This window comes from Mesoplodon mirus (assembly GCF_964341445.2).
Source record: "Mesoplodon mirus genome assembly, chromosome: 2".
NCBI lineage: Eukaryota > Metazoa > Chordata > Mammalia > Artiodactyla > Ziphiidae > Mesoplodon > Mesoplodon mirus.
The window spans coordinates 82,109,864-82,181,952 of record NC_138977.1 but is presented as its reverse complement, the minus strand read 5'-3'; the positions used below and the strand labels follow the sequence as shown (position 1 = coordinate 82,181,952).

Here is a 72,089-nt window from a genome sequence, read left to right as displayed (position 1 = left end):
GCAGCTAAAAGCTGCAGGGCCTGGGGGAAGCCACTTATCCCTAAGCATCTAACTGTTAAAACCGACATAACCATGGCAACACATTCCCAGGGTGTTTATTAAAGAATCTGACTGTGAAAATCCGCTTAACTCAATGTAAGGAGGAGAGGTTCTCTCTAAGTGTGCTGGTCCCATTCTCTGCAGCACCCTGAGGGGCTAAAAGCATTCCCCCCCCACCCCCCGCAGGGCAGCCCTCGGCCCAATGGGGACTCTCCGTCTTTTTGTAAGACAGAAGCTCCAGTGAGCGCTTCTGTGCACCCGGGGTCCATCCCCCTCCTGAGAGACAATCCTCTCACAGTAGGTATGTCCACCTTTCTAAAATAGCCCCAATGCAGGTAGCGTTTACTACTCATTTTCAAGGAGCAGAGAAAAAGAAGGAGAATTGGGCAGAGAGTGAGGGTTCAGTCAAACCTTCTCTATTGTCACTCTCACTCTTGTTTTTCTCTCCCTTTTGCCATTTCTCCAACTTGACCTCAGAGCCTTCCCCTTGAGCTGCCTCTCAGGATCCCCCTCTGGTTGGCGCTTTGGCCTAAAGTATTTGGACTACAGGTTCTCCCTGCTTCGTCTACCTGCTGCCTCCAGGATGAGGAAAGACATCAGCAGCTCTGTGCCTCATTTGTTCAAGGCCTTTGTCCAATTTACTAAGACCTTACTGGACTGGGAAACATTCCAACTTCCAATGGTACTGGGGGCACTGGAAGTACATTCCGCACACTGTGGACAACCTATTTCAGACCAAGTGGTACATCTTCTCACTTGCTTTATTTCTCCGTCACCAGCAAGACTGAGGATGCCCCAGAAATGACAGAGGTGAACTCTTTACTGAGTCTCCTTATGGCCCACCCATTTGCTGAGTGCATTACCTCATTTAAATTTAATTACATTATGAGGTGGGTACTATCATTTTCTCATCCAATAAAAAATTATTATTTTATAGAACCAGAAACTGATATTCAGAAAGTTTAATAACTTCCCTAAAGTCATTTGGGGTTTTAATTAACTCAGGTCACCTGATTCCATGGCTTTTACTTGCCCAGATATTGTCTCCTGGTCAAAGAATGAATCTAGAATGTTACAGTGCTGATTAAACCAAAGTCTACTTTGGGCCCAGAATTGATTTGTCAACATGAGGTGACACGGGTGGTGTTGTGTCATGGGGATTCTTACACGTATACTGTAAAGGGTCAGAGATACCTTTGTGAATGGAAAGTATTAACTGCCCCTGAGCTTGCTGCAGGAGCCTCATGGAAACGAGGGCTCTGACTCATAGGCACTGCAGATACCCTAATGGTGGCATCAGCCTCCTTTCTGATGTGGCTTCCTTCTCAAGCTTATCTTGACAAACTGCTAGAGAGAAATAAAATTCCTTCCATGGGACTAATTCCTCCTCATCTTGGCTGCAGCACATCGGAAGGAGGAAAAGCAAAGAGAATCAAAGAGAGTGAGCGGGTGAGCTTCTGACTGAGGCTCATAAGGATGATGGGCTTCCCCAGCCTGGACAACCTGACAGTTTGCACTCACGTTTGACAGATGGAAACTACGTGAAGTGTTGGATGGTACCCTCAAACTGTCTTCACAACACAACAGACAATGAGTGTTACCAGGGAAAAAGCGAACAATATGAAAGAAGAAACTTGTCAGAAGAAATGAGAGGGCCATTCGTTCTCAGCCTGTCACTAAGTACTCCAGGACCTAAAGCCTTCCTTGGCCCTGGGCCATAGCATGCTTTGAGGGCTCACTTCTATCTCTCGGCTTCAGGTTTTCCTTGGAGATGGCAGTTCCCCGAGGGCAGAGATGTGGCTCCATGTTCTGTTGTTCCCCCAGCACCCAGCAGCCATCACAGAGTCCACCACGTACTGGGTGCTCAGAACCCCCTTGGTGAATAAACTCATGAAATTCTGAGACCCATAAGGCAACCTATAGAGTCCTTTGAAATCAAACCCATTTTCTCCTGGGAAGCATAGACCCTTGGTAACAACATGGGAACAAATGCTGGCGTGGGATCAAAGCCGATGCTACCTAGAGAGACTCCTAAAAGGAAAAGTGTATGTCAAACTATAATGGGTAATTTTGTTTGTTTGTTTTGTTTTTGCAGTGCACGGGCCTCTCACTGTTGTGGCCTCTCCTGTTGTGGAGCACAGGCTCCAGACGCGCAGGCTCAGCGGCCATGGCTCACGGGCCCAGCCACTCCGCGGCATGTGGGATCTTCCCAGACCGGGACACGAACCCGCGTCCCCTGCATCGGCAGGCGGACTCCCAACCAGTGTGCCACCAGGGAGGCCCTAATGGGTAATTTTGTACTGTGATAGGAAGTGTTGCTCCACATTTTTTAAAATTTATTATTTATAAATTTATTTAGTTTATTTATTTTGTGTTGGGTCTTCGTTGCTGTGCGTGGGCTTTCTCTAGTTGTGGCAAGCAGGGGCTACTCTTTGTTGCGGTGCGCGGGTTTCTCATTGCGGTGGCTTCTCTTGTTGCGGAGCACGGGCTCTAGAGCGCAGGCTCAGTAGTTGTGGCACACGGGCTTAGTTGCTCTGCGGCATGTGGGATCCTCCCGGACCAGGGCTCGAACCCGTGTGCCCTGCACTGGCAGGCGGACTCTCAACCACTGTGCCACCAGGGAAGCCCTGCTCCACGTTTTTGATGCCAGCTTTTATTTGGGTTAAGAACGTTCCTGTTTCCTTTGTTTGAATATGAGACTTACATCTCCACTTCGGTACACTCAAACTAAAGGTTGAGCTCTGAGAGGCAGCATGGTGAAGGGGTTGAGCAGTTGGGGCCCTCGCAGTACCATGTATGTACCTGTGTACATATGTATAGAAACCTATAGTGTGTGTGTGTGTGTGTGAATACACATGTATATTATGTAAACATTATTGTAATATTATGTAAATGTTATATAATATTATGTAAACACTATATATAATATATTATATAAATATACATATATATATACTCTAATCATAATCACAGTACCGTTGAGGTCTCTGAGGCTGTTCCTCAATAAATAACATGTCTTTTCCCTATCCCGGTTCTGAACAAGTTAAAAAATAAAATAGAAGAGAAAGCCAGAAGCCAAGATGTCACCTTTGTGGCTGATAAAGCTGGGTAGGAAGAAAAAGCCTAGTGTGAGAGTTATATGAGCCTGCTTCCTGAGCCCCAGAATCAGGTGGATTTTCCACCCATTCTCAGCAGTGCTCACCAGGGGCAGGGGGTGGAGAGAGGCCAGCACGGAGGGACCTGTTCCGAGAGGACTTTCAGCAGGAAGGATCAGAGGACACGCACTCTCCTTGGCTAGGCCCTGGTCTGAGAGTACACAGGAGACTGAGCTGAACATACCCAGGTGTTTTCCCCAAATTTACCAATGAGATCAATCACTCCACCTTCAGGGTGTGGCATGTATGAAAGGGGAGAGAGAGAGAGAGAGAGAGAGAGACCCAGAGTTATATTAATCAATCTGTAGCATTTAACCAAATGAATTAAATGTATGTTTACAGGTTGTCTCCCACTTTTGACCAGAAGCCCCTTCAGGGAAGGGATTGTGCTTTATTTATCTTTGTTTGTCAGTGCCTTGTACTTGGAGGCATGCAAATGTTTGCTGAATGAATATGGACCTGGAGTCCAGACAGCCCCAGTTCAAACCTCCTTCTCGGCATTACTGTGGAAACATAAGCAAACTATGTGCCCAGAGGTTGCAAATGGCTGACAAACCACATCCAACTCAGACATATGTTTGGCCCACAGAGCATTGGGCCACCACTGTCTTAAAAGTTGTAAATTAGCAGGCAATACTTAAAACTCAGGAAATTTCATATAAAGATCTAGATTTCTAACTTCTGCTGAAAACTTGGAAGACTGGATGTGGTCGGTTGATTGCAAAAATGGCCTCAATTCTTCACCCCTCCCTTTGTCCACACACTTTGCAATGTCACTTTACAGTTCTTCCCATAAAGGGTTGGAGTCTATGTCCCCACCTTTTTCCTCTGGGTCAGCCTTGTGACTTGCCTTGGCCAATAGAATATGACAAAAGTGACAGTGTGCCAGTCCTGAGCCTGGACCTAAGAGGCCTTGGACAGGTCACCTCTCTCTTTCTTGGAAACCTGCCAAGATCCCATGTGAACAAGCTTGGTCTAGCCTACGGGAAAGTGAGACATCATATAGAACAAAGACAAGTTATTTCAGTTGCGAGATTGACAAAGTCATGTCTTAAACCTTCCCTGCAGCCACACTTTCTTTATCTATGAACTTTAACAAGAATGGTCATTTTAAATTGTTTGTGTTGTCCTAATTGAGAGGCCTCGACTCTCACTAGTAACATTTCATTGTCATTCTTGGGCTGTTGTTTTTCTCATCACTGAGTTAACAGTAAACCAAAATAAAAGTTCTTATAACCATGACTATCAACAGAGATTGAGAGAGGTATATACTCTAAGCAAAAGGAGAGAGTGGAGGGGGAAATGTCATCTTACATCCACTCCCTATATGTACCTCATTTTAAGCTCTTGATTTAAACCCTCTCAGCTTCCGTTTTTTCTGTAAAATGGGGTTAAATACACTTGCCTTGGAGGATTCTTTAAGAATTGAGTTAGCTTTAGCAAAACAGACAGTGGTTTGGTGCATAAATTCTGGAACTAGATTGACAGGGTTTAAATTCCAGATTTCCCACTTATTAACTAAATCCATGCATAGTGCCTAGACAGATGCAAACTGTTCTTAATAGATGTTCAATAAAGTTACTTTAGTCCATACCCCCGTAAGAATTATTTCTAATCTTTACATTGTTCTAGTAAATGATTTACAATCAAAGCTAATTTTAAAGCAGATTATTATTTTAGAAATATCCTAAGAACTGATAGGGGCCAAAACAATGTCAATATGTTGAGTATTAAATAACTTTGATAAGATTATAAAATATTTATACCTTCTGATCAAGGTATAAACACCTGAAGATAGCCCAGAAAAATAACATAAATACAAAAACACTTAGATATTTATGGCATCTATTCATGCAATGGAATATTTAGCCATAAAATAAATATTACTGTGGAAAAACATGAAAATTTGTTCAGAAAATAATGTTAAATGAAAAAAATATATATACAAAAGAGTATATACATATTAATTGCAATTCTACAAAAATACAACTACACATTGAAAATGATCGGAAGAGAATATTGAATAATATGAATAGTTGTCATTCCAAGTTTGTAAGATTTTAATAAAATTATCAACAAGTATACTATAATTTTAAAGTTCGGAAAATGCAGATCATTATGCTATACTATCATAAAAAGTGTAAGTATTCGTAGGCCATTACTCAGAGAGAATAACAATATATTTTTATTGGTATTTATCAATAAATTTAATTAAACATTGGTATGTTTTATTGGTAAACATAAGAACAAGCTATTACATAAGCAAAATTTTTTATTCTCTTAAAACCTGCAATCTGAATGTTTACACTAGGACTCTTTCCCTCACTCCCACTCCCAAACCTACATCCATTCCTCCTTGTTTTTAAAAACGAAACAGAACAAGACAAAATTCCAATACTTCTAGGTGTCGATCAGACTATATCAGGGGAAATAAAGGTTTCATCCTCACCAGTGACAGCATCTTGTGTTCAGCCCACCAGGTAAACAGCGTAATCCCAGTTCTCCGGGTTCCATGTTGTCTGACGGAACATTCGCACACAGGGCGTCACAGTCACACTCAGCTTTCGGCATGTCCCCCTCTGGTTGCATGTGGAAAAGTAGATCTCCCTCCTCCTGGATACTACTGCTGAGTAGAAGCCACTCCAACATTCTTCCAAAGGAGGATTTGGGTAATTTGTGGTTTATTTTAACAGTGGAGGAAGGGAGGTACTGACTAAAGACAGCTTCATTGATGAGCTGGCGGAACTCAGTTCTCTTCCTGAATCTTGCCAGTTGAGTATGGACTCTGGTTTTCTTGTCTGTAAAATGGCTGATTCTTTTTGCCCTTTCCTACTTCACAGGTGATGATGGTGGTGGTGATGGTGGTGAGAGCAGCTAATGAGAACCTACTATGTACTAGACCCTATGTTAAGCTCTTAACCCTCATTATCGCATTTCATCCCCACAAAAACCCATGAGAAAGATATTTGTATTATCCCCAGTTTTATATTTGAGAAAACAGAAATTTGGAGAAGCTACACAATTTGCCTTTGGTCGCACAGCTAACAAAGGGCCATAAAAGAACTAAAACTCAGATCCATCTGATGCTAAAACTTGGCTTTTAACCTTGATGTAAATTTATAAAACATCATAGGAAAGCATGTTAAATAATCCAAAGAGTCTGGAATAGACATATTAGAAGATTAATGAAAGGATATTTCATGTTATTATCCTTGGTATGTAGTATAGGTTCCAAAACAAACTTCATTTCTGAAACATTCTTCTCTACTTGGGAAGAAAAACAAACAAAAAAAGTTGTGTGTGTTTTTTTTTTAAATTGCTCTCAACCCATGGAACTTGCAGTCATGTGATACCAGCTCAGAGCACCAGAAGGGACTTTCAAAGTTACAGAGACCAGTCACCTCCTTTCATAATTGAAGACACTGCAGCTGGGAGAGCCAAGGGTCATGGCCACGCAGAGCTCCAGTCCAAGCTTGATTTTGCCAGGCCTCGTTTAATTCCCTCCTGGCCCCTTCCTCAGGGCTTTAATCTCTGTTCAGATGATTCTCAGAAGCATTGAAAAATTCACTTGTCCTCTCCCCGTCTCTGTCTCCGTCCCTCCCCCCCACCCCACCAACCACATCCTTGGGCCCTCAGTCATCGTCAAGCTGTCCGTACTTGTTGGGTTGCCTGTTTTCATAGTGCTCCACACGCAGGTGCAGGAAGGGCTGCAGGTGTGAGCTTTGATTAGGTGGTGAGACGCTCTCCCAGACCTCAGCTATTCTCAGGTAACCACGTTCCAGGCAGCCTCATCACTCTGCCGCAGACAGTGGGTCCCTGACTCCACCACAAATTTGAAGGTACCCGCAGCCAAGATGTCTGCAGAACTGCATCTCCAACCTTTGCACAGATTCATGCAGTAGCAAAGGAATGAAATATAACTCTACAAAATACAGAGATCTGTAGAAATACAGCTGATGAAGGCCCATTCTTTAACGTTTCAGTTAGACCCAATCAAAAAATTCTCTATAGAACATACACCAATCAATCTTTTGCCAACAACTTTTGGATGAAACTCCTCTTGACAAGGTCACTACTGTGTTAATAAATCCAATGGCTAATTCTCACTTCTCTTCCACTTGAAACTCAGTAGCATTTGACACAGTTGAAGACAGTGTAAGTGCCCAGATAATAATGTCACTTGGCTGAGAGGTTCATCAATGCCTCAGTGACAAAGTTTTGGTAGTTAACACCAAAGTGGACCAGCATTCTTTGTAGTTGTTGAACATATGTTTGTGCTGAAGTGAACTGTGGACATGTCCCTCTATTTTATTGTCTTTAGGAAGTACCACATTTGTCAAGTCATATAAATTTCTTAATAGAAATCTGTTAAGCCTAAGGGGATGTAATATTACAACTACTACCCACACCCCTGCCACTTGGTGTCAGTCCGCTGTGCATCAGGAGTTGCATAGTCTAGTGGTTAAGGTCACAGACTTACTGGAACCTTCTGGAGCCTCACCACCTGGGTTCAAATTCTGGCTCTAAGACCAAGCAGCTTAGAGAACAAGAGAAATGTAAAACACGTAAGGCTACCACGAGCAGTTGCCTAAGTTGTTCACTGCACAAAAGTACTCCACCAACAAGTGAGTGGTGGCTACAGTTATACCCACAGTCCTCTCACCAAGCCCTGTGTCCAGTGCAAGATTATGTCCGCCTGAAGGAGGGGGCACTGCTTGCAGAAGTATGTGCCTGTGTGACTTCAGACGAAGTGACTTTTTCTAATTTACACAAAGGTACCAAATGGACTAGCAGCAACTCTGAAACTGGGGCCTCTCTCATCAATATAATTTTGTTGTGGGATCAGTTACATTTAGAACTTCAATACCCAGAACACCACCTGGCACACAGCACTCAACGATACTTGTTGAATGAATTAAACAATCTGAAAATTATCTTTATGAAAAAGTTGTAAAAATAATGAACAATAAATCACTGTAGGAACCTCAAAAAATAGTCAAAACTATGTTCATAATAATACTAAGGTCTTACTTGTCTGTTTTGCTCATTCTCTACAAGTGTTCAGAGTTCATTGATATGGTTCCAGATTCCACATTGCAACTAACTTTTAAGAAAATATAACATCAATTTTTGGAGTACTTTCAAAGAAAAATATCCACAATGATCTGAAAAGTCTATGAAAATACTTCTTTTTGTTCATGTGAAGCTGAATTTTCTTCATATATTGCATCCAAAACCACACATTGCAAATTGCACCAGACTGAATGCAAAGACAGATATACAATCCAACTATCATCTATTAAGTTAGACATTAAAGCAATTTGCAAAAATATAAAACAATGGTACTCTTCTCATTAAAATTGTTGTTTAGGAAAACATTTTTTATTTAAGAATGTGTCATTCACAGATGTAGAGAACAAATGTATGGACACCAAGGGGGGAAAGTGGTGGGGTGGTGGTGGTGGGATGAATTGGGAGGTTGGGATTGACATGTATACACTAATATGTATAAAATAGGCAACTAATAAGAACCTGCTGTATAAAAAATAAATAAAATAAAATTCAATAAACACACAAACAAAAAAGATTGTGTCATTTATGTTAACATTTAATGGATCTATTATTGTTACTTTGAATGAATTAATATATAAATATTTTGTCATTTATCCATTGTAATTTTAGTTTGGTTAACATTAATAACTACAACTCACATCAACAAAAACTCTTTAGATTTTTCAGTGATTTTTAAGAGTGTAAAGTGGCCCCAAGACAAAAAAGTTTGAGAACTGCAGATATAAAGCAAACTAGGTTATCAAAAACATCTAGGGAACTTGGTAAAAATAAATATTCTGGTGCCCATCCCTCTAGATTCTGATGCAGTAGAGCTGGGATAGAGCTGAGAATTTGTATTTTATAAAACTCTTCCAGTAATTCTGATTATCGGTCCCTGGTAGAAACAATAAATGTAATAGAAGTTCGGGGAAATACAGGTCCGGGGGGGGGCATGCACTATAATTGTCAGAGAAAACTTCAGTTATCCAATAAATATTTAAGTATCCAAGCACATACTAACTTCCAGGCAATATTGGGAACGTTGGCCAGACACAACCCCTATCTGGAAGAAACTCACTGACCAGTGGCAGAGATGAAGAGGGCAGGCAAGAGTTACTGAACACAGTCATGGGGTCTGTGATGGTGCTGTGGGAACACAGAAGCAGGGCATACCACTTCAGAGAGCTGGCCTTAAATGACGGAAGTTTCTGGAAAACTGAGGGGAAAGGGGTGACAAAGACCTAGATTAAGGGTAATGACCCTTAATGGTTGATGGTCACAATGTCCGTGTCGTGAGCAGTACATTGACCAACCCGGCTGGCATGGAGGGCTGGCTAAAGAACAGAGCAAGATAAGGTCAGGGAGTTTGAGTGGGCCAGACGATGGAGGAGTTTAACACCAATGAATTGCTTGGAGTTTGGTGAAGATATGATGAAAGATACACTTTAGGATTATAACTCTGGTGACATGTAGAGCCTGAGGGGCTGAAGAATGGGAGGCCTGCTAGCTGGCAATTAGAATAATGTGATTCTGGGGACCATCCAAGACAGGCAGGAGAATAAGCAGCAGTGTTCAGGCCCGTGGTCTGAAAGAAATTAGATAAGCTGCTGAAAATCAGACAGTGGGATAAAATAAATTTAATAAACCCTCCCTGAACTTTCTATGTCCCTTTTGTTTAGATTCTGTGAGTCATTTTATAGCAGCGGCTCTTGAAATTTTAGGCTCGTGGACTCCTTTGACAATCTGATGAAAGCTTTAAACATTCTCTCCACGGGGGAAGAAAATAAATTAAAGCAAAAAACTATGGGTGACTAGGCAGGATTTGCTCCACTCTCATGTTCCTTTACCCTCTTAGCTTTTTCTTCTCTTTCTTTCTAAAAGAGGTGTCATTTGATAAGAGGAAAAAAATTTAAAAATAAAAAAAGATTCAGCAGAATAAGGCACCAGAGTTTTCCTGTACGTGGTAGTGAGTATTAGTAGCAGAAATGTTGGGGGTAGAAATGTCACTCTGAAGTCCAGGAAGCCCCTTCCTAGGGAGCCCAAAAGAAGCAATACCGGGGAGGGGGGGAAACAGGGACAGAGTCCAAGTCTGGTGGAAAAGGAGGGGGAGAATTAGACTACATAGGGTTTGACTGATGCTTCGTGGAGAAAGTAAAGAGCTGTACTCGATGAGTAGAGGGACTGCCCAGTAGTAAGGCTTTCTTTCTGGAAATGGACTGTAGCTTTATACCCACCAGACATGGTAGCCATAACCAAGAGCAGGTGTTACCTCTTTGCTTCTTATCTCGGTTTCTTGTGAGCCCTCATCTGCCACAGCATTTGGGAACTGTCTTCTCCCAGTCAGGGCTGCTGGTCACAGTTGTGCAGCCGGTTCACTGAACAAAACTCTAGGCAGAGGGGACAGTGGAGGCTGAAAGCCAGCCTGTGCTGGGCTTGTCAATCTCTGCTGGCTGGCGCAGAGTCAGATGCACCCAGAGCAGGCGGCATTTCTAATCCTCACAAAGGTGTCCTGCCAGCTGGCATCGCTGTACCACCCGCAAACACTCTTTCTCTTCTCCTGCGTCCTCCTCTTCCCTTTACCACTGGGGGCCGTGGCAGAGAATGGTCAGTTTGTAAGTCTCCACCATATAAAGTGGTCTGCGGACATTGGCCAGACTCCCATCTCCCTTCCTCTCCCTCCCTTGACTCCTCCTCTGTCTCCCCCTCCTGCCTCTTCCAGAACCTCTTACACAGACGTCATTCTCTCAGAAAAAGCAGATTGAGGTTGAAAGAGGAAAATTATTCACTACATGACACGTGTGCTTCTTCTATCAAGAGCAGAACGGATGGAACAGAACCAGCAGAATTCAGCAGCCTCCCTCCTCCCCTCAGTCCCAGCCTCAAGCTAAGAGAAAAGCTGTGAAAAAGGGCAGCCCATAAACAGTACCTGAGTAACAGCCACAGGACTGAAACCACAGGAGACCACTGCCTTCTCCCACAGTTGTGGGGTGAGTCTGCTTGGCTGGCTTCCAGATCACACACCTGCTGTAAGTCTTTCAGCCAGAATTGGCCCCAAGGTGACTCGAGCTTAATGCCCTCCCCTCTACCGTAGAGGGAGCTTTCAAAGTGTGGGAAATGTGAGTGTTACCCCACATGCACGCCTGGCTGACTTACCCACTTCAGACTATCCCCTCCTCCCCCTGAGAAACTGGGCTTCTGCTGCTCTAGACAGTTCCTTTCCTGAGCCCAGTGGTGGGTCTGTTCCCTCTAGTCATCGTATAGAGCAAGCTAAGGCCCAGAGCTTGATTTGGAGCAGAGGGGGAACCTGGTACCACAGGGCTTTTGACTCCAAGGAGACCAGGAATCCGCAGTCATCATCATAACAATGGTGAACACTTACGGTGCACTCATTACCTACCAAGCCCTTTCCATTCAATGCCTCACCTAATTCTCACAACCTGAGGTATTAGTCTCTCCATTTCACAGATGAAAAAAATGAGACTCAGAAATTTTATTTATTTATTTATTTATTTTTGCGGTACGCAGGCCTCTCACTGCTGTGGCCTCTCCCGTTGCAGAGCACAGGCTCCGGATGCGCAGGCTCAGCGGCCATGGCTCACGGGCCCAGCCGCTCTGCAGCTTGTGGGATCTTCCCGGACCAGGGCACGAACCCGTGTCCCCTGCATCAGCAGGCGAACTCTTAACCACTGTGCCATCAGGGAAGCCTGAGACTCAGAAATATTATAAAGCTTGCTCAAGGTCATGGGTTCCTGCCAACTCCACCAACCCATGAGAATTGTCGCTTCCTTCCTTAGATATGATCATGTGTCAAACTATTGCAGGCTTTCTCCAAGGGAAGAGGCCTCTAGGAGTCCATTTCAAAGATTCACACTTGATAAGGATGGCCAGATAATCAGGCTAGAAAAGGAAAGAAAAGACTGTCTGGTTGAAGGTCAACTAGACTGTGTCTGAAGGTCAGCTGGGGATGGGGGGAAGGAAGTGCGAGGGTGACTGGTTTCCTGGAACAAATCTCAATCCCATTACAATCTAGCAGAAAATTGCATAGGTGTTTTATCAGGAGCTTTCATTTTCTTCCCAGAAAGAGGTTTTGAATTATATCACACACAGAAAGGTTCTGTCCCAGATCAGGTCTGGGACAATTTTTCTTTCCAAAGCTATTACAGTGAACATCACATTATAGTGATATATACTATGATGATTGCAATTTAATTATGTAAAAATAACACATAATCATGGTGTCACTGTAATCCTGAGAAAGTCAGGATTAACCTATATGCCCCCCCTGTAACAGGTGCTTAACAAATGTTTATTCAGAGAATAAATGAGTGAATGAATGAACTTTTCCGGCAAAGAAATGAGTGAACTAGATCATAGCTGCTCGCAGTGTGATCCAAACACCAGGCAGACAGGTCTTCAAACTGTTATGGACCACAGCAAGATAAGCACAGAAATCAGGAGTTTAGATTAGAAAGTTTTTTAGCAATTGGGTAATGTCTATTGAATCTAATAATAAAAATGGGACTTGCATTTTAAGACTTGTTTTGGTTTTTTTGTTTGTTTGTTTGTTTGTTTTTTGGCAGTGCTGAGTCTTCATTGCTGCGTGGGCTTTCTCTAGTTGCGGCAAGCGGGGGCACTCTTCGTTGCGGTGCACGGGCTTTTCATTGCGGTGGCTTCTCTCGTTGCGGAGCGGGGGCTCTAGGTGTGCGGGCTTTAGTAGTTGCAGCACGTGGGCTCAGTAGTTGTGGCTCACGGGCTCTTGAGCACAGGCTCAGTAGTTGTGGCACACGGGCTTAGTTGCTCTGCGGCATGTGGGATCTTCCCAGACCAGGGCTTGAACCTGTGTCCCCTGCGTTGGCAGGCGGATTCTTAACCACTGTGCCGCCAGGCATGTCCCATATGTCTTTTTTTTACTTCATTTTTTTTCCTATTAAATCTTTGTGTTTCCTTCTCCGTCCTCCTCCTCCTTCTTCTTCTTGGAATTTATTGTACTTTTAAGCAGTATTTGTCTGCAATGATTGGAAATAAAGAAAAAGAAAAGGTCTTTTACCACAGTGGTTTAATCAGAAGATCACAGACCCACTGGAAAGGCCAGATGACTTTCTCATACGAAAAGTTCCATTCTGAAAACCTCCTGGAAGAGAAGAGACCCTGAGTCCATCCTACACAAACCTCCAGCCATTCAACTCTAACAATAGACTTACCCAAGGTGACTGTCATTCTTTGGAGGGGAGGGAAATAGAGGCATCCATTCAAGGTCCTCATCAAACAGCTTCTTAGAGCCATGCCATTGCTTGGAGGCTCAGCGGCCCTCATGCCCTCCTCCCTACCCCACCCCCCAACTTCAGAACGAACCAGGGAGAATCAGAGACGTTAGCATCAAAGCAGAGCAAAATCTGAGGCTCTGTGTTGTGGCAGGATGGGGGTTTTCTTCCCCTCTCACCCCTCTTTCCTTCCTCCCCAAGGCCCCCAGCCAGCCCTTCCTGGGAGGAAGTCTGGTAAAATGGAAGAAAGTGACTGTGAGAGCCTCACACCAAATAGTTCTGTCTGACAGGTGTCAATAGTAACCAAAGAAAGGTGTGTTTGTTTTATAGCTGTTTCACTCTGAAGGGCTTAAGCCTCCACTGGGGACCTTCTACATGGAGCCCAACGCTGCGGGAAGGGCTGAGAATGTAGAAGAAGATGGGTTTTGCGGGGGGGACTGCAGGGGGAAGATGGTCGGAGAAGACCAGAGAAAGAACAGCTGGATGGATGATCGTCAAACTCTGTGATGAACTTACAGGTGACTTGACAGGAAAATCAAGAACTCTCTGGACTTCACACCTGTCATACTAAGACTTTTCTTTCTAGGACTGGATGTTCCTACAGGCCCTCCAGTTTTGTAACCGAGGAGCTGGAGTGTAGAACCAAATAGGTGGAACCATTCTTGGAAGTGTGGTGTCAGGAGCACAGGCTTGGGCCAGATTGCCTGGACTGAATCTTGACTCTGACACATGCTAGGTGTCTGACCTTGGGTAAGTTTCCTCATCTGTAAAATGGGGATGATAATATTAACTTCATCTTGAGTGCTTACAAGAAAATAAATTAACATTCATAAAGCACATAGTGCAAGATATATCTATGGTTTTTACTACAGCTTTAAGCAAGACCACACACACACACACATTTCCCATACACAGTTCAATAGATGCCCATAGGGGCTTCCCTGGTGGCGCAGTGGTTGAGAGTCTGCCTGCCGATGCAAGGGACAGGGGTTCGAGCCCTGGTCTGGGGGGATCCCGCATGCCACGGAGCGGCTAGCCCCGTGAGCCACAAATACTGAGCCTGCGCGTCTGGAGCCTGTGCTCCGCAACGAGAGGCCGCGATAGTGAGAGGCCCGCTCACCGCGATGAGGAGTGGCCCCCACTTGCCGCAACTAGAGAAAGCCCTCACACAGAAACGAAGAGCCAACACAGCCATAAATAAATGAATAAATAAAAATTAAAAAAAAAAAAAAAAAAAAAAAAAAAAAGATGCCCATAGGTGCAATTAACAAACATGTGGTTACAGGTTCCTTGGAAAAATCTGGAATAGTTACCATGCTGCGTTTACATACAACAGCATAAGAGTATGTATATTCATTAACATGCTAACATAGAAAGCTGTTCACAATATAGTAAATTTTAAAAAGTAGATTGGAAATCAGATTGTACTATATGATCCTATTTTTGCAAAAATACATGCATAAGTGTATAAGAAAAATTCTGTAGGGGTAAATACAAAAAATAATGTAACAGTGATAATCAGTGATTTTAATTATTGTCTTTTGCTTTGCTGTCTTTTTCTAATTTTGTAAACAATAAGCAGGGCTTCCCTGGTGGTGCAGTGGTTGAGAGTCCACCTGCCAATACAGGGGACGCGGGTTGGTGCCTCGGTTCGGGAGGACCCCAGGTGCCGCGGAGTCTGGGCCCGTGAGCCATGGCTGCTGGGCCTGATCATCTGGAGCCTGTGCTCCGCAGTGGGAGGGGCCACAGCAGTGAGAGGTCCGCGTACCGCAAAAAAAAAAAAAAAAACAATAAGCATGCAATATTTGTATAATCTGGGGGGACAGATATAGAAATACGTATCTATGTAAAGAATCTATTTCCTTTATGATTCTTTTAACCTGTCACAACCAGGCTGGCTTGTAAATCTCCCTTCTGAGCATTTGGGTGGAAGAAGGGAGAGCCTCTCTCAGATTGCCCCTGAGCCCATGAAGGCCCAGCTCTGAGTTGTTCAGGGCTCATAGCTCTGGCTGTTGAGCTTGTTAATAACACACACGGCAGCGCTGCTGGCTGGCTGCTGTGTCCTGTGTCTTCCTGCACTTCTACTGTTGCTGGTTTCATGTGTTGGCCTTTCCCTCTGACATTTTCTTTTTTTTTTTTTTTGATCACCTGCCAGTGCCCCTGACGTTTTAAGCAAAGGGTAAACCTTTAAACTTCCATCGTTGAAACCTGAAACAAGGTAGAGGCTGGGAGGTCTGAGGCCTGAGGGAAGATAGAAGAGCTCCTGGGAGCTGAGACCTGGCCCTCAAGGTCCCAGCTTTGCCTGCAGCCAGCTGTGTGTCCTTGGGCAACTTGGAGAGTCAGTTTCCTCATCTGCAAAGTGATAAGCTTGTGTTAAATCCTCCCTGAGTTTTCTTCCAGCTCCAAAAATGTGAGTCTAATAATAGCACATAATAATATAATAATAGTAATAAAATATAATACAATATAATATATTATATAAACATTGATACTATATAGTATAATAATTATAATAATTTAACAAAAATAATAGAGAAACAGAAGAAAATGTTCCAGCCATGTTGATTTATATATTAGACCCTCAATGGAAGTATACACACTAACAGAATGAGAGAAAAAAGTTAGTGTGAGGGGCTTCCCTGGTGGCGCAGTGGTTGAGAATCTGCCTACTAATGCAGGGGACACAGGTTCGAGCCCTGGGCTGGGAGGATCCCACATGCAACTAGGCCCGTGAGCCATAACTACTGAGCCTGCGTGTCTGGAGCCTATGCTCCTCAACAAGAGAGGCCGCGATAGTGAGAGGCCCGCGCACCGCGATGAAGAGTGACCCCCACTTGCCACAACTAGAGAAAGCCCTCGCACAGAAACGAAGACCCAACACAGCAAAAATAAATAAAAATAAATTAATAAACTCCTACCCCCAACATCTTAAAAAAAAAAAGTTAGTGTGAGTTTGCAGGCAGTATCCAGAGAATTAATGCAAATATGGTTTGGACCTAGATTAACAGATAATTTCCCTCTTTCAGACTTTTCCATTTGTTGATCAGAGACAACCACATAGCAATTTCCAATTTTTTAAAAACATGTTCTGATAATAAGAATGATAATATTGACGGCCAGGGCTTAGAAACAGAGACCTCTCTTCTGGTCGGTAACTGTGTGCATGGCCTGGACATGTCACATTGCCTTCCTGGGCCTCATCTCTCTCATTTCTTCTTCACAGGGTTGTCTTGAGCCTCAGATGAAAGCTTAGTGGCATGGAAAATGGAGAGTTTGGAGCCAAGAGATCTAAGCACGATCCCGAGTCTGCCAAGTGTCAGTTAAGTGCACATAGGTGAGTGGTTTAACCTTCCAGAGCCTTAGCTTTCTTGCCTGTAAAATGGGCCAAATAATAATAACCCACAACATTGTTGTGAGGTCATGGGAGACAACATACACAAAGTACTTGATTGTTCAGGGAGTGCTAAGCAAATACTGGCAATTAGTACCAGAAGACATGGAAAAGCACTCTGGACACTTTTAAAGTGCTATATGAATGGATGTGTGTGATGGTGATAATAAGGATTGATTTACTCAAGAAATAGAGGTCAGCATCTACTATGGGCACGGCACCATTTCAGATGCTGGAACAACCAAAGACAGGTGACAGGGGTACCTAGCTGCAGAGGGAAATGATGAAAAGGAGGAGAAAAGGGGGAAAGAGAGATGTATTTGAGAAGTATATACATGCAGTGATTTATTAGGGGCTTTCTGAAAACTTAATAAAAAACATTGTCAATCAAAATCCTCAGTAAATCTTTAGTTGCCTGAGATGACAGCTTTACCACCCAACAACTGCTCCTTGGTTAATTCCAGTGACTCACTCGTAAATTGCACCCCTCCTGTTTCCATCAGGGTGAAACTTCCACAGAGGGAAGACAGATTGGGGCAATTTACTATGTTTTATTTAAACAACACAGCCATAAAGAGCAAGCACTGCAACTGCATCAGTAGATGGGCTCTAGCATGCTGTAGCCTTGCTGTTTCTCAAGTCTGTGCTACCACGTCCACGCACATATTCTTGGAATTGCTCCGCAAGTCCCGGCAGGCAAGCTCTTGGCTCCACATTGAGTCCTATCTAGACCCTGAGTTCTAGTCATTTCCTTCCTTGTTTTCAGAATCTGTTGGAAACCACTTGCCTGTGTAAACCCCAGCTTCTGTAAATCATGTCACTTTTCTGTGCCAGTCTCTTTGCTAATCCATCCTTTGGAACAGCCCTAACCCAACAGTCAGGTGGGTTGGAATCCCCCAAGTCAGTCACTTCTGGAGGGAAATGGGTATTGAACACTGATTGTTGTGAAAAGCTGTGTGTCCCTTTTTTGAGGCCAGCAGAGAAAAAGTTAAGCCTGCTTTCTTTTTCAGAGGGGTGGTTTATTTATTTATTTTTTTTTTTGCGGTACGCGGGCCTCTCCCTGTTGTGGCCTCTCCCGCTGCAGAGCACAGGCTCCGGACGCGCAGGCTCAGCGGCCATGGCTCACGGGCCCAGCCGCTCCGCGGCACATGGGATCCTCCCGGACCGGGACACGAATCCGTGTCCCCTGCATCAGCAGGAGGACTCTCAACCACTGCGCCACCAGGGAAGCCCAGAGGGGTGGTTTATTTTTAAATGATGCAGTCTGTCTACATCAGCCAGGCCTCTCCACAATTAGGAGGATAAACTACCAAGTGTCCTCTCTCCCTTTTCCTAATTTATTTCCTTATAGTACTGATCACCCATCCATATTTATCAGATTTGTTTACATAATTATCATCTGCCCATACACAGCTATCCCTACCTAACTAGATCCTAAATTCCACAAAAGCAGCAGCTTTGGCTATTTGCAGCCTTGTTGCTAAGAAGGTCATGGTCCATTGGGGGAATGGAAACATGAACACATAATTATGAAACAATATTGTAAATCCAGCGATGGAGAGATGCTCGGATCGATGTCTCTTTTAGTGACGTCCTCTACTTTCTTTGAATCACCCCCTGAGAGAACGTAAGAAGCCTAGTATCACCCCCTGAAAGAAAAAAAGGAGCCTAGTAAATGCTGAATGAATAAATAAGATAAAGGATTCTCTGTTGATCCCTTCTGTAAGGCACTGAAAGTCACCTGCTTTGTGCTAAGAAAAAACACTGCAAATTATAGAGTACAGGAAACCTGGATTGAAAAGTGAGCTTATAAAAAGTGAACAAGTAAAACAAAACCTCTCTGCTCATGAAACTTAGAGAAAGAACACCCAAAGGGTGGTAGGGAGAGTGAGGTGGGCTGAGTCTGCCACCAGCTCATAGAGCTTTGGGAAGGTCATTTAACTGTCCCCAGATCTTGATGTCTTCATCCACTAAAGATCAGGATCCTCCCAGCTCTGAGGGAGGATGGCAATTGAATGATAAAGCTGCCATTTATTGAAAACTTGCTATGTGCCAGACATAGTGCAGACTTTACCTGTATTCATTCCTTTCTTTAATCCTCACCACCCTGTGATGTTATTTTCTCCATTTTACAGATGAGGAAATTGATGTACAGAGAGGCTAGTTAACTTGAACAAGGCTGCAAAACTAGTGAGGGGCAGAGCTGGAATTCTGGAAATTTGACTGTACAACCTGAACTTTAAAAAAAATTTTTTTTTTTTTTGGCCACACCGTGTGGCATGTGGGATCTTAGCTCCCTGACCAGGGATCGAAACTGGGCCCTTGACAGTGAGAGCATGCAGTCCTAACCATGGACCACCAGCGAAGTCCTAAAAAAACTTTTAAAATTATGAATTATATCAGGCACACAAAAGAGTGTATAAAACACATAGGAATATTTTTGAAGAATAAATAACAGAAAAAATTAAATGATCATTCTTGTACCCACTTCCCAAACTTAAGAAATAGAACATTACCAATACCTGTTTCATCCCTGGGTGACCCTGCTCAGTTGTATTCCCTTATCTCCCTAGAAGAGGTAACCACTTAATTAAATGCTGTGTTAATCATTCCCATGCTTTAAAATGTTTTTGACCCTAAGTATTGTATTGTTAAGCTTTGCTTGCATTTGAACTTCACTTAAATGCGATCATAATACATATATTATTTGACTACTTGCTTTTTTCTCAATATTTCTACATTAATTTATATTGATACATACAGCTACAGTTCATTCATTTTCATTGTTGCATAGTATTCTATGTGAGAATATACCAAAATTTATTTAGCCATTCTCTCTTGATTACATTCTGTTGTTTGTAGGTTTTGCTATTATCTACAACGCTACTAAGAACGTTTACATACAGGTCTCCCAGGAAGTCTATGCAAGTATATCTCTAGGGCATGAAATGTCTAGGTCAAGGTTATAGGATATTCAATACTACTAAGTAATGCCCAAATGTTATATCGACTTATATTCCCACAAGAAGCATATAAGTTTTCCTATTGTTTCATACCCTTGCCAGTGCTTCATAGTCATACTTTTAAATTTTCTGCCAATATGGTAGTGTGAAAATGATATTTCATTGTGGATTTTGTTTGCATTTCCCTGCTACCGGTGAGATTGAGCACCTTTTCTATTGTTTATTGGTTATGCATATTTCTTTTTCTGAGAAATATGCATTTTTAAAATTGGGCTGTTTTTCTTGATGATTCATAGTAGTTCTTTATATATTATGGATAAAAGCTTCTTAATATAAATATGTCATTAGAAACCCCACATTTCTTGAACTTTGCTCTCCCAGAACTATTCTTTAGCACGTTCAGATTAGAATTAATCAGCATACTCCTTTCTCTTCCAAGCAAATAGAAGTAGAGAGTGATATTTCCTGGCTTTTGAGGCTCAGGACAGGGGAGTTAGCCAGGCTGCCAAACCCATATCCTTCAGAAGAGTTATGTGTACTCACTTACTGCCAGAACGTATAGATGACTTTTAATATTTGGTGAGTATATCAGTAAAAATTCCATAGGAAACCAAATTTATTCCACATGGTTCAGATGAAGAGATCTGAATGAAGGTACTACTTGTAGAGGTCTGGGTTAACACAGGAGGGATGTTGCTGCATCCCAAGACTAGCACCAGCAGGAAGCCATTACTTCCTACAGGACGGAGAGGCAGAGAGAGGAAATACCATCCTGGGGCCCCATGAAAGCTGGTGATGTGGAGGAGAAGCTGCTCAGCAGGTGGGAGGGATTCACAGCTATGGACAGATAAGCATCACCCAAGCAGGAAAGAAGTAGAAAAAAACACCCAAATATTCTCTCCTCCTACCCTCTGACTTCCAGCCAGAGTCTCCCACTAGCTGCATACAAGTAGAAGCAAGCCAGGAAGAGATCCTGGGTGATACAGCCCACAGGGTTAGCCTCCCAGCCACAGGGGAGGGCAGCCAAGGGTGGAAAATGGAAACAGGGAGTGGGAACAGCCAGCAGAGACCACCATGGCAGTGGGACTGAGACTTTTTCATAGGAAAAGTGACAAAAGGAAGTGCATGTGGGAAGGCTGCCAAGCCCTAATCATTAGCGTGTAACAGGGATCATTCTCACCACCTTAGCTAAGTTAGCAAGTGTAATGAACACTAAATATAATTCACCATATAATTTTTAGCTGGTCAAGTTTAATTAAACCAAAATTACATAGTAAAACTGGGACGTTTTGAAAAGTAACTGTACAAGGGAAATATCTCCATATATCAGTCTGAGCCTCAGTTGCTTATCAACAGAAAGAGAATAATATCTACCTTATGAGCATGTTCTGAGCATTCAATGACATGGTGTATGTAAAGTGCCTAGCACAAAGCTGGAACCAGTAGGAATCAAATGTAGTTTGTTTCCACTATCATTACGTGTCATTTTACTCATCTTGCTCTATCTAGCATTGCTACAAATGGCACCTGCTTCTGTGTAGGTTTCCCATTGTGTGGCCCACTATCAACAAATTCTAGAATATTCTGATCTGATCTAGAATGTTCAGCCTATGTATCTGCATAGAGGTCCACCAAAACCGTAACGACACATCCATTTGAACCATAGTTCACAGATATAAAGCTATCTTTGTACGAATACTATTGCACGAATTCTTAGGGGAATCCAGGAATTACTGTTTTAAGTTAAGGAAATTGAAGCTGAAAGACATATGACCCAGACTTTGTGACTCCAAAATATGTCCGCCTCTTACTCCCCCATTATTGCTGTCTATCTACCATTAAGGATTACGTCCCATGTCAGGATATATTTTAGAATTGACCAAAACATGAGCTTTAGGTTGAATCAAGTACTCTTTAGGAACTTTACGTTACAAGTAATTTCTGTGGCTGGTTTTATCCTTTCTGGTGAAAAACTGCTCAGGATCTTGGCTAGTGATTAATGTTTCTTTGCTTTATCAGAAGAGATACAGCCTGAGGGAAAATAGGACCCTACCCTCGAGTTGTTCTGATCTGACTCAAACCATAGAATAGTCTTCTCGGCACTGGGGATGAACACTTGCAGATGCCCTGTCCCCTCCATCGTATTGTAACCCTATAGATGTGCCCCACTGGAACCCTTTCATCCCATCTCATGATGGGTAAAGTGCCCTTCCTTGGTACCAAATCCTTAAAAGGAAAGAACCGGGCTTTCCTCTCCCCTGTCACTCCCTCATTCAAAGGCGATACCTGAAACCTGAGGGGTGGAAAAGTGAAATAAGCAAAAGAGAATTTTTTCCAAGGTTTTTAAAGCATCAAATCATGATGTATTTCATTTCTGCCAATTCACATGCAGTCAACCTATAAAATTACACTTAAAAGCCAAGGTTTAAAGCAGACACCTTTGCAAATGATGGTGCTCTGTGACTTAGGTGGGTCCCTTCCTTATTGCCAGAAACAAAAATAAAAGGGGAAGATAAAGATCAGACTGGGAATATTTTATTAAAAATAAGTTTTAAAATACAGGGTTGGGGCCTGCAAGGTTACATGAGATGAGATGTGGCAAAACAATACAGCTGGGCTGCTCTGGGCGGAAGTGGGGCACAGTGGTCTTGAGCACAGCTTTGGAGTCTGACAGACCCACTCGAGACTCCTGGTGCTGCCACTCACCTGCTGCGCAAGGCTTCAGTTTCCCCATGTAAGGTGGTGCTCACCCCACATGGTGAGATAACACACGCTCAGGTGCTTAGCGCAGGGGTCAGCACATCTGGAGCCCTCCGCAAACTGTAACCGTTGGGATGCCTTCTACTTTCTTGTCGCTCAGCCTCATTTCATCACACTAGCTTCGGCCGCCCCATTAGTCAGTACAAAGTAAAGCAGAATAGGATGAGCTACCCACTCAAACCAACTCTTTCACGTAAATAAGAGCGTATTTAATGTTGCTATTTGGCATGGTTAGAAATCAGCATACAATAGTCTACAAAAAGGCACTGAAAGTTTTGACGGGGAAGAAACACAGCCTAAGTTGAGGCAGGAAAAATGGACATACAGCCATGTAGAACATACAGTGCATGGATTCTAACAAAATGACCCATTTTTGCTTCTTCCCCACCCCTGTCCCCCACCCCCCAGGGCTGGTGGAGGTCTGCTTCATTCCCATAAGCACTTCGCAGCACATCAGCCCGATTCTTGTCCTTCTCTCCAATTCAGTTCAACACAACTTCTTTTTGCTATACTTCTTTCCCTGAGCTGGGCCCTGGGAACACCGAGATGAACAGGAGGTGGCCCAGCCTTCAAGAATGATCGTCTAGTAGGGGAGACAGATGCCAGCGGGCCACGGTTTCTGCCAGGCTGGGGAGGGTTTACACGTGGATTCCTGTTCTCAGGTGTGAGGGTTCCCAGAGACAGCCTTTAAGCTTGGCTCCAGCCAGCAAGCAGAGGGCTCATCTGTGGCCCAGATGAAGGCAAAGTCATTTGACCATGCCCTCTATGACCTTCCCTTCCTCTACCGCTTCCGCCGTGGAATCACCACCTCTTCCCTCACTTAGAATCAGTTACCTGGGCCCTTGCCATTTTCAGATCCCAGTCCCCGCCAATCTCCCTTCAACAAGAAAGAAGGAAAAGCTTTGGGACAACCACTTTTAGTCACTAGAAATTTATTCCTGCTATCATGTTAAATACCGCCTACCTTAGACTGGCCCTGAAGGAAAATCTGCAGAAGTTATTTAAGACCATTTGAGATTGTTGGGGAAGAGGAGGAGGGTCAACAGGGATATCACAAGGAGATGCGCTCCCATCGCCTCCCCTGCCTGGCCAGCTTTGAAGCCCTCCAACCCTCTGGATGCCCTACATAGACAGCTGGATATAGTAGCTCTCAAGTCAAGGGACACAGGTGACACAGAGCCGAGGATGAGCTGTGGGACTGGAGAGCTGGAGCTGTCCGGGTGAAGGCAGATATGTCAGCCCCAGAGGACTGAGGGAACCTTGGACGCAGAGACGCAGACCCTGGTCCCAGCCCTTTTCCTGAATGTGGATGGGAGAAGAGGAAAAAGAGAAGGCAGTGTGGAGATGAGCACACCTTTGATTTTGACATCGATTATAGCTATAAAGAACTGACCACCTAAGGAAACTGAAAAATTAGTTTGGTTATGTCAACAGAGGTCTGATCATAGTCATTTATGCCAACTGCCTTACCACTGGTGTGTAATGGCAGGTTACACCAAACCAATGATGTACTTTCATAAACGTGGTTCAGAGTAGTTATAGGTTTTGATTAGGTGAGTAAATGAAACACTTGGGTTCCAGCCTTCACGATTTCTTAAGTTACAGAGTCCTCTGTTCTCAGCTTTCACAGATGGTCAATACCATTGCTTTTAAGCTATTAGACAGAATGGTGGTTGGGGGTTGGAGGGATGTCCCTATTGATTCAGTATTTCCCTTGAGAAATTTTTATTATCTAAGCAATTGCTGTATAGTTTTCCTGTTCCCTGTGCTGGGAATTTGTGATTTTTTTTCCACTCAGGTGTTTCATATTCATGAAATAGTAAAAGCTATAAATTCCCTTTTTTCCCTTAAATATGTACATATACATGTAGACACCATCCCAATTATTCTGATTAGGTCCTAAAATTAATGAATTATTTTGCCATGCCAGCTCAGTTTAGAGCTCAAATAACAAATTTGCTAAATCACAATTATATAGACTTTGAGCCTGCCCTTTCACAAGACCTTCAACCAGCTAGGAACCCCGGTGTCAGAAGAAGCAGGCAAAGTGCAGCGGTCTCTGAAATGAAAGTAAGACTTCCTCTCGTCTGTTCCAAGTTCTGCTGCTGTCACTGCGAGCAGTCTGATTCTCTACCTGAGAGGTTTTCCTTCAATCTGTTTTGGTGAATGACAGAAGAATACTTAGTACACAACTGGAGTTCTTTGGGTGAAAGGCAAAACCATAAGAAAAGCGCTTTTAAAAAAAAATAATTACAGAGACATATAATGATAGCTGTTTAAAATCATTAGGCAGTATTAAAGTATCTTATGTCATTGAACTGTATTTTATATACAACTCTGAATAACAAGTGGGTGTAAAATTAATTGCAAGGATCAGTTTACAGTAATTTTAAAATTTGATTACCTAATAAAATCTAGTTGGCAAGTGGTTTCAACAAAATTACTACTTCAGATGAAAATACCAACACTACAAACATATGGCAGGGCCCTATAAGGTCGTTTCACTCATACATCAATTTGTGTTTGTCAGTAGGTAGGAAAAGACTTCCCAAGTGTGAAAACTAATTATATACCAGTGCTATTTATTTTGTTATTATTTAAATACAATGAGTCTTTAAATATGGAATTCTTTGGAAAACTCACTTCATTATCCAAAATTATGGAGACCACTTTGGTTTTGTAATCGATGATGGAATATTCATTACAGTTTCCCAAGGGATCTTCTAACTGTACTGGGCAAAGAGTTCTTTTGTAGAGTGTATTTCGTAAAAACATCCAGTAGCCAAGTCTCATCAACAACTGTATCCGAAAGCTTTCCTGCTGCTGCTCATGCTGTTTCAGGCTGTTCAGGCTGTGCCCAGAAGGAGCATCGACGCTTGCTGGCTTGCCTGCTCTCCCTGTGCCAGTTAGTCTTTGCGGTAAGTGACTGCTGGGTGGAGTCTTTGGGGTTTAGAGGATCTTGCACTCGTTAACAGAGAAGAACCTCCTTCTGTTGCGTCTCCTGGCCTGGTTGATGGCAGTCCGGACGGCACACTCAAATACCTGCTGTACCCCCCGGTTGCTGAGGGCTGAGCACTCCAGGTAGCCCTTGGCTCTCACCTCCTGGGCCAGTCTCTTTCCTTCTATGGCGTTGACGCAGGAAGCCCTGTGGGGCCCCACCTCCCGCTGGTCAGTCTGGGTGGCCACCACCAGCACGGGGGTGCAAGGCAGGTTGCTCCTGACTTCACCAATCCACTTGTTCTTCAGGTTCAGGAAGGAGTTATGGTTGGCCACGGAGTAGCACATCAGCACCACGTCTGCCTGCTGGTAGGACAGAGGGCGGATACTCCTGAAGGCATCATTGCCAGCTGTGTCCCAGAGGCCCAGGCTGATCTGGATGCCATCCATGAAGACGTCTACACCTGTATTTTCATACACTGTGGGCTTGTAGGCCTCTGGGAAGGTCTCTGAGGTGAAGCGCACTAACAGAGAGGTTTTCCCCACAGCAGAATCTCCCACCAACACACACTTGATGGAACTCAGCATCTTCCCAGCTCTGATTCCTAGTTACAAGTTCAGAATTCCGAGGAAAAGAGCCCTCAGTGGGCTGCTGAAGCAAACGCCATTCAACAACGAGGAATGGAAACCAGATGGATTTGTGTTCTTAGGACCTCTGACAGCAACTTGCAGAATGTTACTTCATGCAGTCCATCCAAGGGAGATGCACCATCTACTTTGGAAACCTCCAAAGGCTGGTCTTCAACTGGAAAAAGAAAAAGAAGGGGAGAACTTGAGTCTTTTTTCCCTTTTTTGCTGATGGGGGAACTTCCTAATTGGCAAACTGATTAATCAGGGGGTCCACCTCAGTGGAACTCCCCCCTTGTCTAAGCCACTCTTAACCTCGGCGGGGAAAGCTTGGATCTGTTATACCCCGTACCCACGACCCCACCCAGTCAAGAAGCAGAAGCTGACCTGATCTCTAAAGTCAACCCACGGATAAAAACACAAGCAGTTGCTCTGGTGGCAACATGAAAACGACCACAATAGCAACCTGATGTGTGAATGAGACATATTCAGACTGCTCTCTCTTGGCTTCTGCTCCAAGAAGTGGAGACCACAGCCGACAGTGGTCTCTGCCACTTCAGTCTCTAATGGATCCCAGCCACTTTGGGAACTGCAAGAAAGAGCAATGTGATGAGCCACACATAACAGAAGCACTTCTTTTCATTTATTGATTCATGAGCCAGTCCTTGGTTTATGTGGGAATTTGTGCTGAGGTCAGAGAGAAGAAATCACCAGAACTCTAAAAATCTGCTGTGGTTTTTCCCTTGAGGTTTTTCCAAAAATTGGCTAAAGATATAATGGAAAGGGCACTGTCCTTGGCATTTTCTGCATCTGAAATCAGACTCCATTACCTATACAACGACATGGCTTTGAGCACTTTGCTTAATCTCCAAGCCTCGCTTTACTCATCCGCAAGATTGTGATAGATTTAGGAACCACTTGTCAGAGATGTTGTGAGGATAAAATTGTTTCTTTCTTTTCTGAACAGCTACCTATGTAATCAGGAACTCTGCTAGGCCCCTGGTTAAACAAAATAACTTGCTTAAAAGCAACCGTATTCGGTGCCTGTCACTTAAACCAGGCCACATAAATATGACGGAATCTGAATTTCTTGAAAGGGTCAAATAAATTCTCATTCACTGCAGGTGAAAGAGCTCCAGACAATGAGATCAGCCTTGGAGACGGTGTCCCGTCTGCCAAGGGACGTCATCACAGGGCCATCCCAGCTTCAGACGAAGGAAAGGTCTTTTGGACCAAATTTCAAAGTAAAGGTTATTAATACAATCTGGGCTTATAACCTCCTCCATTGGCAATCTTCCTGACAGATCACATGTAACGTAGGATAGACACATAGGATAGGTCTCCTTCAAAAGGTAATTTTTAAAATCACTCCTCTAAATCCAGACATTCCCCTCTAAGACATTATTATCTTTGTCCACCTACAGTCTCTGTTTAATTAGACATAATAGCCTTTACAAATGAGTTAATCAACTAAATAATTCACATGATTTTCACAAATTCATTTTTACCACACATAAGCTGGGTGACCTTGGCCAAGTTATTTAACTTCTCTGAGACTTGGTTTCTTCATAAAAATGAAAATAAGAAAAGCACATTCTTGATGGAATTGTTATAACAATTCAGTATGTGGAGAGTCTGGCTTAGCACAGAACCTGGCACATGAGATCTGTGGGCAGGCACCATACTTTTCAACTTCTACGACTATTTATTTAAAATGCCAAATATTGAATGTTCAAGCATGGGGGCTGGGACGTCAAATATTCGCCCAGACCCTATCTGAAGACTCACATCTTCATATGGAAATTATAACACAGAAATAATTTATGCTTGTACTTTTACAAGACGTTGTACATTTGAGAATACTCCCTTGATTGTCTTGTGAGAAAGCCCCTTCAGAATGATAGAGCACAAAATGATAACAATAATAATTTATAAAATAAAAAACCAGAGAATTCCCTAGTGGTCCAGAGGTTAGGGCTTGGTGCTTTCACTGCCAAGGCCCAGGTTCAATCCCTGTTCAGGGAACTAAGATCCCATAAGCCGTGTGGCACAGCCAAAAATAAAAAATAATAAAACTAACAAAAAATAGGGCTTTCCTGGTGGCGCAGTGGTTGAGAGTCCACCTGCTGATGCAGGGAACACGGGTTCGTGCCCCGGTCCGGGAAGATCCCACATGCTGAGGAGCGGCTGGGCCCGTGAGCCATGGCCGCTGAGCCTGCGCGTCCGGAGCCTGTGCTCAGCAACGGGAGAGGCCACAACAGTGAGAGGCCCGCGTACCGCAAAAAATAAATAAATAAATAAATAAAATAAAATAAATTAAAAGTGAAAACAATGATAGAGCATCAAATAAAACTAAGATGAAATTATGACTTTCATTGACTGATTATTATTATTGCAGATTTTAGGTTACCTGGGCTTCGATTGAATCTGTGGCTTACTTCAAAATGCTGATAAAACCATGATATTTTTTTTAAAAAGATGAGCCCATGGCAGCCATCTGCCAGGGATAGCCTGTCAGTGATAAAGAATACATCTAAATGTCATCCTTCTTGTAAGAGTTTTTGGGCAAAGGACTTATACTGGCAGCAGCCAATTCATTCATTAAGGAAATTGCTTCTGCCGTGAATCTAACACACTTAGATGATTAGGAAATCATTGTGCCGCTCAGCAACTCCCGCCAGCGCCTTCTCTCAACAACACTTTTGCAGCCTGGCAGGGACACCACAGCAAGAGCAGGCCCTGCTCGGTATGCGGGGCTCCACGTACTGGGGGCCCTGGGGTGGTGGTAGGGGAGTGGGTGCTTCACTTCGTTTCTTTTTCTTCTGGAGAAAGAGAATCAATTCAAAAAATCTTAAGCAACTTAGTAGAGGAAAACTATAGCCACTTCTAAGCTTTATCAGTCCAAATTGTCATTCAGTTTTCTTTCTGTAATAGATATACACTTGTATATATCTTCTAAACATTTTTTCCAATTTAAAAATTTTCTATTTCAACATAATCAACATACTTGCCAGGTTTTAGCTAAATAGCTTTCAATGTTTCAACAATTCATAATTGCACAGCTGTTCCCCACTGCTAGCAGTTTTTGAGTTAGTTTCAATATTTAACAATAATTAACAAGTGTTATTTTATATATAAAAATATATTCGTTTATAGAAGTTACTTTTACGTGAAAAATTTTTCTTGGGGAATACATTTACGAATATGGCATTACTGGATCAATGGGTCATTTTGTGACTTTTATTTACATTATTGAGCATCTTCTAAGGGCTGTATACATTATTCATTAGTTGTTTTCTTCATTTTTAAAAAACGGTTGTTTGGGGCTTCCTGTGTGGCAGGCACCGTATCAGGTCCTGAGAGCGTAACAGTGAGCAAGCTGGCTTCTGTCCGCATGGAGATCAACATTTCACAACTGCAGAGACTTCAGGGGGTGGGGAGTCCTGTCACAGTCACAATGTGAGGCAATGGCAGAGGCAAAGTTAGACCTAAACAGAGGGTGACCCCAAAGCTGCAGCAGCTCCACGTGTCACCCACACCCCATAATTCCCATTGCCCTACCCAGGGCACCTCAAGTAAAACCATGCTTCCTAAGCAAACCCAGTTTCGAGACACTTTTTCCGGCCATCCCTTCCAAACAGGTCCCTACTCCGATTCTCCTCGTACAAATAAGGAGTTCTTGATATTTACAAGAAGTGTGTTGTGTCTTGATTCGGAAACTGGTTCCACAAGTGTGTTCAGTTTGTGAAAATTCTTCAAGCTACAGACCTATGATGTGTTCACTTTTCTGTATGAAGATTAAACTTCAGGAAAAAGTATTTTTAAAAATAAGGTTACTGCCTTTGCAGGGAACATCTTCTCAAGGAATATTTTATCGTAAGTTTTTCATCTTGCAAGAGTTCATTTCACTAATTCTCAACGCTACTTCAGTAATTCCCCTTAGCTCATTTCTAATTGCCACAAATAGTGATTAAATTTCTCCTCTGAATCACAAAAAGAAATCACTTTTAAATCAGTTTATTTTTATACACAGATCATCTGTATTCCAAGTGGATTTAATTCTGAAAGTTTGCTTGCAAGACGCTGGTTTGCAGCTTTTATTACTGTTCTCCAGAGTCAAGGTTCTAAGCAGTATTTACACTCCTAAACCTAAAGCATATTTAATACCATTATATTTGAACTTAAATGGAATATCACTAAGCCCTGAGGCCTCTTTGAGCCAGGAGCCCTGCCCCCCTGACCCCAGGCCAAGCAGGGACCCTGGCACCCTTCCCCTCCTCTGTCCCACCCACCCTACCCTGAATGGTCCCTTCCACTCCCATGAGCACAGTAACTGGATTGTCTCCACAGGTCTAGAGTTCTCAATTTGGTCCAAGTTCAGAGTCAAAAACAAGGCTAGTCAACCAGGCAACAGCCCAGAGCACCATTTAAGACTCTAGAATCTCATGTCAAAACTAATAAAGTGGGCTTCCGTGGTGGTGCAGTGGTTGAGAGTCCGCCTGCCGTTGCAGGGGACACAGGTTCGTGCCCCGGTCCGGGAGGATCCCACATGCCACAGAGCAGCTAGGCCCGTGAACCATGGCCGCTGAGCCTGCGGGTCCGGACCCTGTGCTCCACAGCGGGAGAGGCCACAACAGTGAGAGGCCCGCGTACCGCAAAAAAAAAACTAATAAAGTGATGGGAAAATGTACCTCTCTCAAAGTAGTTGGAATTTTCTGAAAAACTGCCTGGAGTTGAGGGTGGAACCCCACGAGACATACTCAAGGGAAGGTCACTTGGTCTCTGAACTGCTTTCTAAGGGAATTTCCTTTACTGAAGGACTCATATTTTCTCAGTTGGGTATGCACATTTGGGGCCCAAGCTGAATTGTTCAAGGAAAGAAAGCAAAGAGGCAAATACATGCATATCTAACCATTCTAGAATGTAATGACGTTGTAAACCAAAGTTGTCAACTATGGGTCATCTGTGGGCCAAACCCACCATCTGTTTCTGTATGGCCCATGAACTAAGAATGGTTTTTACAATTTTAATGGTTAAAAAAAATCAAAAGAACAGTATTTCATGACATGTGCATATCATATGAAATTCAAATTTGTGTCCATAAATAACATTTTTTTGGATCATAGTCATTATCTTTCACTTACAAATTTTCTATGGCTTCTTTCTTGCTACAACTCAAAGTTACAACAGAGACTTTATGGCCCACAAAGCCTAAAATATTTACTATCTGGCCTTTTATAGAAAAAGTTTGACAACCCCTGCTAAATAAAAAGAGGTAATTCAGAGTAAGAAGGAGAGCACAGACCCTGGGATCAGGCAAGCTTGGGTTTGGCCCCAACATCTGCTGCTTACTGTGCGATCTTGGGTGAATTACTTAACGTCTCTGAGTTTTGCACCTTTGACAATAGAGGCAGTATAGCTCAGTGATTAAGAGCCTGGACTCTGAAACCATGCTGCCTCCAAAGTCACTAAGCCTTAGCTTCTTCAGCTGTAAATAGGCAATACTGATAGTATCATACAAGGTTGTTGTATGGGAAGAAATGGGTAAGTGAATGTAAAGCACATAGAATGGTACCTGGCACAGAGTAAGTACTATAGAAGTATCTGTTATTTATCTATTTACCTTGAAGGGTTGTTGTAAGATTATTAGAGCTAGAGCTGACTTGCAGGCCCAAAGTGAGATGATTGTGAGGCCTGGGGGCCTCGGAGGGAGCCACTGGCAAACAGGAAACAAACACTGGAGGAGAGACAGGTCTGTGAGACAAGGGGACAGTGTGGTATTTCAGATCGGGGTGCCAGAGAGATTCCAGGAGAACCAAGGGGAATCTGGCTACATTATATGGGATGAGAATGAGTGAGAAGCGAAGAAGGATGGCAGCGAGGAGAATTCTTATTCTTCCACAAACTTTGACATGAAATATTTAGTTACACACATATTCTTGTCTACGTTGTTTATAATGGGAAAAAAATTATTCAAGAACAGGTGGTTCTTGGATAAACTCATTAGTTTATTCCTGTAATCAATATGCTTTAAAATAACAGAGTACAAGTATATTAACTTAACTGACACAGGAAAAGGGTCCCTATGCTGAATGGGATAAAAGCAGTTTTCAAAATATGTACAGTGTGATTCCACAGTTATGAAAACGTCTAGAGCAGTATATATACCAACATGTTCAGATGAATTGTCTATGGTCCTGAGATTGTAGCTGATTCTCATTTTCTTCTCCTTGCTTCTGTGCATTTTAAAATAAAATTAAAATAAAATAAAACACATTTTAAAAGCATGAGTTCTGGGCTTCCCTGGTGGCGCAGTGGTTGAGAGTCCGCCTGCTGATGCAGGGGACACGGGTTCGTGCCCCGGTCCGGGAGGATCCCACATGCCGCAGAGCGGCTGGGCCTGTGAGCCATGGCCGCTGAGCCTGGGCGTCCAGAGCCTGTGCTCTGCAATGGGAGCGGCCACAGCAGTGAGAGGCCTGCGTACCGCAAAAAAAAAAAAAAAAAAAAAAAAAAAGCATGAGTTCTGTGTACAATTTTGAAGCGCTTTGTGTGTGTTCCTTTGTTTTTTAAATTTGGCTTGAAAAGGCAGAAAAGGCTGATCTGAGGGCCCTTTAGGCTAGAGAATATCTATGAGCCCCCATCGTGTCCAAGACAAGAATTTTCTATATCTGAACAGCTGAATTTGTTTAAAATTCCTAGAAGCACTATCTCTGGCTTCTGGTTCTTTTTTAAGGGACAAGCTAAGCTGAGTAATTATGCCTCCTCTCACAAATGTCCTAAGCCCTTCTCTCTTTTTCCTCCTCATTAGAGAGTTTTTGAAGTCTTTTCTATATTTTTTTAGATATTCAAAGAAGTTTAAATACGGCCTGGGTGTTTGATGACATTAAGGAACTATTGCTAATTTTGTTAGGTGATAATCACATTGTAGTCATATACTTTTTTTTAATATATTTATTTTTTTTAATTTATTTTTGGCTGCGTTGGGTCTTTGTTGCTGCATATGGGCTTTCTCTAGTTGCGGCGAACAGAGGCTACTCTTCATTGCGGTACGCAGTCTTCTCATTGCAGTGGCTTCTCTTGTTGCAGAGCATGGGATCTAGGCGCACGGGCTTCAGTAGTTGTGGCACGCGGGCTACTAGTTGTGGCTCACGGGCCCTAGAGCACAGACTCAAGGTTGCGGCGCACGGGCTTAGTTGCTTTGCAGCATGTGGGATCTTCCCAGACCAGGGTTTGAACCCATGTCCCCTGCATTGGCAGGTGGATTTTTTTTAAATTTATTTATTTATGGCTGTGTTGGGTCTTTGTTTCTGTGCGAGGGCTTTCTCTAGTTGTGGCAAGTGGGGGCCACTCTTCATTGCGGTGTGCAGGCCTCTCACTATTGTGGCCTCTCTTGTTGCAGAGCACAGGCTCCAGACGCACAGGCTCAGTAATTGTGGCGCACAGGCCCAGTTGCTCCGCGGCATGTGGGATCTTCCCAGACCAGGGCTCAAACCTGTGTCCCCTGCATTAGCAGGCAGATTCTCAACCACTGCGCCACCAGGGAAGCCCCGGCAGGTGGATTCTTAACCACTGTGCCACCAGGGAAGCCCAGTCATATACATTTTTAAAGTCCTTATCAGACAGCTGAAATGAATATGGTGTCTGGGATTTATTTTAGATTATTCCAGAAAAGAAAAAAAAACTAAGGATGATGGATGAAATAAGACTGGGAAAATATTGAGAACTGTTGATGTTGAATGATGGTACATGGGGGTATGTTAGTCTATTCTCACTATTTTTATATATATTCAAATTTTTTCATGATAAAAGTTTTAAAGGGTGGGAACTTTTGTTTTCTATAGCATTTTGTCCAAGCTGTGGTTTCATTCTCATCTTTAGTTTTAGAGAAAATGAAGAAAAGTATCACTGAAAAATATAAAGTATACTTTGCACCTCAGTGACTTGTTCAACTATTTGAAGGAATGTTGATGCATCAAATAAGTGACATAAAGGTAGACAGTGCAAAGGCTTATAGCCTGCCTCCAGGTGGAAGGGAGATAGAGGAGAAAAAGGTGAGGATTCCCAGCCAAGTCATAAAGAGAAAGCCTTGAGTTTCAAGTACAAGCTCTACCTGCATCTCAATAAGACATCACCATCTTCCCCTGGGAAGTAAGGGCCATGGCTAGAAAGTATTCTAGTCAAAGGATACTCTTGAAGTTACTTTGAGATTATGTGAACTTCCTAACTGGTATAACTACGTTCATTAACTTCTCTTGGCCCTCCTTGCCCCAATTCTGCAGAATTCGCTCTTTGCAAAACAGCAAAAAGTAATAATGAAAATAACTTTAAAAAAATGAAAGAAACAAAAGAAACTCAAGGGTGAAAATGGACTACCCACATAAAACCAGATCACAAATCAAAGTAACTCTGAGAATGAGGAAGACCCTTGGCCCTGGGGGTCTTTCTTTTTGTCTGAAAAGGTGAAGGTGTAGAGAAGAGTTTCTACTTTCAGATTTTATGTTTTCCCCTTAGACTTAAAGTAGCTCCGTCTGATCTTTACTTACTGTGAAAATATGAAATCTACCTGATACCTGGGTAGACCTCCACCAAGCCCATGGTACCTCCCAGCTCTAAAGCACCATCTGTAACAAAGAAAACCATCATATCCCAGGGTTCCCTCATCACACCCCCCCCACCAGAACCACCACCACCACAACCACCACCATCATTCAACACACATACTCAAACCATTAGTAGTGAGCAACATTTCCTCCCTTATTTGCTGATCCAATCAGACTGAAGATGGCCTCCTCACTTTGGCTAACTCTTCCCTTCATTTTGTCTGAATCATCTCTACATACCTTTTTTTCCTGATTATAAAAGTAGTTAATACATGTTATGGAACATTTCAAAACTACTGAACTATCTAAACGACCTAAAGGAGAAATGCAGCTACCACCTAAAACCAAAAGCTGTGAGATATTAGTGTACCTTTTCCTGTTTCGTTTTTTCAGTGTGTCATTTTTTTGTCAAAACTAATATCGTACTTTATATATAGTTTGGCATCTTGCTTTTTTTATTTAACATTTACATCATAAATATTTATTATATCATTGAAATCCTTTGAACATAATTTTAATGACTGTCATATTTCATTATATGAACATAGCATTATTTACTGAACCAACTGACTATTATTTAAATTGTTTCTAATTTTTACTATAATAACACTGAGTGAACATTTAAAAAATAAATTTGAACAAATATACAATTATTTCTTTAGTATAAATAGGTGTGAGCACAATTACTGGAACAAGAAAGATGAAAAACTTGGACAAATTGGTACTCCATATGTAATATATGAGAGTTTTCATTTTATCACACTGCCATCATTGGGTATAATATTCGCCAGTTTGATCTGTTTTCATTTGCATTTCATTTTTGACTAGTGAAAATTAAAATTCATCTCTTTGTTGACCACTTACAGTTTTTCTTTCATAAGTCACCTACTTTGCCTACTTTTCTAGTAAGGTGGTCATCATTTCTTAAATATTTTAAAAAATCTTTTTAGATATTAAGGATATTAATCCTCTCTTGGTTAAATAAATATGTAGCTTTTTTTCTTCATATGTTTTGCATCCGTGAATTCTGGTAATTCCCCAAAATCCTGGTACTCCCCCATCATTGAGCAACCACTAAATAGAATGTGAAATAGCATGTCCCCTGATTGCGGAAAGAAACTTAGCATGATTAGATACCTTAAAGGTCATCTAGTTCAACCTACTCATTTTCCCATGAGGAAACCAAGGCCCAGAGAGAAGTGGTTTAGGTAGTGGGGGCTGACTTGAAGCCCAGAAACTGAATCACTGAGTCAGCACTCTTTCCATCTACACAGTATTTTTTCACATATATGTTATCTACATTTTATATCCCATACTTAATTTCCTTAATTTTAAAATGTAAACCCTTATAGATAGCTTAGATATATGTTCCAAATTGGTGGCTTTTTACTCAAAAGATAACTCGCAGTATTAATATAAAACTCTTTTTCAAACAGATGTTCTCTTTCTAATTAACTTCCTTTGAGAGATAGATCATCTCTCTTTAGGGGCAATCATTAAGGCTTCCAACATTCTCTAGAATTAGGGTAAACCCTTAATTTACAGATTGCTCAAACTGTAAAAGAAGTCAAGGTATTTTGTTCAGGATATTTAGCCCAGAGCACTGCATGGAGTGAGGTGATTTGGTTTCAGCTTCAAAGTATAAAATTGCTGATATTCCATCATTTGCAGAGCCCAGGTTGTGGAGTTGAGGTCTTGGTTAGATTCTCATCTCTATTGCTGACTAGCAGTATAACCTTCGGCAACTCACATAACAAGAACTGTAAAATGTGGATAATAGTGAATAGTTGGAAGGATTTTTAAGGCAATTAAAAAGATTCTATCTCTCATGCCTAGCGGCATGCCTGACCCTTAGTAGACAAGGATAATAATAAACACATTGGTCAGATAATGTTTAAAGTGCTTTATGAAAATTAGTTCATTAATCATTACAACAGTACTATGTGCTCGGGACTTCCCTGGTGGTGCAGTGGTTAAGAATCTGCCTGCCCATGCAGGGGACACGGGTTCGAGCCCTGGACTGGGAATATCCCACATGCCGTGGAGCAACTAAGCCCACGCACCACAACTACTGAGCCTGCGCTCTAGAGCCCGTGAGCCACAACTACTGAGCCCACGTGCCACAACTACTGAAGCCCTTGAGCCTAGAGCCCGTGCTCCACAACAAGAGAATCCACCGCAATGAGAAGCCTGCACACCATAACGAAGAGTAGCCCCCACTCGCCACAACTAGAGAAAGCCTGCGCGCAGCAACAAAGACCTAACGCAGCCAAAAATAAATAAATAAATAAAATAAAACAATACTATGTGCTCAACACATTGTTGTTATTTTACAGCTGGGGAAACTAAGGCACAGAGAAGTAAAGTAACTTGCCCAAAAGGACAAGCTAGTGAGGAAGGCTTGCCTCCAAACCCATTCACAGAGTTGTCTCTATCTCCCCTCCCACTGTCTCTCATCTTGGGGAAGCTTACCTACCTTTGCAACCTTGATGAAACTAAGCAATCTGCTGCTATCTGATGCTTGTGTGCCCCTAAAATTCATATGGTGATGGTATTAGGAGGTGGGGCCTTTGAGATGTGATTAGGTCATGAGGGTGGAGCCCTAATCAATGGAATTAGTGCACTTATAAAGGAGCCCCAGAGAGCTCCTTTGCCCCTTCCACCATATGAGGACACAGTGAGAAGGCACAATCAATGAATCAGGAAGCAAGCTCTCACTAGACACTGAATCTGCCAGGGCCATCATTTTGGACTCCCCAACCTCCAGAACTGTGAGAAATAAATTTCTATTGTTTATAAGCCACCTAGTCTGTGGCATTTTGTTATAATAGCTCGAATAGGCTAAGACACAATCCTAAAATAAAGGCAGCAGATGAGGAGGGAGAGCTGGAAAGACATTCTTCAGCTGGTGGGTGTTTTCTTTCTTACCATAGGCCTTATTTCTAACAACATTTGAAAGATTTCTCCCTTAAGCAGACTCTCTCAGACACCATTGGAAGATGTACGGAAGAATGCCATCTTTGTAGAAGGCAATATGACAGAATTCAGTGGCACACTTTGTGTTTTTGACACCCGGAGCTGATCATTTTTTAATCTCCCTCATTTTTATGGCAAAATTAGCTTCAGTAATAATGTGTAAGAGTCAGGAACAATCATTATTTCCTTGACTCATTCTGTAGCTTTAAAATAAACAAGTAACAACTTACAAGAAAGATAAATTTCAATTTTTAAAGTATTATTCAAGTGCAATAAAATATTTCCTGTACGAACTAAAACTTGCAATTACCGATCAGAAATATCACACTTTGCAATTTGCACTCTGCTTCACTGTTTTAAATTTAAACACAAAACTCCAAAAAGTCACATAGAATAACAGAATTGAAGTAAGTCAAGTTCTGTTTCATAGTCTCTAAAATCATTGTGCTATCATTCTTTAATTCTAATGTACTGTTTAGGAATCAGTAAACAGGAATCAGGAATACGTAGTGCCATAAGGTTGGGGAATCACAATATACCCCCGAAGTCAGCTCTAATGGAATCCATACACACCCCTAAGCATTACTCTAACTTTATCACTGGCAGCACATGGTGATAATAAAAAGCAAACACCCATTGATTTTATTATTGTCCTTAAATTCTCAGCAGATGATGTACTCCCTCACTGCCTATACCTGGGGTGGACCCCTTCTACCCCCATGTCCTTGGTATATTCCTGCTAGTAGCTATCAAAATTTTAAATGCATATACCTTTTAACCCAGCTATTCTAACTCTTTAAACCCATTGTCTTGCTGTACCTATACAAGTAGTCAAGTAATATGTCCAAGAATTTCATTGCAGGACTTCCCTGGTGGCACAGTGGTTAAGAATCCGCCTGCCAATGCAGGTGACATGGGTTCAAATCCTGGTCTGGGAAGATCCCACATGCCGCAGAGCAACTAAGCCCGTGCGCCGCAACTGCTAAGCCTGCACTCTGGAGCCCGAGAGCCACAACTACTGAGCCCCTGTGCCACACCTACTGAAGCCCACGTGCCTAGAGTCCGTGCTCCACAAGAGAAGCCACCACAACGAGAAGCCCCCGCACCATGACGAAGAATAGCCCCCGCTCACCGCAACTAGAGAAAGCCCACGCGCAGCAACAAAGACCCAACGCAGCCAAAGATAAGTAAATAAAAATAAATAAATCTATTTTAAAAGTATTTTGAAAAAAAGAATTTCATTGCAGCATTATTCACAACAGCAAAAAAAAAGAACTGAGGATAACTAAAAGGTATCAAAAGGCAGTGGTTAAGTTAATTCTGTTGTATCCATACAGTGGAATCTGATACAGCATTAAAAAGAATTAGGATAGCAGTGGGAGGGGGGAATAGGTGAAGGGGATTAAGAGGTACAAACCTCTAGTTAAAAAATAAATGTCACAGGAATGTAATGCAACAGCATAAGGACTATGGTCAATAATACTGTAATAACTTTGTACGGGAACAGATGGTTACCAGACTTATTGCGGTGATCATTTCACAGTGCATGCAAATGTCAAATCACTATGTAGTACACCTGAAATTAATGTGATATTGTATGTCAACTATATTTTGAATAAAAAAATAGAATTAGGTTAACCTTGTACATATTGTGAGGAAAGGTACCCATGATATATTAGTAACTGAAAAAGGAAGCAGTTGAATGATTCATTAAAGAATCTCATTTATGTAGAAAAATAAATATACAAGCCTGGTCTGATGCCCTTGAATGCCCAGAATGGCCAGAATGGCATGGGTCCAGGCAGAGGAAACGTATCTGTGCAATGGTGGACAAAACCAGACTTGCTGAGAATTCTAGCTCATCTAATACGTGTTCCTCTACAGATAAAACTGTACTAAGGGCACAGCAGTTACTCCCTAAGTTGTCTAAGGGTGAAGAGGAATAACCTAAGAATACAAGTCTGTACAGCCTTTCTTAGGTTTTTAAAATCCCCTTTTGGGATATCAATGTATATACTTTCTATATTAACTATATTGCAGATATAATACACAGCAGTGGGATAAACTGTCTCCCTAGATGCTCAACTTCTCCCAGGAAACTGGGAGAAACAAGTTCGTAATGACCCTGAAACTATCAAGATACTCCAGAGCAAAATTCTTTTTTTTTTTTTTTTGCTGTTAAATTCATTGCTTATGCCTACATAATGTTCCATGAACATTAAGTTCCAAATCCATAGAAGTCTAAAAAAATGACAGGATGTCTGCCTTTAATTGGCTTTAAACTAGGAATACTTTTAAAGAGCTTAATGGGGACAAAAGATAACAAAGAAAATGTTAATATAGTTTAGACTGGGTGTAGAGGTTTTTAAAAAATTTTTTTTCCTACTTGGTTAATAATGTCTCTAACCCTCACTTTTTTGTTGTGGTTGTTCTCTGTAGAAGAAATGACTTCTTGGGGAGAGGTAATGCGATGGCCATGCAAAGGCAGCTGGTATGGCTGTACTTCTGCATACTAAGGCCCCATATAGCTGGGACCTTAGAGAATAAAATCCTAAACTAGAGAGAAAAGAAGCAACCTTCTGCATACAAATGACCTTACGCTCAGCTTCATCCCAGAAAACATTAAAATTTAAAGGGACAAGTGCCATGATAAAGGTAAGTGCAGAATGCCAAGAGAATGCTGAGGACAGAGTGCTTAAATCTTCAAGGGCAGTGGGGGTGGGAGAGGCAGAAAGGAGAGACATCTGAGATCGGTCTCAGGGGGCAGAGAAAATGTGATTGGTGGACTGCATCCAGACCGAGGAAGCGGCCGGTGCCCAGGTGTGCAGGGGAGAAAGGTCTGTGTATTTGGAGGGTAGAGAGTTGGCTTTTGCGGCTGAAGCACAGGCGGGAGAGGAATTGGAAAGGAACACTGGGGCCAATTTGTGAATGCTAAGTATAAAATAACCTCCTTCCCACCAGCTCTCTCATTACTTTCTCCTCTTCCCCACTCCACCTAGCCATTGCTGCCCTGGGACTATGAAACATCCCCCAAACTCTCCCTGCCTTTCCTCACTCAGTAATCTTTTTTTGTTTGTTTTTTTTTTTTTGAATTTTATTTTATTTTTTATACAGCATGTTCTTATTAGTTATCTATTTTATACATATGAGTGTATACATGTCAATTCCAATCTCCCAATTCATCACACCACCACCACCTCCCCGCCACTTTCCCCCCTTGGTGTCCATACCTTTGTTCTCTACATCTGTCTCTATTTCTGCCCTGCAAACTGGTTCATCTGTACCATTTTTCTAGATTCCACATATATGCGTTAATATACGATATTTGTTCTTCTCTTTCTGACTTACTTCACTCTGTATGACAGTCTCTAGATCCATCCACATCTCTACAAATGACCCAGTTTTGTTCCTTTCTATGGCTGAGTAATATTCCATTGTATATATGTACCACATCTTCTTTATCCATTCATCTGTTGATGGGCATTTAGGTTGCTTCTATGACCTGGCTATTGTAAATAGTGCTGCAATAAACATTGGGGTGCATGTGTCTTTTTGAATTACGGTTTTCTCTGGGTATATGCCCAGGAGTGGGATTGCTGGGTCGTATGGTAATTCTATTTTTAGTTTCTTAAGGAACCTCCATACTGTTCTCCATAGTGGCTGTATCAATTTACATTCCCACCAACAGTGCAAGAGTGTTCCCTTTTCTCCACACCCTCTCCAGCATTTGTTGTTTGTAGATTTTCTGATGATGCCCATTCTAACTGGTGTGAGGTAATACCTCATTGTAGTTTTGATTTATGTTTCCCTAATGATTAGTGATGTTGAGCATCCTTTCATGTGCCTCTTGGCCATCTGTATGTCTTCTTTGGAGAAATGTCTATTTAGGTTTTCTGCCCATTTTTGGATTGGGTTGTTTGTTTTTTAATGTTGCCTCACTTAGTAATCTTAAGTGTGTCACTCTCATCTCCTAAAGTACAACCTTCTCTGCTCTGACTCTTCCTGGTAAAGTTCTACCTGTCCCAGAGCCCAGCTCAGACACCACCTCCTCCAGGAGGCCTTCTAGAAACTCCTTGTAAGCATTATTTTTCTCCCTTATTTGAGCTCACATGTAATCTTTAAATGTTTTTATGTTTACCTTTTTGAATAGTTAATATAATACACGCCTATGGTAAAATTCAAAGAGTACAAAAGTGAAAAATATGTCTTCCTCCTCTACCTGCTCTCCAGGGCCCCAGGCCATTTTCCCAGAGGCAATGATTGTATTAAGTTTTTCATGCATTTTCCCTAAGCTATTAGATTATGGCACATATTCACAAACATATATATGAATGCATATGTGTAATTATCCTAACACACACACATGCTCTTTTTTTTAGTATACAAACTGCAGCATACTATTCTATACTCCCTGATGCTTTTCTCACTTAATTTTTTCTTTATCACCAGATTTTCAGGCATACCTCAAAGGTACGGCAAGTTCGGGTTCCAGACCACGACAATAAAGCAATATCGCAATAAAGTGAGTCACATGAATATTCTGGTTTCCCAATGTGTATTAGTTATGTTTACACTAGACTAGACTGTAGTCTATTAAGTGTGCAATAGCATTTTGTCTTAAAAATAATGTACATGACTTAATTTAAAAATGCTTTATTGCGCCACAGAGCGGCTGGGCCCATGAGCCATGGCCGCTGAACCTGCGCGTCCGGCGCCTGTGCTCTGCAATGGGAGAGGCCACAGCAGTGAGAGGCCTGTGTGCCTCAAAAAAAAAAAAAAAAAAAAAAAAGCTTTATTGCTAAAAAATGCTAACCATCATCTGAGCCTTCATCAAGTCATAAACTTTTTGCTGATGGAGGGTCTTGCCTCCATGTTGATGCCGGCTGACTGATCAGGGTGATAGTTGCTGAAGGCTGGGAGGCTGTGGTAGTTTCTTAAAATAAGACAACAATGAAGTTTACCACATCGATGGGCTCTGCCTTTCATGAACGATTTCTCTGTAGCATGCAATGCTTTTCGATAACATATTACCCACAGTGGAACTTCTTTCAAAATTGTAGTCAGTGCTCTCAAACCCTGCTGCTGCTTTGAGAACAGATATTAACAGAAAAGAGCATGAAGGGTCAGACAGCTCAACCTTCCTGCCGCAGATGCCCTTTCCTTACTCCCGGGCTTTTCTTCTTGCCTTCCCTAGCTTGTCCTTCCTTCTCCACCCCCTAACTTGACCCAGAGGCATGGGTGCTAAAAAGCCCTCAGCCTGGGTGCATGAGCCAAACAAGCACAAGGGGCCCCAGCTGGTGTCGGATTTCAAGACAGTGTTCAGTTGCAACCATCTTAGCTGTACACGTAGAAACAGAATTTGTACCTCTTTTCCCGGGAACACGTCCCAGTCCAATTTAGAGTCCACTGGCCTAATTTGTGACAGAAAGAACTTGCGAACACTTTGCACTTCAGAGAGTTTTCAGAGGCTGATTGGAGAAAACACCCAGCCCCTTTACAGACCTCAGCAGCAGAACAACTAGGCAGCCAAGGTGGCAGAGAGGCCCAAAGGGGAATGTCATGTAGACCCCACAAAATCCCTCAGAGCTCTAAGGCGTGCTCCTGGCTTTCCTCGAGACAGAAAGCAGCCATTGGCCACATCACTCATTTGCCTCCCAAATGTCCACACTGAGAAGTTCTCAGGCCTTGTAAAGCATTCCCCATAACATTAAAATGGCCAGGTCCTAACAGGGAGAGGGACTGGATAACTATTGAATATCTGCTCTCGGCAGGGTAACTTGCGACTCTCTGTAGATTATCCAGAGCTCCTACCTGGAGTCTGATGTTCACCCTTTATGCCAACTCTCACACCTCCACACAGCTATTATCAACATGTATGAAACCAGGAGGCCTAATTGTAAATGTGTTTCTAGCAGCAGGGACTTCCAGAAAACACACTCCCTGTGGAATGGACTTGCCACTTCTGTTCATTTTTGCCCTCATTTGTCTTAACTTTTTAAACACAAGACAACTTGCCAGAAAGGATAACTTTTCAAAGGAGAAAAACATACACACACACCTCTTTTATCATTAAACTCCTTATTATTTTAGAAAAATATTTAATAATGTGGAAAAAAAGTATATGACAACATTGTTACATGAAAAAAAAGCAAGTTCAAAACAGTACGTGAAACACGATCCTGATTTTTTCAATAAAAATATAGAGAGGAGTAAGAAGCTAAACCCAGATGCTAGCAATGCTCTGATTGGTGCAAATATAGATTTTTTGTGTGCTTATCTATGTTTTACAAATTTCCTTCAAAAACATATACTGCTTCGGTAACAAAAGGGAGTTGTAAAAGTAACTCACAACTCTTTGTAAAAGAAAATATAAATGCATCCTGCAGTTTCTTCCTGGATAGAAATAGGATTTGCTACTATCACCAGATACTGTAGTCACTTTCAAGAAAGTATGACACAGGAGACCTGGATCCTGGGTCAGGATTAGCCCCTGACTAACGAAATGACCCTGAACCAGTCCAGGACACCCCTCCCACCACAGGCACCTTATCTGTCAAATGAGCAGGTCTCACTGCGTCTGTAAGTCCCTTTCTTAGTCTGGAACTCCTCATAGCTCTTTCAGATACCACTCATGTAAAAACAAAACAAACAAAAAACACCTTGGAATATTCCAGTGATTTGGATTGTGCCTATACCACCTTGCTCAACATGCTAGAAAAATTCCTGGGGAAACTCAGATCCTAGGAAAAGAGGTTCCTTGCGTAACAGAGATAGTTGCCACAGTTAGGATTTATGGCAACTCCTTTCCTTTTGTCACTGAGTACCAGAAAGTTCAAGGGCATGCTTTAGCCTAAGGCTCACTTCCTCTCTATGGCCTTGTGAATGGGATCAAAATACAGGAAGTCAATTAGCCAAGATTCTTTGGCCATTGACAATGCATGGATGGGCACTGCCAGAGTACGATTCTCAGACTTGCTTGTTTTCTATGTTTCCATGGATCACCAACCTTCTTTTTTCTGATCAATATCTCTTCATATAAATCCAACTTCTCAGGAGATGACGCTCAGTCATCTTCATGTACTAGGCCACTCAAGTCTTGCCTTAGTGGTACAAGTCCACCTGAAATTACTTTCAAGAGACAATAGTAAGGTTCCAAAAGAAACCCCAGGACATCAGCATTAGCCAACTTCTCATGTCCATAATTCCAAAGTGAACTGAAATGCATCAGAAGATAATCCCCTAAACTCATTCCACCTTCCTGTAACCACCTCTTCACTTGTACATTTTGCTTGTATCTTGTAACACTCACATATCTCATGCAGACATCCATCAGAACACTTCCTTTGGGTTTATCAACCCCAAAGTGCTTACCTTGTAAGATTAAATTTGAAAACCTCCCAGTGAACTCTTCAGTGTTCCTTTTCCCATGAAGCTTTACTAGCCTGGCCCATGAGTATGTGTGTGTGTGCGCACGGGCGTGCGTAAACAGGAAGTAGAAAAGTGAGACCCACACTTGCTATTTTTTTTTTTTTTCGGCTGCACCATGCATCCTGTGGGATTTTAGTTCCCCAACTAGGGATTGGACCCAGGCCGTTGGCAGTGAGAGCGTGGAGTCCTAACCACTGGACCACCAGGGAATTCCCCACACTTGCTATTTTTCTAAAATAAGGTCCCAGGAAACTTTACAATCACAGAGTCAACTATCAGTAGGCAAAATATGTCCCCTCCTTTTTGCATCATGGGGCACAGAAAGAGATAGGGGGCTTCCTTTCTCTATGACATGCAAAATCTGTTATCCCATCTCCTCATTTTAATGATATTCTCCTGGCTGAATTCCAGTGTCTTCTTGACTGTGAGTCATCACTGCTACTTGTGCATAGAATTGAATGTTCAGGGTTCCTCATTTTGAAGCAGAACAGCAGTTCAGAGCATCTGATAAGATCCCCACAGCACAGTTCTTGATCTGGGTTCATCCAGAGGCCCAGCTCAGGGTAGCCCTCCCCACAGGGAGGTGGCAAAGGAAGTAGCTTCCCAATCAATCAGCAGTAGCTGCCATCCCTGCCAATAAGGATCCCCTGCAAGAAAGTCTCACACGTGGGCTTTCCAACCAGCTGGCACAGCAGGCACAGCATGTCTCCTTCAGGGGTCAGCCTTACCAGAAGGTACCCGCCTCCACAGGGGACATCAGGGTAACGGGAAGTCCCGTCCCGACTGCGCATCCCTCCCACCACTGAAACAGCCCTTTCTCCAGAGGCTCAGTGCTTTGTTGAAACGCGAATATCCTTGGAAGATAAAGCCCTTTTTACCCTTTCCACATTTATATGAGTGTGCTTCAAGTCTCTCTCTATCCTCAAAGCCAGTTTTGACTGGAGGAGGAGAAAGTTTCACCAAAAAACAAAAACTGTATACAAAGAGAGGTAAGGCATTGGGCATTAATCCCATCTAAATCCAGGCCCCTCCTAAACTGGAATAGCACTAGTGGCCTATCAGTCTCTTGTATTGTCTGTGGATTGATAATCTGAAGGGTCATTGATCTGAATTGTCAATAATACCATTCATGTGCTCATTCCTCCAATATGTACTACACTCTGACTACATGCTAGGCACTATACTAAATGTTGCAGGGGGAATAGAGAAAGCTGAAGAATTCTAATCCATCTCAAAGTCAAGAGTCCAACGTGTGGATGAGGATCACCTGGGTTCATAACACTGATCATGACTAAGGTATTAAGGAAGTACTTGGTGTTTATTCACTGCATTTGCTACTCACCCCACAGTGCTGTGATATACCATTAGCCCTAGGAAGTATCATTATTCTCAATTTACAGATAATTTTTTTTTTTTGGCCGTGCCACGCAGCTTCCGGGATTTTAGTTCCCCAACCAGGGATGGAACCTGGGACTATGGCAGTGAAGCGCCAAGTCCTAACCACTGGACCACCAGGGAATTCCCTCAGTTTACAGATAAATTGATCAATGTCTAGGGGGTAAAGTCCGTGATCTCCAAATTTGAGCATCATCAAAATTAGAGGTTGTTTAAAATGTTTTCCTGGGCCCCTCATGGGGACATTCACATTCAGTAGTCTCGGAAGAACCAAAGAAGCTGTTTTTAAAGTACTCGGATGACTCAGAAGCACAGTCAAATTGGAGAAACAATGTTACAAATCTAAGCACAGCTTTCTCAGACAGCTTTTCATCTGAACTTCACAATCTGGGTAGTAAGAATTATTATACTATTATCCTCAAATTACATGTGAAGCAGCTTCAGCACAAACACACAAAAAGACAATCACCTGCCACCCCCCCAAAAAACAAAACAAAACAAGTATTTTCTTTCCCCATTTTCTTTCCTTCTTTTTATCTGTTGCAAGCAAAGCAATGGAACTACCATAATGGATCATCTCATAAACAATCACTTATGACATCGCTCTTTGCAAAGTCTCTTCTGGTCTTTGTACATTACTATCTACAGAAGAGTAATCAAACAACTTGCTATGACTCTAAATAAAACTACCCCCAGGCATCAACCAGTGTCTTTCCTCATACTTCATTTTGCCATTAAAAATAATCAACATTAAAGATACTTAAGAGACATAACAACTGTATAATGGATGGACTTTGTTTAAATATTGAATTAACTAAGTCAATTATGAAAAGGTATGTTGGAGACAATCAGGTAGATATGATTATAGATTGGGTATTGGAAGGTTCCAAGGCATTACTGCTAATTTTGTTAGGTGGGCTAATGGCCACATGGTAGTGTAAGAAAATATTCTCGATTTCAGAGATGCATAGCATACGTGGGTAAAGTGACATGATGTCTAGAATTTACTTTAAAGTACTTCAGCAAAGGGGGAAAAAGATGAAACAAATATGGCAGTATCTTGACAGTTGCTGGATTTGGGTGATGAGCTTATGGGAACTTTTAGATGTGTTTGAATTTTTTTTTTTTTCCTGCGATACGCGGGCCTCTCACTGCCATGGCCTCTCCCGTTGCGGAGCACAGGCTCCGGACACGCAGGCTCAGTGGCCATGGCTCACGGGCCCAGCCTCTCCGCGGCACGTGGGATCCTCCCGGACCGGGGCACGAACCCATGTCCCCTGCATCGGCAGGCGGACTCTCAACCACTGCGCCACCAGGGAAGCCCTGAAATTTTTTTTTTTTTTTTTTTTTTTTTGCGGTACGCGGGCCTCTCACTGTTGTGGCCTCTCCCCTTGTGGAGCACAGGCTCCGGACGCGCAGGCTCAGCGGCCATGGGTCACGGGCCCAGCCGCTCCGCGGCACGTGGGATCTTCCCGGACCGGGGCACGAACCCGTGTCCCCTGCATCAGCAGGCGGACTCTCAACCACTGCGCCACCAGGGAAGCTCTGAAATTTTTATAATAATACAATTTTTTAAAAAAATCAACACCTTCACTTCTCCAAAGTGCCATTTTCCCCTTGTAAAGGCAAGTTCTCAACTCTTATTAAAATAGCTTGCCAATAAGCTATTCCCTTCACATCTATTTTTTCTTATTTATTCTTTAAAAAGGGTTTTTATTTTTTAAACTAATAGCCATGGAACATACGTATACCAAATATTTCTTTGTTCATCTGAAATTCAATATCTAACTAGTATCCTAGTTTTTTATTTGCTAGATCTGGCATCCCTAGACAAGGGGGAAAAGTCCTAATCAGGAGTCAGGATATTTGAGTTCAATTTCATCTCTGTCATTGGCCTCATAACTAGGAGTAACTACTCACCTCTAGGTGCTTCTTTTATCATGCATAAGACAGGAGGGTTTCATTCTGGCTCAAAATATTATGAAATGTAGATACTACTCTTATTCCAACTCCTTGGGTAGAAAATACCTTTTAAATAAGTACTCCTAAGTGACTTCTTCTCTTCAGGGGAATATTGAGAGGGAAATTCAATAAAGCAAAGACATATTGCTCCCAAAACATCAGGCTGATAAACCAAGCCATCGACAGTACCATTTATTGAGTGCCTACACAGTGCCAGATCCTGAAGCAAGCACTTTTATGTATGACCTAATTTTATCCTCACAACTATCCCACAAGGTAAATAATACTATCCCCTTTTTGCAGATGTGATGACTGAGATCCAGAGAAATTAATAACTTGACCCTAGTTAACTCCAAAGCCCTGAGCTTTATACCACACCTCCATGCTTCCAATTCTCTCATGCAGAGAGGATCAGGAAATGGAGGGCAGAACTGAGCTAGTGGATGGTTTCTAGCTCCTAAATCAGGCCTTTAGGTTTGTCTCTTGTGAGTGAATCCCCATGGTGCTGTGCTGGGTTATTAATGTTAAAACACAAATAGTAAAAAAAAAAAAAAAAAGTTTTTAAATAAATAAATAAATAAATAAAAACCCACACAAATAGTATACAGTGGGTTTGAGAACTGCAAAGAAAGCAAAATGTCCAACTACTTACTGGCTCTCATTTTATCTATTGATATTTATCGATTTTATCTATTATTTAACCAGCTTTTATTAATTGTTTCCTAGATGCACAGCACTACACTGGTCATTGTGAGAGATTCCCTGCTCTCCTGGAATTTAGCCTATTGTGGAGACAAGATATAAATGCTTGAGTCAGGCAACTAACAACTAAAGACATTAGGTACACTTAATTACTTAATTAGGTACACCAAAGAGTGAAACAGATCAGAAACACAATAGGATTTTAAAAGGATGGGAATCATTAAAAACAAACAAACAAAAACCGAAAAAACAGAAAAGGAAGAAAAAAAAGAAAAAAGGATGGAGGTACACATGGGCTGAGGGCACTGAAAAGAACTTGCGAAGAAGTAGGACTTAAACTAGGCTGTGAGGGGAAGGATTTGAAAAGGTTGGAGACAAAGGAAAAGGTCTTCTAGGCAAGTGGAACCACCCAAGGACTCCCAGAGAGAGTGACCTAGAATAGAGTCTCGAGGTGAAAGGAGTTGGAAAGGTAACAAGAGAGGGATTGGCATGTGCAAAAGCACAGAGGACTGTGACCAAAGATGTGTTTAGGGACCAAGTAGATCAGTGTGCCTGGACCCCAGACCAGAGTTCAGGATGTGGTAGGAAATGTGAATGAGAAAGTAGACCTTGTACCTGTAAGGAATTGGAAGCTACTGATGGCTTTTGGGTGGGGAAATATGTTCAAATTAATGTCTGGGGGTAATTGGTCCAGCTGTAAAACAATGTTAGGTAAAACACTGTTTCATTCAATACACAAAATATATATACGGAGGGCCTAGTGTACTAATAAACAAAAATGAATAGAACACAGTTCCTACTCTTAAGAAATTCACAATCCAATGAGAGACCACCAATTACAAGATAATGTAAGTTGTTCCTTAATTTAATTTATGACATTATCTGTGGCATGCATTGTTAGTTTTCTACTCAATATCCAAGCCTCTTTTTGTCATTAATAATATAATCCAATTTTGTTTGTAGGACTTTGTGCAAAGCCTTAGGCAATGGATCATTCTTGGCCTACGCCACTATTTCTCAACCTTTTTTTCATTATCATCCACCTCAGAGCATTTTTAGACACTTTTTCCCTAATCACCCCACTCATGAAATTTTAATACCATAAATATACTCTACGTCTGTTATGTATTGTATGTATACCTGTGCTATATACATAAAAAGAGTAATATCATTTTTTCTTCCTCTCCTCCCCACCAATAAACAATTCTCCCCCTTAGGGATTATCATCACCACCTCCCCTGTCGGGAATGCATGGTCTAAGGCCATTATATAACAATTCTACTTCCTGTTTCCTCACCCTCCTCACAGCTGGCCTGGCCACATAACCCAGTCCTAGCAATGACATGAAAGTTGATATCTGTTTAGGAGATCTCTGGGAAAATTCTTGTTTTCCTAGAAAAAGCAACAGCCATTGCCAGATCAGCTTCCTTTCCACCTCCACCCAATTCTACACCTCTCGATGGAGGCACAAGGCTCAAAGCTGCAGCAGCCATCTTGCAGCTATGATGAAAGACACGAGAACTGCAAAGGCAGTATCGCTGAGCCACTGAACCAGTGGCAGAATGCAGATCTCCAGACTTCTTATGTGGGAATCCAGATTTTTTATAAGTTACCATTAGGTATTGTATAAGTTGCAGCTGAAACACTGCTAACTGATATGTTGTCTGTCTCATGAATCATAGCTTGTCTGACATGACCATGAATTATTGTTAAACCAAAGCCTGAGAAAAACACAAACAAAAGTAAAAAAAATGTGATCAGGAATATTACACAAGCAAATAGGAGATTTCACTCATGTTTAAAAGGAAAATGCTTTCCTTCACTAAACTAATCAACTTTTCAAATAATCATAAAGTATTCCAACTAATATCTAGCACTTGAAACTAACAAACTTTAAGATACTTGATATTACTGCGTAGAAAAACGGTCATGAAAGTCTACGAGATAATTTTCCTACTTTATACCAAATGAATGATTTGCCTAGTAGGTATGTGTTACAAAATATTTGAAAGTCAGTTATTTCTAAATTAAATATTTAAGATACATAAGGAATATGTGCTTCTTAAAGGATCCCTTTGGGAATCTTTTCACATGTTAAAATTTTTTAGATAATCCTCTATATTCATCATTCAAATATTTTATATTTTACTTAAATTCTGATACTAGCTAAAGCTAATTCTCTTTTGTTTTAAAAATATAAACCAAACCTATTTAATAACTCCAATACCTCTCATTAAAAGTGATTTTCAAGGTTCAAGATAAAAGAAACTCAAAATCCCTTTAAATCTAAAGATCCGCTAAATCTTAAGAGAAAAAATTTAATTATAGGCTTAGGGCTTTCAAGCATTAGGTTTTCTTCAAAATATCAAAATAATTCTCACATCAAAATCACTTTACTAGCTTCACTATTAACCTCACACCATAAATTGACTTTCTTTTAATAAGGATTTTTTACCTTTTTTATTATAAAAGTAATATACTCAAATCACAGAAAATACATGAAAAATAAAAATCATTTAAAAATCATATGTAATCTTATCATACACTAGATGATAACTTTTAACATATTGGTTTATCTACCTTCATATTCTGAACTCATGTATAAAAATATATAGGCCTTTTTAAACAAAAATATGTAATTTTGTACTCAAACTTTTTCTCACGTATTAAACATTCTTCAAAAAATACCTTAATGAATATTTAATAGGCTGAAATATAATTTATTTAATCATGGCTTTCATTTTAAATGATTTTTAGGTTTTTCTATTATAAAAAAATCATTGTGTTAAAAGCTTTGCTTTTATAATAAAACACTGTTGTCTTAGGACTATTTCTTAGAAGCAGTCACAGTATATGAACATTTTAAGGCTATTCCTTCATACTGCCCAGTTACTTGCAATTTTTCTGAAAAGAAGCCTTTCTATAGCCATCTAAAGTAATTTAGAATAATAATTTAGAACAAAGCTTATTATGTGGTGAGCAGAAGTGATCATTCAACTCTTTTTTCCTGACTGGTGATATTATTTATAAATTTTACTTCAGCCAATATTATATAGGAAAAGGAAAAACTTGATAATAATTTAAAAGTTCTTGATCAAACTCTAAAAGACTATGAAGGCAAGTGAATTTGTTATGTTATTTATTCTGCATTTTAGTAATTAATTTGTTAAAGATCTAGCATTTAAGAATCATTAAGCACTCTCAAAATTGGCAAAAGAAACAAGAAGTAATTATAATTGGTAGATAAAATAACGAGCTACATACCTGTTGAGAAATAAAACCAGTCATGACCAAATACATAAAGGAAGGAGCACTAACATTTAAACTCCAAATAGCGTGCATGAATGTAGGAAAGAATTTTAAATATGATCACTTCAGCCCTCTAAAGAAAGGAATGGTAAATCAGAGGGAGCTTTAAGATAATATAACTTCTTAAGGTTGGCTGGTCACAGGTCTGAAAAAAACATTGTACATGAGCTTAAGCTAAAAATGCTGGTGACTTTTTTTCATGAGTACAATTGCACAATCTAGTTTCTAAATTGAAAACCACAAGAGTCTAGCCCCTGTTGGAAGAGAAACTTTTGTTTTTCCCTCCATATCTATGTGTGTTGGGTCTTTCCTGGATGACATATCAAATGGGTAGCCCTTGGGGAAATCCAAAACTATTGGTTTGGGTTTTGAACTTTTGGTCCAAGTGTTACACAGAACTTCCCTGCCACCATGCCAAAACTGTCCATGTATTTTCATGGCTCTAGAAGTTAATAGAAACTTTGCCACAATCTACATCTTGAAATCACTTTTCCTGAGATGCAGAGGATGAAAAGGAAAAAAAGATAGCTATGGGACTCAGAAAAGATACCATAGTTGCTTGCCCTTCATTAATTCAAGTGATCCATTTAAGCATCAGCTGTATTTCTCTTATATTAAGAAGCAATGTTTACTTTAAGCTCCTTTCTATAGATTCTGCACATTTTGAAGGGAAAGCACTAGCATGATGGTGTTTTTAATAAAAACTTAAATACTCATAAATAAAATGTATACACGTATATTTAGGTTAAAAGGCATATGCCACATTCTGTTACAATGAACATGCGTTACTATTATATTTTTAAAGTCAACATTATTACAGATATTTCTCTGATATTACCAGATATTCTGTGTATAGGAAGAGTGACAGTGTCATTTTAGTAAATGTAGGAAGTTGTGGTACTGTCAACATGCAAGGTTTTTCTGCCTTTTCCCCTCCTATTTCCTGTATATACGTCCAACACCCTCTTCTACTCCCTTATCACAGCCAGAGAAAGAGAGAGCGAGAAAGAAAGACTGTCATCGTAAATAACAGCAAGTTACTGTCCAAAGTTATTGGAGCTTGAGGAAAATCAGGTTTTATCCCAAAAAAGTATGCCAAAGGGGATTTCTAGACCCTTTAAGGGTTTCTGCAGCTGATGACAGTGGTTTGACATCATTTAAATTTGAATCCAAATATATGGCTCTCCTTTTCCTTGTTAGAAGGACTAATCCCAGGCATTCGTACACTTCTCAATCATGGCTGAAATCATTTTCAGCTCAAGATTGGAACAAAGGCAGTCAGGATTTTTTGTGGCAACTGAGAAAAAGATTTATGTTAAGATATGTGTATTTAGAAGTGCTCAAGAAGGCAGAAGTTAGAATAGCACTGGTGAAAGCAAAGGAAAAGCAGGGATCCTGCCCCAAAGAAAGGAGCCTCTGAAAGAAAGGAAAAGCCTCAAGGAAGAGATACAAGATACATGCCAGTCAGTTCCCCACAACAGCAACTAGGTTGCTAGACATAATGCCAAAGCAGGGGAAGCAATCTCCAGGAGACAAGGGGGTGGAGTTTGCCACTGGTCTTTGGTGTACATGGAATATTTCTGTTTTGTGGGCTGTAACTGAGGATTCTATGATGCCGTGTTATTATTTAAATGCATTAAATGTATTAAGATACACTGAATACATTGAAAAATACATTGAATACATTGAACTGAAATTGGCAGGAGACCTAGTCATGGGTGTACAATAATTTAAATGGTTGTAGAAGGTGAGGCGCACTAATTACTTGAATATATTTGTTACAGATTTTCCTTTTCTACCTCAAAGAAAGACGTATAATTCTTACACTATGCCAGACCAAGAGAAGCCTGACTCATATTTCACAATTTTTTTATCCAGTTGCACATACTTTTTCTCTGGAGAGTTGAAGACTGGGTGCATTTCCCCTCCCCATCCTGTATCTCCCCCACTCCATTAACATGACAGATTTGGGACAAATCTTCACACCCTGCCTAAGCCCCTATCACCATCTAAGTGGATAGGAGATTAACAAAGGCATGAGCTTTCAGCCGAAAAGACCCAGGTCCCCAAACTGCAAGTCAAGTACCCATTAACAGAAGAGGGCCAACTGGGCTTCTGTAGTCTAAAGGCTACACAGGAAAAGTACTATCTCCAAAGTCATCAGGGCCCAAACAGATGTTCAGCTTCAGATAGGAAAACCAGCATTTTACACTCAGAAGCGATCACATTACACACAGGCTAATGCCTTTACCCTCTAAAAGCAGCCTGGCTGGGTATCCAATACTGAATACCACTCACTACACTCTGGGGTTAGCCAGACTGGTATTTACAAACTGCCTGCATTTCTTGTGGCAACTAGGTACCACATGACAGTAAATAGGACATTAAAATAGAATCTTAGAGATGTTTTCCCAAATAGCTACTGGCTTCACATAAGATAATTCAGAATTAAGGACGTAGAACATTAGTCATATATACTCTGAAGAGAACAAGCTCTAGCTCCGCATGTTTACTGAACTGGAGGATCCAGTGCTATAAAATTACACACGTACCTGCCATGTTGTCCTCGTTTTAGCCATCAACTGGAGAGTCAACTTTTCTCTTTAGCAGCTAAATCCAACATCAACAATAACCAGCATTTTCTCAATTTCTGCAATGCCCTCTCTGTTATACTGACAGCCTCTCAGGCAGGATTTCTTAATATGAGGCCTCTGGACTACTGATTGTCCATGGATACACTCCAGAGGATCCCTGAATCCCTAAAAGTGTATGACAAATGTGCATGTTCTTGTACGTGTTCTTTTTCTTGGGGATACGGTCTTTGGTTCTCATCAGATTCTCAAAGGAATTTATGACCAAAAAAGTGATTAGGAAATACTGCTCTAAAGTGTAAGCCAATTAGTCCATGAAACACCCTGTAAAGTAGGGAAAAGGACAGTCAGCAGGCGCTTGCAGAAGGAGGTCTGACTTCAGGTGCCAGACCCTTGCATATCCAACAGACCCTGAGTTGTGCCTCCAAGGCTAAGAAGGGTTGTTGATTTGTCCTTGTTTTATCATGTCATGTCCCAAGAGACTACTGCCCCTGACGATAGGGAATGTGAAATCTTTTTTAAAGTTAAACAGTTTTCAGTGTAAAGTTGAAAGAACCCAATATATTAAAGGCTATTTGAGAGCTTATTACTGTCACTAAAGTTCTAAAGCCAGGTGAAGTCGATAATCTCAGTACCATGGCTTCTGCTACTGCGATGTCATTTACTTTCAATATGTTTATTTTGTGATACGTACATTGTTGTTATGGCACATGTCTGATTGTTATTACTATTTTGAGTGCTACAGTTCTGTATATAAAGTACTGCATTTCATTAAAAATTAGGTTTTCTTTCCTTCTTTAATGTGATATTATCATACACTAAGGCCCAAATGTTTTCTGAACATAGCACCGCATATTCTACTCAGGTTTATTGTTGATTACCGCCTCCCAATGATTTGAAATAGAATATTCATGGGTCCTAGACTCTCCCTTTAACCATTTTTCTCTGTGCTTCCCCTTGTAGTTCCCCTGTTCACAGTTACTTTCAGCTGGTCCAAATGCCTGACAAAACTTACTTAACTACAGAAGGGAATTTTATGGCACAAACTATATTCCCCTTTAAGGAGTATCATAAGAACAGTCTCCAGTTTTTAGTTTGTTTCTATAGATTTAACAGAATAACTTGTCCCTTCTGGGCTTTCTCTGTTGTCATACCTCTTTTACATCATAAGCCCTTCGATCCTAAGCCTCAAGGTAACAGGTTCACCCCCGACACACACAGGTAAACACACTGAGATTCGAGAACGCATGATTTAGAAGAATCATTTTCTTTCTGGTTTGAGCCCTACTGTTTTGGGATCTAAATGGAACTATTTTCACATCCATCTGGCTCAGCTCTGAGATCAGCATCTCCCTGTCTCTTCCTAAGAAATGTTCTCTCCTCTCTCTCCGGCCTTCAACGGTAGCTTTTCTCTGGGCTCTTTCTCAATCTCCACCGACTGCGTTAGCAAATCCTCCGAAGGCAGCCAGTCACTTCTTTCTTCCTGAGCTGCCCTAACGAAACCTACTTAGCATTCACCACTCAAGACTGCCTAGATGCTAACTCCCTTTACAATACCCTGCCCTGCCCAGGGTTCACAGTACACATCTGCATGTCGAAAGCAAGCCCCATCTGGTCCACAAATCTTCCCCTTAGCCATCCCCTTAAATATTAAAACTACTTAAGACCACTTATTTACAGGCTTTCTCCATAGTTTTTAATGCACACACACCACTTCTACAATACATGAAGTAAAAAAAATTCTACTATTTCACCATTCTAACACACCAAATGCTTTATTTTTTTATGCTCACATTTAATCCTCATTCATAACGAAACCAGAATGTAAGTGAAAATTGTAATCCTGATTTTCTAATTTAACACCATATCCAATACATTTTCATAACTACTGTTAATTATGACCTTTAATGACTGTAAAATATTCCACACAGTTAGTGCTGCCAGATCGCTTTTGCTTAATATTTAGGTTATTTTCAGATTTTTCTGTTATAATAACAATACAGTGAATATGTTCATGCATGTTATTTTTTCCCTTCTTTGAATTATTTATTTAGAATAAATTCCCAGAGGTAGAATTAATGGATCAAAGTGTATGAGCATTTCATTAAAAAAAATTTTTTTTTGTATTGTGGCCACACTGCGCAGCATGCGGGATGGTTCCCCAACCAGGGACCGAACCCAGGCCTCTGCAGTGAGAGCTCTGAATCCTAACCACTAGGCCACCAGGGAACTCCCCAGTATGAGCATTTTAATGGCTCTTGACACATTTTGACAAGTTGCCATGATTGTATTTTGCACATTTCCTCGTTGTCATTCTGGTAAATGTTTATTCAACAGGCTTTCCTCAAAAAAAAAAAAAAAAGTGTGGAGAGCCTGGTTGACAGTGTTTGCCAATTTTTGTGGTATAAATACTCATGCCATGGCCAGTTTCACTGAATACAAAGTTGGAAAGAGATACTTAATAGCACATCATTGTATAATATTCCTATCACACAGATAAATTGGAGTAGATAACTTCAAAAGCACAGGCGACAGTAAAAATGTGGTAAATAATCAGGAATAATGAGTGTTGAGTATTACCTTTATTTTTTTTTTTTTTTTTTTTTTTTTTTTTTTTTGCTGTACGCGGGCCTCTCACTGTTGTGGCCTCTCCCGTTGCGGAGCACAGGCTCCGGACGCACAGGCCCAGCGGCCATGGCTCACGGGCCCAGCCGCTCCGCGGCATATGGGATCCTCCCAGACCGGGGCACGAACCCGTATCCCCTGCATCGGCAGGCGGACTCTCAACCACTGCGCCACCAGGGAGGCCCTACCTTTATTTTTAATATAATTTACTTAACTGTGATTTACAGAATTTAATTTTTAATAGTGACTGTGTTTAACACCTGGCTTGCAAAATTTCTGGAAATATCACAATCAGCTCTTGTAAGCAAGTGCAGTCTCCCGCACACCACAGTGTGTATCTCACTTGATATTTTGCAAAAGCACGTCTTTTTTTTTTTTTTTTTTTTCCATTGGAGCCATTGAAAATTCACCTGATTCTCTCTGTGCCACAAGCAATAACCATGCTTTTAGGTTAGCAGATTATGATAATGCATAATGAATAAAACATAAAACAAAAAAACAAAAAGATGGAGCAGGAGGTCTATCTGGGTCAATTCATTCTGCCCACCCTCCTCCAATATGGATAATGCTCTCTTCATGCATTCACCTTACTAGTGTCTTTCCATGGGTCACCTATTAAAAACTACTCAATCATTTATTTTCTCAAGCAATGACTGAATGGATGATTATACGTAGTTCTCATGGCAAATGTGATGAAAACCATATTGATGTTACTTAACCACTCCCTTCATTGGTTTTCTTTTCTATGAAATGGGGAAGAGGTCACTGCTGACTTCAGGTTTACAAGAAACTAAGTTTAGTGATAAGAAGACGTCAATTTATGACCTAAGAAATTGAGCATTCTGTAATGCTTTGAAATTTTCTTCCAAAAGTAATTCATCAGTATTCTGTTTTACTGGAAAAGAGAAATGGGAGAGTAATTTGGCACTTTCTCACGTGAAAGCAAATTCCCTTCTTTGGGCTTTCCCTGAGTGAGACTGAATTGCCTCTACATGTCTATAACACTTCAGAATTTTTTAAGTGGTGCCCTACATTTGCATGTTAAAATGTAAATATGGTTGACAAAGACTCTAAACATGCTCATATCCTTGACCAAATCATCCCACTCCCAGAAATTCTCCTGAGAAATAAATTCAAAACAAAGGAAAATGCTTTTGTGTGACGATATTATCCACAATAGAGGGAAGATCATTTTACCTCATTTCAACACTTACTCAACTTACCATCTCAGTGCTGGGGGCCCTGTTAGGAGAGTTCTGGATCAATGGCTCCCAAAAGTTCACCTACAGAACAACTGTCTCCAAGTCAACTGGGGGAAAAATAAATTTGTACTTTTATCACACAGATTCCCGGACCCCACTCCAGGGTTGGGGTGTGAGACATGAGAATTGATATTTTTGAAAAACTTCCCAAAGGGTTTTGATGTCCAACCAGCTTGAGGAACTATGGTTCCAGGCCAGAACTAGACAAATCAAACTGTCTTTGAACAATGGTCCAAATCCAGGAACAGTATGACAACTTATGTAAGGCATCAAGAAGTTGCTCGGAGCATTCAAGCAGCTGTTGGAGTCAAATGACTGAAGAGCCTCAGAGGAGGAGCCTTAATTCTGGCACCTTCCATGGCCTTCTATTCACTCTTTCCCTCTCTGACCGCCCCACCCCTTCACTGCCCAGCCCAGCACTCAATACTGCCAGGCTGCTTTCTAGCACAATCCACTTTGGCATCCTATCCTGACTTGTGTCCTCCCATTTCCACACACAAAGCCTCCAAATTTCCTCCCTTAGGATATTAATGGGGATTTAGAAAGAAAAACAGTATTATGATTTGGCCAAAGTAATCTGCATGTATAATTGAGAATCCCCTGCATAACGAACATACCGGCCATATTTGCATTTTTAAAGGGCACTTACTAACTCAAAGGAATCTCTGATCTGGAGAGCGGAACAGGAAAGCAGGATGCTTTTTAATCTTGGCTTTCATCCAGACCCAAGCATCCAGAACTCAAATAAGCACTCTGGGCACTCATTGTCAAAATGGTCCCAATTCCTAAATAGAAGTGGATTTTTAGTTGTGCCTTGTTAGCACTAAAATTAAAAGATATCATAAAAAAAATTTTAACTTAAACTGGCCAAGGAAGAAGAGTCACCCACTCGCCTCTAATTCCAAGTACTCTATAATACCACCCCGTGCATTCAGAGAGCATCAGCCACAGATGCCCACAAATAACACAGCAGTCACTCAGAGAGTTGTCCTTTAAGTCTGAGAATTTGCTATGGAAAGGCTTAAAAAAACCAGTTTCTAATCTTGTTTCCCTTTTATCATATACATTATCGCTATAAAACATCTAACCCTGTCCTTAGCCTATTCTTGGTGCTCAAAAAATATTAATTCCCAGCCTCTACTTATCACCCCCACTTTCCTTTTAAAGGAATACTGGCATTTAAAAAGTCACCTTAGAGAGATCTTGTTCCCGAGCCAGGGACCATACCATCTTCATTCTAGTGTCCCCAGCCTTGATAAGAATCATAATAGCTACATTTACTGAGAGTTTATTTTATTCCAGACACTAGGCTAAATGCTTTACATATTTTTATCTCTTTTATCCCTACAACAATCCTCTGAAGTAGATATTTTCATTTATTGTTAGAGCTACTTTACAGATTTTTTTAAAATATGAGGATTGAAGAAGTTAAATAACATGTCCGAGGTTCTCATGAATCAGAAGCAACAGCACCAGGATTCAAAGTCTGGCTTTGTATTCACCGTACTGTGATTTTGTTGTTATGTGGATGCAGATATTTCATAGTCCAGGGAAAAAAAGTGCTCGGAATCATTAGGAAAAGAGCAGCAGCATATCCACAACCTCTCATTCAGACATGCAAAGGAAGTAACATATAGTTCATGGGATTTGGGATCTGACTTTTGAAGAATGGAGACTTGCTTGTAACTGGTCAACCAACTTGTCCTCCCAAGAGGAAGGCCACTTGAATTACCAGATGATTGAAGGGCCTCCTTAACAAGTAGTAACCAGAAATAGAGGTCTTACAGGTACCTTAAACCACACAAACCTTTCTCTACATAAATAATGTACTCGGGGAAAACAGTAGAGGGAGGGCAAGTGGAGGATCACAGATGCGGAGATGCATGAAACAGCTCCAAGCATGAAGGGGCAAGGATCTCATGTGGAATTCTGTTAGAGCTGTGAGAGCTGAGAAGGAGGCACTCAAAGGCATAAGAAGACTAGACAACCACAGAATGGTGTAGACTAGACAACCACGGAATGTTGTAGTCTTTTCTCTTCAGCAGCCTCTCAAGGTCCCCCATAACCTGTCTACACCTTAATTTTCCAAGCTTATTTCCTGCCAATGTGTAAAACAAACTTTCATCTTATCTCAGGTCAATTTCCTTAGCTGGGCTGGTCATCTTCTAGTCAGTCTCACTTTTGTGCCTTTGCCCACACAGTCCATCCAGTGTGAATCAAACTTCTCCTTCTCCATCTACTAAAATCTCTTATCTTTCCAAGGCCCATGTCTTTCAGACTACTCCAGCTTACCCACAAATCTCGTTCTCAGAACTCCTATAACTCTTACAGCCTGTGGCCACGCCATCCATCCCTTAATTCCCATCTTGCACTGCTTCCTGAATTTTAGTTCTGACCACGTCTACTGGATCCTTCAAAATAGAGAATTCTTTACATTTCTCTTATATCCTTCATGGCACCAGCTTAGAATCAATAATGATTATCAACTACTTGTTGTTTACTTGAATATTTCAATGCCAGCTTTAATTTAATAAAGAACCCAAAACCAGTGATTTCCCAAACTTTATTTAGTTACAACTCAGGCTACCAGCTGGTACCTCACAGCATGTCTCCAAATCAAACCACCTCAAAAACTAAATTTAATTTAATTTAATTTAAAAATATGTACTTATACATCAAATATCACTTTTAGAAAAAGAGGACGTTAGCATTGGGAATAGGTGAAACCCACAAGCTAGGAATTCCAGATACGAATCTACATCATTTGGATTTTTGCTCTGTTTCTTTTTTGAATTAGAAAATTTTAAAACTCATATTTGCACAACTTAGAGGATCTTTGGATTTACTTCATCAAACATTGGGTGATATTTAAACTACCCAAATATTTGAGCTCAGTCATTGCCAATCAAAAGCATATGAATTCTCTAGGAGAATATCTGGAAAACCCAAAAGCCAACTATTATAACTTTTAATGTTTCAAAAACTATAGGTACCTTGTTAGACTTGGGCAGGGGTGGGGGGTAGTTGGATATCAGAGCAATTCCCCTTGCCCACGTAATGTGGTTCCATACTTCACAACAGGTAGAACAGGGAAATCACTATGTTGAGCCTATTGTAAAAGCTAAATAAAGTCAGAGAGATTTCTGTTAACACTGAAGAAATATTTTTGAAGAAGCAAAACTCTTACCTGTTGTAGAATGCCGAAGAAATTTCTTGACAACAAAATGACTGACCCCAGAAGTCAAATTTGTTCGGTGCAGGTAAGTAAAAACACAAGCCGCCCAAGCCCTTTCACTGCTATGATTTCCTTCTAGGATCAATCTTTTCTTCCTCCCCAAGAATATAACTGTTTCACATTGGAAGAGCTAAAATTTTGAGAGTTGGGCTGGTGTAGAATCCAACCCAAGATGGTTGGGTTTAGTGTGCGTGGTGACTGAAGCAGCTGAACAATCCAAATGTGACAAAAGAGATTAGCAAGTTCCTGTGCATAAGTCAATTTCCTGTAGCTGGCTTCTCCGAAGAGAGGGTTTCATTTGATGTGTGTATATGTGTGTGCACGTGCATTTCCCTCCATGACAATATGAAAACTTCCCCAGATAAGAGACAGAATAAGACCTTTGCTGCATGGCTGAATTTGTGTTGAATTTATCAGCTCTCTAGGGACCATTTCCCTCTCCCTTTCCCCCCATTTCGCACCAGCTAATCACCTATGAAAAACTGTGGAAAGGAAGAGTGAAAAACCAAGATGATTCCTTAAGGAAGTGAAGTAAACCAAGGGGAAAAAAAAAAGGCCACAAGGCTACTCCACAGATTGGTCTTGGTTAATTTAAGCTTAGGAAAAAGCACCTTAGATCTTCATGTCAGCTTGGTGAACATACTGACTATGGAGGGAAAATGGTAAGTGGGCGGTTCACTTTGTTTCATTAGTAACTATGAAATAACAATTCGGAAAAGACAGACTCAGCCCTAGTGAGAGCTCAAGCAGCTCCGCCACGCATTTACCCTTCGATGGACCAGAACCTGTGTTGTGAGATACGTGACTATGAGTTGTTTTCAGACTCCTCAGAGTTTCATTATTTGCCTCCAAACACAAATTGACTCCTTCTGTCCGTCAGTGCAATCCAGGTGTAGAGACCATCTGAACATATTTAGATTATGGCTGAGTTGCCTACACCGATACATTTAACTTTCATGATGTGGTCACAATCCCCCTTGCCTCAAATCCCTAAGTAATTGTAAATGCTACCTCCCAGGGTGAAATCTCGGTCAAAATACCTACATGCCATAAGGATAAAATCAAGTTCATTCAAGTCAACAAGCATTTATAGAGCCCCTATTGTGTGCAAGGTCCAGTACTGGGGTGGAGGAGGGCACATAAAGATGAACAAGGGGCTTCCCTGGTGGCACAGTAGTTGAGAGTCCACCTGCCGATGCAGGGGACACGGGTCCGTGCCCCAGTCCAGGAAGATCCCACATGCCGCGGAGCGGCTGGACCCGTGAGCCACGGCCGCTGAGCCTGTGCGTCCGGAGCCTGTGCTCCGCAACGGGAGAGGTCACAACAGTGAGAGGCCCGCGTACCGCAAAAAAAAAAAAAAAAGATGAACAAGATGGAATCTCTCACTCATGAGAGTCAAAATCAAGTGAAGGGGAAAGACATGGACATAAAAGAGATGCTGTGAGCCAGGATCTATTAACAAATCTCACTCAAGGGACTTCCCTGGTGGTCCAGCAGTTAGGACTCTGCACTTCCACTGCGGCGGGCACGGGTTCCATCCCTGGTCGGGGAACTACGATCCCGCATGCTGCGCAGGGGCCACAAAAAAAAAAAAAAAAAAAAAAACTCACTCAAAAAATCCTGGGACACAAGAGTCAGGTGAAAGGAAAGTGCGTGTACAACCTTTCGGCCAGTTAAGATAGTCATTGAATGTTGACATGGATTCTCTCATAATATTCCAGGGACCCTTGGCTGGCTTCCAGGAGGCCGCTCAGACCTGCATGCATCATCTGAGGGCCACCCTCACTCCCTCATCGTTGCAGCCTCAGTATCCTGTTATGTGCCTGCTACTGTGAACTGAAGAGAAACACAAAGGCTGAGACATATATTCCCTGTGCTCATAGGACCTATGTTCTGGTTGGAGGAGACAAAAAAAAAAAAAAATTCATACAAATGCAATAACGACAAATTGTAATAACTATTGCAAAGGAATCAGAGAAGAAGCTTAACTAGAGAGCAAGACAATATCTACATCCCAGGGGTGGTCCAAGAGGGCCTCTTCGTGCAGCTGACATTTAAGGTGAGACCTGAAGCTGTGACTCTAAGCCCTGGTTGAGAAGCTTTTTAAAAATACCAGTACCTAGGGAATTCCCTGGCGGTCCAGTGGTTAGGACTCTGCACTCCCACTGCAGAGGGCACGGGTTTCATCCCTGGTCTGGGAATACAATCCCACATGGGGAACTAAAATCCCTCATGCAGTGCAGTGTGGCCAAAAAAACCCAAAAAACCAAAAAAACAGTACCTAGGCCCCACCCCCAGAGATTCCAGTTTAATTTGTCTGGGTTGGGGCCTGGGCATCAATATTAACTCCCCCCCCCATCATTCTAATGTGATGCTACTGCTCTAATGATGAAAAAGAGGAACCTAAGGGGAGTAGAAGGAAAGACATTCCAAGCAGAGGCAATAGTATGTGCAAAGGCCCTGAGGTGGGAAAGAGCTTGCCGTGTTCAAGGAAGTGAAAGAGGATTGATGTGTCTGGTGTGTAATGATGGCAGGAATAAGTGGTGGAAAATGAGTATTCTCAGAGATGGCCACCCAACTACTAAGGCCATAAGAGACTCTTACATGAGCTCAGGCATCAATTTGTTAATGTGCAGGGAGAACTCAATCTGGCAGGTGAGATCCTTGAGCCCTCTGATATGCACATATTTCCTTCTAGAAAATTCTCCCGGGAAAGTCAGATCACCATCATAATGTTATTAAGTAAGCAGAACATATGGCTCGTGGATACTTTATTTATTTACCTCTAAGTTGGGTCGTCAAGAAAGATTTAGGGCAGCTTATAAAAACACATACACCTTAGCAAAAGAAAGCAAATTAAAAACAAGAAATGGAAAGATGAGACCAAAAGAAATGAAGACAAAAATTAAGCTAAAACTAGGGGTGAGGTTGATAGAGAAAATGAAAATGCCATGTTCTAAGCATTTAAGCAACTGGTGTGAAGCAGCAAACACTACCACATAGAAAACTGAGCACCCAATGAATAACTGGGAGCACACTGCTCAGGATGGTGAGGGCTTCCTGGCTCCCCGGTGCTGAGACTAAAGAGAAACTTGGCACCTGGATTCTAATAGGAGGACATCACAACCGAAGTGAAACACCATCCTGAGACTAAACGCTGCCAGCGGCACGTCTTGTGAGATGGTTCCTTACATTTTTCCTCAATGTAGGTTGATTTCATCTCATGAAAGAGTTGACTGAGAGCAATCCCACGGTGCACATAGGGGAGGGTGTGTGGAAGGATGAGTACAGTGTGTGCTGCCCCATATCCTGCTTTGATATGCCAGTTTAATGGAGAGATGAAAATAGACTTCAGAAATGCTTCTGAAAGTTCAGGATAAAATCGTTTTCTCATCCAAGCTTCCAAAAGCTTTGAGGCAGCAAAGTGGTGAAAATGGATGTAGCTCCAGCAAGAGATCCAGTGGTTTTGTCAGTGCCCCAGTGTCCCTTGGGAAAGCAGAGGCACCGGGCAAGGACAGCTGCCCACGGGGGGCAGCCCCCCCTCCACCTCCAGGAGAAGGCGAGACTCTGCCCTTTGGGAAACAAAGAAAAGGCACTACAAGCACGGTTTGTAAGTTCAGGGCCTCGGGCCGTGTGCATTTTCTCCACAAACGGCACACATACTCCGGGGCAGGGTAGATGGGGTGTGTCCGCAGGCCCAAGCACTCCCACCCCGCCCTGCAAGGTGCTGGGAAGGGCATGGCCGTCTGGCTGCAAGATGCCCCTTTCCGTCTTGGTTCCCGGCTAACACCCTTGCCTCTTGTGATGGACTTGCTCTCTCTGTGTAGGTAACTGTAGTTTTAGATGTAGGTGGAGTCAGGCTTTGTGCTGCCTCCTACCTCTGACGTTGAGAAATGGTTTTTCCTGTTGCCTTTACACACCTCTAGTCTTCACATATATTTTAATCTAAGAGTGGATTTTCTGGATGAGGGTTGGAGAAGGTTGGGAGACAGCTATCTAGCCTTCTCCCTTTTCTGGAAATCTCTCTCTCTGTCTCTCTCATTCTTTTAACAGACAGGGGTAGTGGGGACAGAGATGTAGAAAATAACCTAAAATACATGTACACACTACACACTCACACACACACACACACACACACACACACAGATGCAAACCTCTGGGTGTTTCAGTTCTGATGCTATATAGTCCAGCCTTGGGACAGAAGTGAGGGGAAATCCTGGGGATTCAGTGGTGGGAAGAAAGGAAAGGATGGGTGTGGAGGTCCCTGTAGAATCCGGCCCCTTGTTATAAGCCATATTCAGGAAGCCTTCTGTAACAATCTCACAACCCACTGTGAGCCGGGCTAGTGCCCTCCCATGAGCTCCACAGCACCTCCTCTTAACCCTGCCAAGCACTCACCAAACAGCCCTGTCATGTCCCGCTCAGAGGCCCTTGAGGCCCAGGGCCTGGCCTTGCTCACTGGTGCATCTCAGGCACTAACTATTCAGCTACGAAAGAACCACTTGCTGACCCACAGATTGATTCTCTCATCTGACCCTCACAACAGCCTTATGTGGTAATCATTCTTAACTATATATTTTACGGCCAAGGAGACCTCAGCTGGCTAAACAATTTGCATGAAACCACATGGCCCCAAAAGAACAAAGATTCACCCCGTCCATCCGTTGTGGCTGTTCACTCTGCTGGTTCCCAAGGGGGAGAGCTGGGCTGCTTTGGGAACAGAGAGGCAGCCTAGCCTTAGCCACAGGTCCATCTTTTCTCTCCTGAGCACCCCTCCACGGAGGTTCTCCAGCAAACACAATCTGCTAAAGGTCAAGACTTGTTTTCTCAAAACCACCTTCATTTGAGATGTCCTCTGATACAGCAGATCAACAGCTTATTTCCTCTTTAACAGTTTCCTAAGAATGAGGACCTCTTCTAGCGAGGGATTTGAAATAATGTAACGACTGTCTGTGTACTCTGAACTCACACGTAAGTGGTGTTCTTGCCCATTGCAAAGGTCTCTGCCATCTATACCACAGAGAACTCTTAATGACAAGGGTAATTGTAATGGATAGCAAACCTTGGAAACCCTGTGATATCAATCATTTACTAAATTATTTTTACCCTGGGTTAGTAAGATGCCTCCCCCTTCTTCTTACTGTTAGAGTATTAAGTGAAATGATTTCGATTTCGTAAGTAGCTTTTAACGTTTGCACAGACCCTCATTCACAATATGCCACCTAATAAAATAAAATATTTCACTGGGTTCTGAAGATGGGAAATATGTACTAAAACTCTGTCTGAATGTTTTGAGTTTCAAACCTAGGGCATTAGTCAGACCATAATTATTTTTACTCAGCTCCCCACTAAGTGATTACTGTATTAAACCGAAACACGCTTTCTTTCTGATTGAGAGATTTCATGATAGGGAGTGTAAAATATTAGCTCTTCATAAGAGAAAGAGCTTAACTCTGAAGTATCACTTTCAGTGTAAAAATACACTCATATAAAACACTTTAAAATTCTAAATATTAAAATATCCTAGAAATGCCACAGGCTAGAAATCACATGAATGATTTCCTCCTTATGCATTTTAATTCATTAGAAACAACAGCCTCCCTAACCAGATCAGAGTATCATTTCAAACATCTTCTAGCTTCCCTCTTATAGCCATAGCTATAAAAACATCATTTCCCTGGCTGTGATTCTCATCATCTATTTTCTCTTTAACTGTTTTAATGTAACATAATTGCTTTTTGTTTCAGTGAATGCCAGGTTCTCAGGATTCTCATCTGCCATTTTAATCCTGGTTTGTTTGCCCTGTATAACTGTGTTTATCGAGCAAACATTTATATCCTGGTTCTTTTTATTGCAGAGCCATAATTCATAATAATGCAGGGTCTTGTTGCAAAAGATAATAGCACTCAAGATAATCATTCAAGCTGTGGTGTAACTTTTTTAAGTGTCAGAGCAGAGCTAATGTTGTCAAACGCCTGTAACCCTTCAAAGCAGTCCCTGGTTAGTTAATGTACTTTTCCAACCCTGCAGACATCAGGCAAAGCACTTTCAGAACCTTTTTAGAACCTTCCGAGACAGCTTAATACACTACAAAAGAAAACCAGCAGTGCTGCATTCTATTCACAACTTGTTTTTGACTCAAAATATAATCTGGCTTGGTCACCTACCTTATTCACTGGAGGTAGCTCCAAAGGGTTGTCTCCCAAAATCAAATCCACCCCAAAAGGACAAAGACTGGCTATCACTGAAGAAATTTGAAAGACTGTGCCTCAGGCTCTGAGAGCAAATCCAGGTGAGGAGTTTGAAATGTAATGTGAATAAGAGTAGCATCTTTGGGTCAAGTGCATGAACTTCCAGGGGACTCCTGCACTGCGTACAAGATCCTCTCTGATGTAGAAATTCTGATTTGTTTAAAAAAGAAGAAAGCCATCACTGCTTCTTCTCGCATTCATATTTTACTCGTTGCCTTGATAAGAATCTTCGCTTTGGGCACAAACATCACAGGGTAACTGCATCTCAGCACACCTGCTCAGAGTGGGGGTTGCAGACGTTTCAGTTAAAAGGCAGGGCCCAGTGAGTGCTAACTTGCCATCTTTACAAAATAACAGATCTCCAGCACAGTTCTGGAGGGAACGGGTTGAAGCTTGTACCCAAAGGCAATCTGAAATTTTGGAGAATTATAAATTTGGATTTGGACAAAGCAAGATTCAAACCCCAGCTCCACTTACTAGCAAGGATGAGGCCTTGATCTTCCCATCTGGGAAATAGGTATAATTACATCTACCTGGGAAGGGTTTTGTAAAACGGTTGCATAGTCCTTGGAATATAGTAGACACTCAATACATGGTGTCTATTAATAGCTACTCCTGTTTTGGACTTTTGCCTTCTGGAGTTTTTTCCCTCCATTTCTACCCCCACTTTAAATAACAACTGTTATATTTCAGAACTTGAGAAGCTTTGCCAGTGCCAAATTCTGGTTGAATAAAGTCATACAAGCTTACAGATCATGCATAGGATTCTAAGTCATATGTTGATTGTCTCAACAGGTTTATTTTTGTTTTGTTTTTTGTCTTATTTTTTGGCTGCATTGGGTCTTCATTGCTGCGTGTGGGCTTCCTCTAGTTGCGGCAAGCAGGGGCTACTCTTCGTTGCAGTGCGCAGGCTTCTCATTGTGGTGGCTTCTCTCGTTGCAGAGCATGGGCTCTAGGTGCGCGGGCTTCAGTAGTTGTGGCTCACGGGCTCTAGAGCACAGGCTCAGTAGTTGTGGCACACAGGCTTAGTTGCTCTGCGGCATGTGGGTTCTTCCCGGACCAGGGATCAAACCTGTGTCCCCTGAATTGGCAGGCAGATTCTTACCCACTGCGCCACCAGGGTAGCCACGAAGATTGATTTTAAACTTTAAAAGCTGTCAGTAGGGTTTCCCTGGTGGTGCAGTGGTTGAGAGTCCGCCTGCCAATGCAGGGGACACGGGTTTGTGCCCTGGTCCGGGAAGATCCCACATGCCGCAGAGTGGCTGGGCCCGTGAGCCATGGCCGCTGAGCCTGCGCGTCCGGAGCCTGTGCTCCGCAATGGGAGAGGCCACAACAGTGAGAGGCCCGTGTACTGCAAAAAAAAAGAAAAGGAAAAAAAAGCTGTCAGTATTTTCATCCAAAAAATATCTTGTTTTTTTCTTTGCACTTTTTCAGAATAGTTCTTTGCCCCTTTTTTTTTTTTTTTTTTTTTTTTTTTTTTTCCGTACGCGGGCCTCTCACTGTTGTGGCCTCTCCCGTTGCGGAGCACAGGCTCCGGATGCGCAGGCTCAGCGGCCATGGCTCACGGGCCCAGCCGCTCCGCGGCATATGGGATCCTCCCAGACCGGGGCACGAACCCGTATCCCCTGCATCGGCAGGCGGACTCTCAACCACTGCGCCACCAGGGAGGCCCTTTTGCCCCTTTTTTGTCTTCTTTTCCTAAGATGACTCAGTGTATAGGCATGAATTTTAGACACTTTGGGGTTTTGTTTTTTATGGGGTTTTTGTTTTGTTTTGTTTTTGTTTTTGTTTTTGCCACAATGCGTGGCATGCAGGATCTTAGTTCCCTGACCAGGGATTGAACCTGTGCCCCCTGCAGTGGATGTGTGGAGTCCTAACCACTAGACCGCCAGGGAATTCAGACATTTTGTTTTTAGATGCACTTTTTGTTAGCTATTGCCACTATACCAATAAGCAAGAGGAATTTCAGGACTTCCCTGGTGGTGCGGTGGTTAAGAATCCGCCTGCCAATGCAGGGGACATGGGTTCGAGCCCTGGTCTGGGAAGGTCCCACATGCCACGGAGCAACTAAGCCCGTGCACCACAACTACTGAGCCTGCACTCTAGAGCCCGCGAGCCACAACTACTGAGCCCATGTGCCACAACTATTGAAGCCCGTGCATCTAGAGCCTGTGCTCCACACAAGAGAAGCCACTTCAATGACAAGCCCATGCACCGCAACAAAGAGTAGCCCCTGCTCACCGCAACTAGAGAAGGCCCGTGTGTAGCAACGAAGACCCAACACAGCCAAAAATAAATTTAAAAACAAACAACAACAACAAAAAAAAAAAAAGAAAAAAAAAAGGAATTTCACCCACTACTGAATAGCTGTGCTGACAATGTGAAGGACATGTGTAAAAATGTCTTTCATATGCTCTTCTGAAAAAAGTTCTGGAAGCTATTACAGATATATACTGATTTATGGAAGAGACGAGGCACTATCTTCTGAAAATCACATGAAACTAGAATTTATATTACTTGTCAGTTCATAATCTGAACAGGTAGCTCTCTTAAATGAATAAAATACATCTTATAGGAATATATAACCAACACAAGGAAGTCAGGGTATGTTCTGAGTCGAAGATAAGATGACCAGTGGTGTTTTACTTTCATATAGCAGTTTTTAAAATTTTTTGCACAAATGCCAGGAATGTGTGTAGATTTTTGTCCTTGGATGAATGTAATTGTTTTTTGTTCATTTGTTTTTTAAGGTTCTGTTTACAATATTAAAAATGGTTAAGAAAATCAGCTCAATATCTCTTTAAGCTTACCAGAAAGTAGCATACTTCTTAAGCTGGTGTTTACTTCAATAGAAAATTTATATTTCACCTGTTGGCAAACCTAGAATAATGTGGCCTGAGCTTTGGGAAGCCAGACTCAGAGGAGCATAACCCTTCTTCCTTACCAGTTAACTTCCTATGTTGGAAATACCCACTTGCTTAAATGATAAATGTTGAGTCTACTAAGTAAAATCATGAATTCCACTCACTTTATTACTGATGCAACCTTCATGGAGAGAACTAGCTTGAAACATTTGTGCGAAAGTTTGTACTTAGAGTATTTATAAATTGCACTTCAACCCATAGATCAAAACAAAACAAAACATCATATCATCCAGCTGAGACTTGACACCAGTTGGCATTGCTTATTAGAAAAATAGTTATGGGTGCAATGAAAGAGAGGCAGGTGTAGGCAGTAGAGGCAACTACTTCCTTCTAGAAAGCACTGATTTCATCTCTTTGCTGATGGTGACTCATTCCTAAGAGGCAGGCAATTTCAACTCACTATAAATCAAAAAATACTTAATGACATGGAAATGTGCACACAATATACCGTTAAGTAAAAAAAAGCAGGACAAAACTTGAATTTGAATTCAACTTGTTATTATATACACATATGCAAATGTTAATAGAGGTAATCTCTAGGTGACAGGACACCAGTAATTTTTACATTCTCTTTTTCTGTATTTCCCAAATTTTCTATATTAACACCTATGTAAGCCAGATAGAAAATTATAGGGTTTTTTTTA

General features: G+C 41.7%; 1 protein-coding gene across 1 annotated transcript; it reads right to left on the bottom strand.

The window, feature by feature from the left end:
• Positions 1-25,048: 25,048 nt before the first annotated feature.
• RHOH (ras homolog family member H) lies at positions 25,049-62,475 on the bottom strand. Its single transcript, XM_082607850.1, has 2 exons — positions 62,223-62,475; positions 25,049-26,363 (listed from the first exon to the last, which is right to left on the bottom strand). Exon 2 carries the CDS (start codon positions 26,144-26,146, stop codon positions 25,571-25,573), a length of 576 nt encoding a protein of 191 aa, XP_082463976.1. The 5' UTR covers positions 26,147-26,363; positions 62,223-62,475; the 3' UTR covers positions 25,049-25,570.
• Between the last annotated feature and the right edge of the window lie 9,614 nt (positions 62,476-72,089).

Bases quoted from the DNA above. Each gene is read 5' to 3' on its own strand.
- RHOH (XM_082607850.1), bottom strand. From the start codon at position 26,146: ATGCTGAGTTCCATCAAGTGTGTGTTGGTGGGAGATTCTGCTGTGGGG.